The sequence below is a fragment of the Thalassophryne amazonica genome, chromosome 3 (assembly GCF_902500255.1).
Source record: "Thalassophryne amazonica chromosome 3, fThaAma1.1, whole genome shotgun sequence".
Classification (NCBI taxonomy): domain Eukaryota; kingdom Metazoa; phylum Chordata; class Actinopteri; order Batrachoidiformes; family Batrachoididae; genus Thalassophryne; species Thalassophryne amazonica.
The window spans coordinates 119609245-119681333 of NC_047105.1; the positions used below are offsets into that span (position 1 = coordinate 119609245).

At 39.5% G+C, this 72089-nt stretch overlaps 1 protein-coding gene across 2 annotated transcripts; it reads left to right on the forward strand.

Annotated features, from left to right (window-relative positions):
* Positions 1 to 7183: 7183 nt before the first annotated feature.
* Positions 7184 to 46104, forward strand: cldn19 (claudin 19). 2 transcript variants are annotated; one of them, XM_034167382.1, is made up of 5 exons: positions 7184 to 7889; positions 29134 to 29298; positions 29593 to 29677; positions 32262 to 32408; positions 45231 to 46104. In XM_034167382.1, the coding sequence occupies exons 1-5, from the start codon at positions 7667 to 7669 to the stop codon at positions 45277 to 45279; spliced, it is 669 nt and encodes a 222-aa protein (XP_034023273.1). In that variant the 5' UTR covers positions 7184 to 7666; the 3' UTR covers positions 45280 to 46104. The 2 variants fall into 2 exon arrangements, with proteins under 2 accessions (XP_034023273.1, XP_034023274.1); XM_034167383.1 differs by having other exon boundaries at positions 7185 to 7889; positions 44712 to 46104.
* The last annotated feature ends 25985 nt before the right edge of the window (positions 46105 to 72089 follow it).

A 72089-nucleotide genomic window follows, 5' to 3' on the forward strand; every position in this document is an offset into this window, starting at 1 on the left:
GTGATCACACATTCCACTAACAAAGGCCTCCTTGCCTACTCCCAGGGTCATCACAGCCTATTTTCTCAGCTCCCTATACAGTCAGAGTCCACAACAACACATCCTCCTATGGACATGAGTGACTCCAAGTCATTCCACCAGCACCTTTCAGGGTCTGATCACAGACATCTACAAGATTACTTGCAAATTCCGGAGAAGTAGTCTGCTCTTGAAATCTGGCCAGATTTAGTTTTGAGCATGGGAAGTCTGCGAGACTCAGAAAAGTCCTCCTCCTAACATTAGCTACATATGACTTTGAACCATGCGCAAGAAGACAGGCAGAAGCCTCTAACTCCTTCAGTGTTATAGGATTCTGCAGCTGTGACTTGAGAAACTGCACTTAGAGTAACAGTTGTCTGTTGCATCACCAGTCGCAACTTCATGGAGGAACAGAAAAGTTACAGCTTTTCTTCAAATGATACAACAGACAAATGTTGTGTTACAGTTCATGTTTTTGTCATGTCTCTGGTGTGTTTTTTTTTTTTGCTCTCGTCAATATTGGTTTATGTTATTAAAACAGAATGGGAATTTAATTTATTGCAAATTCTCACATACAAGGAATTTAATCTGGTGTTACTGGTGCATAAACAACAATAATAAAAAGAAAGGAAAAAATACTTCTGTAAGAAGTAAAAGAGTCAAACAGGCAAGATTATGTTCACTATAAAATCAATATAACGTAATGGGATGGGACTATGAATGAATGAATGAATGAATGAAAACTATTTATTTCGAACATTTGATACAACAACAATTACAAGATAGATCAGTAAAGACAACAACAAAAAAGTTCCTACTGTGTACCCAACATGTCCGAAAAGGGGTAGGGTGAAGCATCAGCTTATTTATCCCTACCCCTTCTTCCCCACAACCAGTAATACCCCTTGCCACATATGCACATAGATTCCTACACACCTAAACCGATATATATATATATATATATATATATATATATATATATATATATATATATATATATATATATATATATATATATATCCATCAACATACGTACACATATATATACATATATACACACATATACACACACATATACGTATATATACATACACATATATATACACATATACACAAACATAAATATACACCTACACATACCTACTTACATACAAAATACTATATATTTACAAGCCGAAGCAAAAAACAAAAACACCCTAACCCTCATTACCCTTCCTCCTCCCTATACCTAGAAAAAAACATATTTTTGTACCGCTGTTTGAACTGGTTCATGCTTGGACATTGCTTGAGCCCCACTCCCAATCTGTTCCACATCCTCACCCCACAGACAGAAATACAGAAACCTTTTAATGTTGTTCGTGCCCACTGATGCTTTAAATGAAATTTCCCCCTCAGACTGCAATCCCCTGATCTGTTAAAAAACATATTTTTAATATTTGCTGGAAGTAAATTGTTTATTGCTTTATACACAATTTGTACTGTTTGAAAATGAACCAAGTCTGTGAATTTTAAGAATTTGGATTGTAAAAATAGTGGATTTGTATGATCTCTATAGCCAGTATTATGAATAATTCTTAGAGCTCTTTTCTGCATTACTGATAGTGATTGTGTTGTACCTTTATAAGTATTACCCCATACCTCTGCACAGTACTGTAAATATGGTAAAACCAGTGAGCAGTAAAGAATGCGGAGTGAGTTGTGGTCCAGAATATGTTTCGCTTTGTTTAGAACTGAAATGCTTCTTGACAGTTTACTTTGTATATGTTTTATATGAGTCTTCCAGTTTATCTTATCATCTATTATCACCCCCAGAAACTTATTTTCATGTACCCTTTCAATATCTACCCCCTCGACTTGTAACTGAACCTGTATGTCTGTATTACAATAGCTTGTAATCTCCTCAACTCTATTAATGCAAGTGATGTTGAACTATGTGCACTGAATCCATATTGACTATCAGTAAGTAATTTATGTTTATTTATGAATTTGTCTAATCTATTATTGAATAACTTTTCTAATAATTTGGAAAATTGTGGAAGCAAAGAAACAGGTCTATAATTTGTGAAGTGGTGTCTATCCCCAGTCTTATACAGCGGCACAACCTTAGCTATTTTCATTTGATTGGGAAATTTACCGGTTTGAAATGATAAGTTACAGATGTATGTTAATGGTTCTACAATCCATTCAATGACCTGTTTTACCACCACCATATCAATTTCATTTAAATCGGTAGATGTTTTATATTTACAATTATTCACAATGTCTATAATTTCTTTTCCATCCACTGCTGTGAGGAACATTGAACAGGGATTTCTTTCTATGAGATTATTATCCCAATCCTCAGGTTGGGAATTGGGATTTTTTTCTGCCAAGCTTGGTCCAATATTTACAAAAAAATTATTAAAACCGTTGACTACCTCATCCTTATTTTCCTTCTTGATATTATTATCAATGAAATACTAAGGGTAACTCTGTTTTTTATTACCATTTTTGATAATGCTATTTAATATATCCCATATTCCTTTAATATTGTTTTTGTTATTATATAATATGTTACTATAATATTCCTTCCTACATACCCATATAATATTAGTTAATCTATTTTTGTATTTCTTATATCTATTTTCTGCCTCTTTAGTCTTTAGTTTTATGAATTCTCTATACAGTGTATTTTTCTTATTACATGCATTTCGTAACCCTTTCGTCATCCATGGTCGATCTTGGATTTTTTGTTTTCTGTAGTCTTGTTTAATTGGACAATTTTTATCATATAATGATGTAAATATTTGTAAAAAAAGTTTAATATGCACTATCAACATCACTTTCACTGTATACCTTTTCCCAGTTTTGCTCCTGTAAATCCTTCTTTAGTGTGTTCATGTTTTCCTCTGTCCGCACTCGCCTGTATTTTATTTTCTCCTCTGGCTGATTCCGCCGATGGTTTCTATTATAAACGATGAAAACTGGTAGATGATCACTAATGTCATTGATTAATAATCCACTCACAGTGTTATTCTCAATATCATTGCTGAATATATTATCAATTAAGGTAGCACTATGGGATGTAATTCTGCTTGGCCTGGTGATTTTTGGATATAAACGCATACTGTACATTATACTGATAAATTCATCTGTTATTTTATGCTTATTTGGATTGAGCAGATCAATATTTAAGTCACCACAAATGAACACAGTTTTTTGATTACTTTTTGAGAACATTTTTCCCATACAGTCAGTGAATGTTTCAATACTAGATCCTGGTGCTCTATATATACAGCTGACTAATACATTTTTGCTTTTTTCTTCACATATTTCAATAGTTATACATTCTAATAAGTTATCGATCACAGTTGTCATATTGTCTACTATTTTATAATCCATGTTCTTATCCACATACACAGCCACTCCTCCTCCACTCTTATTCTTTGTTTACACAATTAAATTCATATCCATCCAGTTCAAAATCCATTCCTTTATCTTCATTGATCCATGTTTCTGATATAGCAATTATGTTAAATATTTTTTTAAATTGACTTAAATATTCTTTAATGTTGTTAAAGTTTGCATATAGACTTCTGCTGTTGAAATGGATTATTGATAATTTGTTATCCGTTTTAATGATCCGATTAAACTGTTCATCTGTATAATAGCAACAACTGTCATTGATATTTGAGAAGAAATTATTGTCCGGGTCTATATCGTGCTCCAAGTCCAGTACATTGTGGTCTGTGTATTTAAATGTTCTCAGTTCTACTTTTCCATGATCAGCAATCCTTTGAGTTATATCCTTCTTGTCTCCAGATGTAGATGATGTAGTAGATGAATAGGTTCCTCTGGTCTGTGTCATGGTGTTGTGATGTGTTTGTGTCCTCATACCTTATTGGTCGTATTTGTCCAGATCCTCGATGTTCCTGATTACCATAACCTTCGCTTGTTCTGGTGTTCCATTCAATTTGATAAATGTTTTGCAGTTGGATGTCCATGTCTGTTGAATTTTTCCCTGCTTTTTTAAGAAACGAGCTTTCCTGGCGATGTCTGCGTTTCTTTTGGTCAGATGTTCATTGATGAATACGTTTGTTCCTTTAAGTTTCCGTCCCTGTTTTAACAATGCCATTTTATGTATTCTGTTGACAAACCTCATTATAACTGCTCGCTTGTCTCCATCCTCTCTCCTGGGCAGGGGGTGGCACGCTTCAATGTTATTACAGTCCATTTGAATACCTTTAGATTACAGGAAGTCAGCCACCTGTTGTTCCACTGAGCTGGCCTCCTGCTCACTGGCCTCCCCTCCGCTGTCTTCTGACACCGCCCGTGCATAGGATCGAGGTTTAATATGAATTCCTGTAATAATAACGTCGTTCATCCTTGTGTACTGTTCCAACTCTGCAACACGGTTCTCCAGGTGCGCCAGACGCCGGTCTTTCTCGGCATTCTGGATCCGGAGAGCCTTCACTTCTTCCACCAGCTCCATAATGGATTTCTGCTGCATTTTAACAACAGAGATTTCCTCAGACAAAAAGTCCAGGGACTTTTTGATATCGTCTCCCTCCTCCGCCGTCAGTGCCTTCTTCGGACCCATGGTCAGATAACTCCGCGCTGGCACCTCGGGCCTCGGTAAAGCCGCACCGGTGGAACTGCGCTGACGCCTCGGGCTTCAGGTGGAGCCGCGCCGGTGGATGTGCGCTGACGCCTCGGGCTTCAGGTGGAGCCACGCCGGTGAAAAACAATCCTCAGTAGCTCCTGGAATTGAAACTCCAACTGTTCTTTTGATTTAAAAAATACACTTGGGTAAATTATTCCACCAGAGTAAGCTGGTTCTTAGCAGGAGTTTGCGCTCTTGTTCCCCTCGTAAAGTGTAACATTTCTCCCATGCAGCTGGATGCTTCTGTTTTAGATACTGGAATAAGTTTGTTGTGCAGCAAAAGCATATGATTGGTGTGCAGATGTACAGTACCTTTCAGTGCAGAGATGACCAATCTGTAAATGGGGAGTAAATGGGGGCCTCTGGAAGTATTTATTAGTCTAGTTACAGATGGAAAGAAGCTGTTTTTGTGTCCTGAGGTTTTAGTCCTGATGGACCTCAGCCATCTGCCAGAGGGGAGGGTGACAAAGAGTTTGTGACCTGGGTGGGAGGGATCGGCCACAATTTTCCTTGCTTGCCTCAGGGCCCTGGAGGTGTACAGGTCCTGTAGGGATGTCAGATTGCAGTTGATCACCTTCTTCATTGCGTAGATGATAGCAGACTGCTCCTGTCCTTAGCAGTGGCAGCAGCGTACTGGGCGGTCATGGAAGAGGAGATGATGGACTCAGTGGTGGCAGTGTAGAAGTTCACCATCAATATTTTGGCAGGTTGATCTTCCTCAGCTGCTGCAGATAGTGCATCCTCTATTCTCTTGACATTCAGCTCCCACTAAAAAGCTGCTGTTTAGTTGGCAGCAACTTGGCTTAGTGTTGCCTCACAGCAAGAAGGTTGTGGGATTGCTTCCCACCTTGTCATTTCTATGTAGAATGTGTATGTTATTATCATGTTTGCATGGGATCCCCCTGGGTGCTCCAGCTTCCTCCCACATCCAAAGACATGTGGGTTAGGCAAATTGGTATCTTTAAATTGACTGTAGATGTGAATGTGGTTGTCTGTCTATATGTGGCCCTGTGATAGGCTGGCATTCTGTTCAGAGTGTACCCTGCCTTTCACCCTATGACTGCTGGGATAGGTTTCGGCCCCATCATGACCCTGAATTGAGTAAGTGGGTATAGAGAATAAATTCATGGTGTATATTTCACACAGGTGTCTTTTGTAGGTTTTGACACAATGAGGCTCCATGTCTGTTTCTAACTATAATAATTACTCACAGTATAATTATTAATTCAGATAAATAAAGAACATATACAGCTGATGCATGCTGTGATGGCAGCAATGCTTTCTAGTTGCAGTTTCCCTCTTCTACCACTAGATTCTGAGCGTATGCATGGTCAGAACTGTGTGCATATTTACATAGATTTCTAAGTTTAATTTAACTTAATTCACCAGGTTAGTCCCATTGAGATCAAGAACTCTTTTGCAGGGGAGACCTGGGCAATTATAAAGTTTTCAATTCACCTAACCTGCATGTCTTTAAATATGGGATGAAACCGGAGCACCGGTAGGAAACCCACAAAAACACAGGGAGAACATGCAAACTCCACACAAAAAGGTCACAGGTGGGAATCAATCCCATGACCTTCTTGCTGTGAGGCAACAGTGCTAACCACTAATCCATTGTGCTGCCAGTTCAAGTAAGTACATGTTTGTAACTTCCACACTGTGTAGAGATGTTCGTATGCATGTTTTAAACACAAATCTGTGTGTATGAACGAGTGATAAATGAGGACTAATACCAGCGAGTATGTCCAAGTGCATGTGTGTGAGAGCTGAGGGTGAGAGATGTCCCTTGCAGATGTGAGAAAACATGTTAGACTGCATGTATCTAACACTCTAATTGGCAGAATGAAATCAGAGAAGACTAAAGTAAATTGAAGGTAATTTAATGAGTCGAGTTGAAAGAGAAGCGATAGTGTGCCGAACTGTGGGAAAGGTTCTGCGCTCAAAGACTGGAGTGTGTCTGCATTTACAGCTGTGAACTTGTACAGTCTGGTGAACTCTCGCTCGCTTCGACTTCAGAGGATTCATTTGTTGGGGTTGCCATGGCGATGGGGAGGCTTGCTTTGGCGGCCCATAATTTCCAGAGCGCCTGTCTGCATGTGACACGTCCTTTTCAGCAAGGCTTTGTTTTGGTGCTGATTTACGTGTGTTTGTTGCACTGCGCCACCACCTCCTACTCATATCCAGATTGGGGGAGGAAAACCTGTCGGCGATCAGTAATGTCACGATCCGGTGGAAACCTATTAGTCATCTTGACTTTTGCTGATGGAATGGATTGCTGTAGATATTAAATCATCATTTGGGTTGGAAGAATTTGGTAATCTATCAGGCAGATTCATACAGCCAATCCTCAGCTCCAGTTATTGCTTTTAGTTTCTACCGCTGTTTGAAACATGCTTTTCTCACCACATTTCCCGGCTCCCCCCACTCCTAGTAGGTGGTCTTACAGCCGTTGTCCAATCACAGGCCTGCCCTTTACCCCGTCCCTCTGCAGTCAGCCTGTTAAGGACTTTTTCTTTCTTTTTGCTTCTTTCCTTCTGCCCCTCATTGAGCCACTTGTGCTGTGAGCAGATGGAAAGACTCTAGTGGGGGGAAAGTAAATGAACGGCAGCGAGAGAGAAGCCATGCAGGGAGGGAGGAAGCCCACCGTCAATACCTGATGAATTGAACCACTGACTTTCCACCCAGACTGAGTCCTAGAGAGAGAAAGGATTGAAGACACTGAGCCATCACCCCAGCTGCAGGGAAAAAAAAACAACCTAGGACGTGGAGAGTAAAACAAAGAAGGAGTTACAGACGAGAAGACAGGGGTCGTCTCCAGATGAGAACAGACAGTCAGAAAGAGATGCTCAGAGGGACCAGGTAGTAAAGAGAAACTTGAACCTGTTAGAGTGTCCACAAAGACTGCTCAAAGACAGGGTGACACCACGGTCACCCCAACAGAAGCTGCTGACAGTGACAGAGAGACAAGCGTGAGATCACACAGACAGCAAGAAATAGATAACCATGGCCAACTCAGGTCTCCAGTTGTTGGGTTATTTCCTTGCACTGGCCGGATGGATTGGCATAATCTCCACCACCGCCTTGCCCCAGTGGAAGCAGTCGTCATATGCCGGCGATGCCATCATCACGGCTGTGGGTCTGTATGAAGGGCTGTGGATGAGTTGCGCCTCACAAAGTACAGGGCAGGTGCAGTGCAAGATCTTTGACTCCATGCTCTCGCTGGACAGTGAGTACGATGTCTGAACACCTGAGCGCTCTAAGTGTGTCTGTCTCTGGCATTGATCTTCTTCTCCCAAAGTGTTTCAAACATTAGAACAGATTTTTTGAACAATGGTGCTATGTAACATATAAACATAGTGCGTGCTTGTTAACATGCAAGATGGAATCAAGAAAATAGACAAAATTACTAAGAATTAAGCCTCTTTTGTTCAACTTAAGAGATATTCATTGGATAATTTGTAAATGCTATTCAATTCAGTAATGCCCTTTTTTAAAATAAAGGCAACCATTTATACATTTTTATTAGCCAGAAAACCCCTTTTCTTGTAGAGAAATAGGGTATTCCAGATCCCTTCAGTTTTTATAGCTGGTTCTTTGATTTGGCCACATCTCATTAGATCCAAAGACAGCTTCCCACGGCCCGTCTATCTGGAATGCATTAAATTCAGAGGCTGTAAATTGTGTTTAGAATGATTCTGTTAGTGCCTGTAATGAAGTTCACGTTAGTCTTACAACTTAAAATCATCATGAAATGAAATGCGTGAGGAGTAGGAAGGGGCCTGGAATGCAGGGTTCAGACATAAATTAGCTTTGAATATGAGCCTGCTGCCATTTTTAATCTGTAAGTAGGATCAGCTGACTCATAATTAATGGCACACAAGATTACAATGACTCCATCCATCTAATGTTGGCCTAAATCATTCTATTAGGGTTAGAATGAAAGCCTACAGGGGGCAAGTTTGGTCAAAAGTAATATTTACAAAACCATTTGTTTTTCTCTGTGGTTTCCCATTTGGGACTTGTTGGCTTTTGGTGTACCACACTAGCTTCAGAGCGACAAATGCCTCACTTTGCAAACACTTTGATGTCTTGGTGTGTCATTATATCCAAACGTTTGTCTTTGCCGTTCTGCGTGACAGCTGCCTGATTCCATCTCCCGTCGCCTATGGTTTGTCAGAGCCGTAAGAACAGTGTATTGTCTTTGTGGATGAATAGAGGCAGTTAGGAGAAGAAAAGGTCAGTGTTGAGCCAAACACCAGAGATATTCCCAGAATGCACTCCGTCTTCCCCACATGCGAGCATTGTTCTGTCAACACACAGTTTGTTCTGCCTTCCTGAGCTGAAACTCGGCGCTGGAGCTTAATAACCCATGATCAATCAAAAGGTGTATTCAGGCGATGCTCATAGTGTTGTGGAGTGAGGATTACTGGTCTGAATACCCACTGTACAGCTCTGTGGTGTTGGTGTGCTCCAGTGGTAATGCTGAGTTCAGACGGAGCTCTTCTCCGTACCTTCACAGCAGGGGCAGCATGTGACGGCTGGTGGAATTGTTCATCAGACTGTGCTGCACCCAAATTGACTAAGTTATCGTAGTGGAAAGCAGTAGGTCTCAGTGGGTTTACAGAGTATTTTTGTCTAAAAGGAGATGATGGTATGATGGGGTGATGATGGTGATTAGAATATGGCATAGCTGGGAAAGCTGTCAGACAGGAGTGCAGACGGTGGTGCTGAAAGGACAGTTCTGCACAGACACATCACATCACAACATCCAGGTTTTACAGACACTGAGCCACCCAATCAACCTATTCAATGGTATTCACCCAGGCCTGAACATCTGGCAACCAACACTGAAAATTTCAATGAATAATACAGTATCCACACATTTTCAAAACCCATTTATTCCATTTCAGGGTCAGAGGTCTTGGAGCCTATCTCAGTGCACTTTGGGCAAGTGGAGGGGTACGCCCCAGACAGCCCACCAGTCTATTGTTATTATTATTGATGTTATTCAATGAATGATGTACATATGTGCGATGTGCATGTGTGTGCCACTGTGCTGGGATACCATTTGTGTTTTGTGAATTTTCACTATTATTAGACACTGAACTATTGCAAAAACTGAGACTGAAATATATGGATGCTTTAGATCAAACTTCCAGAAAACAATACGTATGTCAAGGAGTTGAAGGTTGTTGGCAATTTTGATCCTTATGAGGTTGGCAAAAAGATATCACCATAACTGACATTAAATTCTACATCATGGATCACAAAGATGCTGACAAAAACCGAGATGATGGTGTACACGTCTCTGGAAGCGAGTGGTTGGGTGAAAGATACAGTATTCGCACCATCATAATTAACAATAAAGTGACAGTAACTGCACTGGCATGTAAAATCCAGAATCAAGATGGTGGTGGTCAAAAGGTTTTTTATTTTTTTGTGGAAATTGCAACCTGATTGCCTGTAAAAATGGGTTATCATATGCACCATTCATCTGAACCAGATTTTTAGTGAGCAGTAGCCATGACTACCTGTTTTGGCTTCTTCTGTAATGAGACAAATTTAACTCCATAGGAAGTTAGCGGTGGTCACCGTGCATGCTAACGTCGTTATCAGGTTACAAAAAGAGTGTTTTCAATTTTAGAGGTGTTTACTGTATTTCTCGCTATCTGTTACATAATATATGACAAAGAGGATATATTTACACACAAATGAAACAGAGTTTTGCAGCTAGCTACCAGCCTGTGACGTCACCATGCTAATGTTCGCGAAATAAGTTCAGAGGTGTTATTAGGTTCCAAAAATGGCGTTTTCAGTTTTAGAAGTGTTTATTTCTCTCTAGCTTTTACATAATATATGAGAGACATGCACATAAACACAAAGCAAAGTGGTTTTGAAGAGACCAACCACTGATGTCATGGTGCAGCTCTACTCTGATTGGCTGTCATCCCTCGCCACTCAAAAAAGCAGAACCTCTTAAAATACCTTTTAAAATATGTCAAGGTTAGCCATCTTTGAACTTGTCCAAGGTCTGTGTCCCAAGAATGTTCCCTATGAATTTGAAGACTGTGACAGTAATAGGAGTGGACTTATGCTGTACACAGACAGACGGATGGACAGAGGGACAGACAGACAGACGGACAGACACCAGGTCTTCACAATCCCCGATGGCCATATTTTGGCCTCGAGTTAAAACAAAAGCAAAGTCAAAATTGACTAAAAGTAACTATAACTCAAAATAACATATACATGGATACACCAAAAAAATCTTTACAATGACCAGAAGGAAAACAGAATGAATTTAATGCTGAATATAGAGTGAGGTTCCACGTCGATCAGTATCTGCCACCCTGTTGCAGCGACGGCATTTGCTTTCACATCAGATCAGTCGCCGATGTTGCTAAGCATGTTGCTAAAACCTCACAGACAGAGTACCTGGATGTGCAACCGTCCGAAAACGCATCTCAGATTTCAAAGTAAATAGTGCGTAGTGCCCAAACAATTATTTTTCCTGTCTCTCCCTGTGAACACGTTAGAGATAGGCTTGTATAAGGCAGAGAGTGACTTTGTTGAAGCAGGTGTGCGAGAACATTCTGCCTCATGATAATAAAACAAGAAGCGTCTGTGTGTCTGTGTGCATCTGTTGGTCGCATATCTGTCATACTGTTTTTGTATTATTTATATCTTTATTTTTTGTCTCTCCCCATGAACACATTAGAGATAGGCATCTGTTTAAAGTAGACCTGCATTGAAATAAATGTGGTCAGATCTCAGAAAGAAATAGCTGATATGTATTTATAAGACCCTTATGAATGCAGTAAAGTAAATCTGTAAACCCAAATTTGTAATTCAGTGGAGAAATCTTCATTTAAAAATGACAAATTTGCAGCTAAAATTTGGCCCTCAGCGAAAACTGTTTGTACATCTGGATCATTTCAGTGACGCCCGGAAGAAGACGGAGCGCTCGCGCCGTCAGTCCGATCCCGCATTGAAATTGATTTTATCTGTTAGTAATGTTACTGTTATACACGTCCTGGTTTCAGCATCCAAAAGTAAGCTGCAATGAATGTGAGATACAGCTCTGCATGCTCAGATCAGCGGCGACATCGACAGCGTACGACGTTCTTCCCCGACGCCTCGCTCTCTGCCTCCGCTGCGCTTACTGAGTCTGCGTGCTCGATAAACGCCGAAGCGGGCCACTCACATTGCCCCCGTGTCAGCTGTGCAGCCGGCACCATGTCCCTGTCTACTGAATGGAGGTGCAGCCAACTTGGCAAAAGTCCAGAGACTACGCTCGCTATTTTGATGCAGAGCGGCCGGTGACACCTGTTGCTGCAAGGACAGACTTTCCGCAACGCCGCACGTCCCGGTAATCGGAGCCGCAGAGCTCCGTGGCCGCTGAGAGAGGTTTATATCTTTTTAATGACTTGGATTCTTTGCAGGTCCCGCCTCTGTACCCCGCGACAGTAACACCGGAGGCAAAAGACAGTAGATTTTCAATGCGACACCACTCAATCAAACGAGCGTATGAAAAAGTCCCCAAAATAATTTTCAAGCACAAATAAAAATAATGTGTACTCACCAAATGTGCCGCAAGACAATATGAAGTTTTAAAAAAAGTAGATCCTTCCGTATAAGACAAGAAAAAGGTGCAGATGCAAACTGACGTAAATCCACAAATTACAGTTGGCGCGCGCAATGCATGCTGGGATGGGATCTTTTCCCTGACGTCTCGGCAGCGTCCCGGATGTGATGACAGTTTTGTGGAGGGCTAAATTTTAGCTGTAAATTTGTCATTTTTAAACTAAGATTTCTCCGTTGAATGACAGATCTGGGCTTGCAGATTTACTTTACTACATTCAGAAGGATCTTATGTGTAAATATAAGTCATTTTTTGGTCCAAAGACCTGACTGTCGAAGCTGGCGTGTGAGAACTTCCGCTTTTGTGATAATAAAGCAAGAAGCGTCTGTGTGTCTGTCTGTGGCTCGCATATCTCTCAGACTGTTGGTGTATTATTTATATCTTTAATTTATTTTTATTCCGTCTCTCCCCCCTGAACATGTTAGAGATAGTCATCTGTTTAAGGCAGAGAGAAACTCTGTGAAGCTGGCGGGTGACAACGTTGTCTTGTGCCAGTAATGATGATGACTTCAAAATACAAATTTTGAAAATTAATCCCCCAAATTTTCATAATAAAGGATGCACATCATTGTACCATGCGCAAGCCATATCCAAAAGCTGAGGTCGAACTGGCCAATTTCTGCCAATTTATTTCACTGAATCACATTTATTTGAATTTTGTTGCGATCAAGTTGCGATCACCAGTGTCCCCGCCCATTCCAATACAGAAGCTGCATGGTTTTAATTAAAAAGTCTGAAGGACCTATATGACATGGTGAGATGGTGAGAGGCTTTGCTCATTAATGTCGGCGACATAAACATATTACTGTATTTACTGTTGTTGTAAATTACATTGATCATTCAATAAATCTATCGATCTCTAGAATACAGAAGTTTGTGTTTGCATCAACCTACGTTGATGTTCAGTTCAAGGCTTTGCCTTAGTTATACTATGCTCTTCCAGTAACATTACCCAGTACTAAATATTTCTCATGATATCATAACCTACAGAACTTAACAGCAGGAAGTCTTTAATCTTAAGTAAAAAAGGAGTATTCTGACAAAATCACCTGTGATATGGTTTAACCCATGACCTCACTTATGAGGTCAAGAAGTCAATATAAGAAGGAACAGTTTGCCTGCCTCCCCTTGCTCCGTGAAGAACCATTGTTGGAAACAATAACCAACTGCAAAACTTACTTTTCCTGTTTAACTTAATAAATGGTAAGTGAAAATCATTTGTATGTTTTCTTTTTTAACAAGATAATATTGATATCAAAGTAACATATTACAAAACAGACACAGAATAACATGCATGAAGTGTTACTAATTAACCCTCTGGGGTCGACGCCGTCGTATATGACAGCTAAGACCAAGATTTACTAAATTATAAATAATGTTTGAATGATATGAGATAGAAACTTACTTTTTTTGTTGAAAAGTTAACTCCGCAGACTTTCAAGCCAGCCATCGGCCATCTTTGTACTCCTCATAGAAGCTTTGTGATGATGTGTGCAATGTGAGTGTCCAATCGGAATTGGTTCATCATCACATGGTTTCCCAAAATCCAATCATAGGGCAGATTTACCTCACTTGAAAAGCCAAAGATCGTTTTCAGGAGTGATGTGTTACTAATTGGCCCGTTTGAATAGCCCCTGCGTGCTCCAATGAGTACATACTATTAGTACATACTCAGTGCGCCCTGTGCCATTATGCACAGCGATTAGTGAAAGCAGGAGCACATGGAGAGCCTCTGATGACAATCTCACGTGCTCAAACAAAGAGTGTGTAACTATCAGGATTGCTCCACTAGTTTGCATGTGAATGTTACTGGATAACTCTGTTGCTTTCTCTGCATAAAGCACTGTTTACCATATCAATGGAGAACAAAACGCATAGACCATTTTGTATATATTGTTCAAAATGTGCATTTGTGTTTATTGTTTGAACCTTTTTGTTGTACAGACTTTCACACAAGACCTCAAATTATACTCAACAAAAATATAAACGCAACACTTTTGGTTTTGCTCCCATTTTGTATGAGATGAACTCAAAGATCTAAAACTTTTTCCACATACACAATATCACCATTTCCCTCAAATATTGTTCACAAACCAGTCTAAATCTGTGATAGTGAGCACTTCTCCTTTGCTGAGATAATCCATCCCACCTCACAGGTGTGCCATACCAAGATGCTGATTAGACACCATGATTAGTACACAGGTGTGCCTTAGACTGTCCACAATAAAAGGCCACTCTGAAAGGTGCAGTTTTGTTTTATTGGGGGGGATACCAGTCAGTATCTGGTGTGACCACCATTTGCATCATGCAGTGCAACACATCTCCTTCGCGTAGAGTTGATCAGGTTGTCAATTGTGGCCTGTGGAATGTTGGTCCACTCCTCTTCAATGGCTGTGCGAAGTTGCTGGATATTGGCAGGAACTGGTACACGCTGTTGTATACACCGGTCCAGAGCATCCCAAACATGCTCAATGGGTGACATGTCCGATGAGTATGCTGGCCATGCAAGAACTGGGACATTTTCAACTTCCAAGAATTGTGTATAGATCCTTGCAACATGGGGCCGTGCATTATCCTGCTGCAACATGAGGTGATGTTCTTGGATGTATGGCACAACAATGGGCCTCAGGATCTCGTCACGGTATCTCTGTGCATTCAAAATGCCATCAATAAAATGCACCTGTGTTCTTCGTCCTTAACAGACGCCTGCCCATACCATAACCAAACCGCCACCATGGGCTACTCGATCCACAACACTGACATCAGAAAACCGCTCACCCACACGACGCCACACACGCTGTCTGCCATCTGCCCTGGACAGTGTGAACCGGGATTCATCCGTGAAGAGAACACCTCTCCAACATGCCAAACGCCAGCGAATGTGAGCATTTGCCCACTCAAGTGGGTTACGACGACGAACTGGAGTCAGGTCGAGACCCCGATGAGGACGACAAGCATGCAGATGAGCTTCCCTGAGATGGTTTCTGACAGTTTGTGCAGAAATTCTTTGGTTATGCAAACCGATTGTTCCAGCAGCTGTCCGAGTGGCTGGTCTCAGACGATCTTGGAGGTGAACATACTGGATGTGGAGGTCCTGGGCTGGTGTGGTTACACGTGGTCTGCGGTTGTGAGGCTGGTTGGATGTACTGCCAAATTCTCTGAAACGCCTTTGGAGATGGCTTATGGTACACCTGTGAGGTGGGATGGATTATTTCAGCAAAGGAGAAGTGCTCACTATCACAGATTTAGACTGGTTTGTGAACAATATTTGAGGGAAATGGTGATATTGTGTATGTGGAAAAAGTTTTAGATCTTTGAGTTCATCTCATACAAAATGGGAGCAAAACCAAAAGTGTTGCGTTTATATTTTTGTTGAGTGTACCTTTATAAAGTGTCAAAACAGTTGTTTATTATAGTTTGCTGTGTGTTTTGAATAAATGTGTGTGGAAAATTATTTTTTGCTTTATTTTTTCCTTGCCTATTTTTGATTGTAAACCTTTATTAGACTTATAAAACACAACAAAAACATATATATTCTGAAAGCACAGGTTGTCCTGGAGAAAAGAGACATAAAACTTGATTATGGGATGCAGAGAGAGCTGTTAACAGCAATAATAAATCATTTATGCCAGGCGAGTGAACTGTCCAAAAAAATGCCCTCGGACCCCAAAGGGTTAAAGATAGAAGACTGGTTATGGGTCATGAATGGGGACAAATGGTGTATTGTCACCCACTTTGTCGCATGAGAGTTATCCTAAATAGCTTTTGTTTCTACTCTAAAGAATTACTTTAGTTTACACTAAAAAAACAACCCCCCCCCCCCCCCCCCCCCCCCAAAAAAATGACTCACTGGAATGGATTTCCATCTAATAAATATATGTAGTCCCAACTAAATTAAATTAAATAATCTTGCATGGATGTGCTTTATTTGAGTTGGGGTTATATATATTTGATGGAAATCCTGCACATAACTGAACTGAGTGTGTGGTCAGTTTGCTTTGTGAGCTGAGCAGCACCAACTTGTCGCTGGGAGTGTTTAGTTATGAACTTCTAAACATAATGGCATTAATATATTATTATTAAGGCAGGGATGGTGGCCATGTGGCTAAGTGCATTTGTTTCCAGTTTAATGCCACCCCTGCCCATTCTCCATCTGACGCGGAGCTGCGTGAGGAAGGGTATTCGGTGTAAAACATGTATCAAATCAACATGCAGATCCACATTGGATCTGCTGTGTCCAAGGGAGAAGCTGAAGGGACGTACTTACTAGTGATATATAGTAATTATAGTGCAGCTGACACGGTTTGTTTTGTTTGACATAACAAGATTGTACATAATGTGCTAAGTTCCAATTTGACAATTTGAAGATTTTCTAAGATTTAAAATTTCCCATGCAAATTCCAAATACAAAGTTCCTGCTGAAGCAGCAAGGCTCCTGCAATATCACTCCAGGACGTCTTTGCTCTGCTTAAATGCAGGGACATCTGATATTGATAAAAGGTGTCCTTCAGTGTGGACATACTGTATATGCCTTGTACAAAAGTTGTGGAGATGAAAGGCAGAATCTGAGTCACACTGAATATGGGACAGCCGTAAAATGAATCTATATTTGGAATGCACTTTCCTGACATTCTCATTCTCAAGATCTCTTAAAATAACTGGCACGTTATCTTCTCTGTTAATGTTTCAAGGGTCTGTTTCCTGTGAAGTTTTAGGCACTGACAAAATAAAGTTTTTCCTCTGAGTTGCTTGTGGGGATTGACATTGTTTTCAGTGCAGCAAGCCTGCTGATGTACCTGTTCGATGTTAAATTAAGATTGCGGCATTTCACCTGTTTTTGGTCGACATAAATAGATAATATTAAATCATGATATTAATAAGATGGCTGACAAAACTGATTACACTTTCAATGATTTACAGTACAGTTTGTGAATGATAAAATGTACATATCACAGTTTTTCCTCCATTGGTTTGGCTCATTTCTTGAAATAGAAATATTTTTGAAATAACATGGACAAACCTCCAAACCACTTGGCAATTGTTCACACCAGAGTTGAATTTCTCATTCATTTCATCAAATTGCAAATGTCTTAGTACATGTCTCAGTGTCTCAGTACATCTTTGAAAATGATTGAGTACAGGCAGCCTACAGTTAGCACAGTTAGTGTACATTTAGCACAATTTCCAAGTGAACAGATCTTGTTGTTCTAACTCATGTTGATTCTTGGTCTAATGGTTGTTTGCTCCTAAACATGTCAGCTTCATTTCATTGTATAGGTTATCACATGTACTATAGTCTGTTCAATTGTCAAAATACGTCAAGAACCTAATACCATGAATACTCTATATACTTTTACACATCTTAAACACATAAAGTATTTATGTGTTTTTTGAGGAACCATCTATGCATTTACACATTTTACAGCCTTTGTAAACATTTAAACTTGTTTTTAAAGAACTTTCTATTCTTTCACACATTTTACACCCTTTTCAAACATTTTAAACATGTTTTTAAAGAACTTTCTATTCTTCTATTTTTGCCTTCTCTCATATTTTAAACATAGTTTTGTTTAAACATTTAAACATCTCTGTGTTTTTAAATGTCTGGCATAACTAACACATTTTAACACAAATAATATTAATACAGGGATGGGTATTGATAAGATTTTATCAATATCAATGCCATTACAATTCCTGTGAATTTTCTGCGTACTAAAAGTAGGTTTTACAGGTTTTCTATGTCAACAACATTTTATTGAGTCTTAAAGTAAATAAATATGAAATTGGTCACTGGATCCTTGATCTCTGGACATAAATAAAAATAAACAAAATCCATAGTATTTCTCAGTTTTTCAGACATTAATGGCACGGATGTCACTCCATATCTCTGAGCTGAGCTGTTACAGCTGGCTGTGCTGCAAGTCAGCATCAATGTAATTCATAAAGAATGCAGGACGTCTCATTTTGGGAGGAAAAAAAATGTTTTACTCTGTTGTAGTTTGTTGTCTGTGTTACAACGTTTGGAAAGAGGTGTCATTTGATTTAAAACATGATTCCCTTTGAAGTTATTAATTCCGGCTGGACTCTAACTTGACTCGGCAGAGAGTGGCGCAGTGTTTGGAGCTGTGTGAACAGAACGGAGGACGATTCTCGTTTCTTTCCTGCAACAAGACAAGAGACCCAGTTAGTGACTTTAATCTACACAAAAGTGACTCACGAGTAACATATCTAAATGGCTTTGAGAGGGGTTAAGAAGCAGACTTGCCACTTCTGAAAAGCAGGGAAGCAATGAATCATCAAAGCTGTGGGTCGGAGCCCAGCTTCGTTGCTTCAAGCTTCAAGAACAGCCGTTGTAGAAGCGGTTGATTACAGATCCGCTGCAGGGTCTGCAATCAATGTAAAGAAATGATCATTTTCCTGATAAAACACCCTCAAAAACAATGACCACTCTGAAGGACTGATAAGGGAATCTTCAAGCAAAAAGGCTATTGATGTCGGTAGATCAAATAATTTCTTGACGACTCTCGAAACGAACCGATTCTTGATACCCAACCTTGCGCCCTCTCTGAAGAATTCTGGTGCACGGGTGGGGCACATCATGAAAAGCAAAACCAACGGGATGCTCTTGTGTTGCAAAGCATATATTCATTTTTGACATGAAGCAGAAGGTTTGAACATATTACACCCATTCTGGCATCTTCGCACTGGATTCCTGTCCCTGTAAGAGCAGATTTTAAGGTCTTGCTGCTAATCTATAAAATTGTTCGTGGACTGGCGCCTTCTTAATTGGCTGATTTGGTGAAACCCTACGTACCGGCCCGGGTTTTGTGGTCGCAGGATGTAGAACTACTGTGGGTTCCTAGGGTGAAGAAGAATTCAGAGGGTCAAAGAGCCTTCTCTTATTGTGCACCCACTCTATGTCCTTGCGACCGTAAGGCAGTCAGATTCCGTGGACATTTTTAAGTCAAGATTTAAAAACGGATTTTTACTCCCTTTCTTATGAATAGCTTTTATTTTTTATCTGTTTTATTCTTTTACTTGTGTCTTTTAATGGTGTATTTGAATCTTTTATATTACTCACATTTTCATTTTGATTTCGAACTGTTTTGTGTGAGGCACCTTGATGCAGCTTTTGTTGTGATTTGGCGGGTTATAAATTGAATAAATTGAAATTATTTGTTACTTAGTTTGTCCACTGTGGTTTACACCTATCTGATGTATTTTTAAGTGCCTTTTTATCAACATTACCCCATTTAAAATGCAACCGGAAGTACAACTGACTATAATCCTGGCAAAATAAGTCAATAATAATAGTGTGCCAAAACTGAATTAAAAACGAAACTTAAAATTGAAAGTACAAACAAATGAGAATGAACAAACCTTTAATAACTAAGATTTAGCACATATGTTTTTTAGAAAATGTCTCACTTCTCCAATCATCTAAATAATGCAACAAGTTCCATAAAACACCAAACATTAAGAGATTAAATACAACCACTTTCCACCTTAATTTGCACTCAGATTACATGCGGTGTAAATATCAAATTGCAGTTGGACCCAGTGCACTTGCACTATGCCCTTTAGACTGTGCACTGCAGATCATCACGCCAGGCAGGGGTGATGAAAAGGGGAGAATAAGGAGAAGGATTCTAGGGGCCCATGATTGACAGGGGTCCACAGAGACCCCTAATACAATTATAATACTGACAAAATATGCAGGGGGTGGCCCAGTAAGATTTCTTTTCATGGGGCCCAAAATCCCTGGCGGTGCCCCTGATGCCAGGCCCCAATGTTTCATCACTACTTGAACTATTTACAGTTGTATGCAAAAGTTTGGGCACACCTGATGATTTCCATGATTTTTCTTTATAAATCATTGGTTGTCTGGATCAGAAATTTCAGTTAAATATATCATTTATCACGCAAACACAGTGATATTTGAGAACGGACAATGGATAAGCCAAAATACAACAATTTAATGTTGTGAATGTGCACAATGGAAAACAAACAAATGCAATTTTGGAACAATAGTCAATAATACAAAGGTGACGTGTGGGCAGGTTCGAGGATAGAAGACGCCTGTCCAGAGAAGAGCCGGGTCCCACGCGATTTCCACTGCCAGCGGATGTGGAGCACAACGGAGCCGCCAAGTCCTGAGTCCCCAGGTGGCCACCGTCTCCAGCCGTCAGATCTGGTACTGCTGGCAGGAAACAAAGACAGTTTATGGTGGGTGTGTGCACTCCCAGCAAACAATCAGCACAGATTCCTCTTGGTGGAAAAACCTCCACCTCCTAATCTCAATTCTCTCGGAGCTCGTGCAGATCCTGATGTCACACTAAACAGAGACTGGAATGAGGAGCGGAGATACGCCAACTCCCCAAACACAGCTACGTACTCGTAGTGTACAAGAGGTACGTCTGCAAACTCAGAATTAATTTCAGTCAAGCACAGAAGTAAAGACGTTACAACTGTATGGCACCAAAAAGGCTGAGATGTTTACCTGATGGGTAGAACAATTTCTCGGCAGGGAGGTGGAGTTGCTGCCCGGCTTTTATGGGATGAGGTGATTGTTGCTGATGACTGACAGCTGTCACTCCCAGCTGATCCTGAGGGTTGACTGCGCCCTCTCGTGCCTGAAGCCCACACTTCAGGCAGGGCGCCCTCTGGTGGTGGGTCAGCAGTACCTCCTCTAAAGCGGCCCACACAACACTGAATCCATGATGTTGAACAATCTTTGTTTTCAGGTCATTTGAGAGTTGTTTAGAGGCTCCCATGTTGCCACTCATTAGAAGAGATGCAAAGAGGGGAAACATTTGCAAATGACCACCTTAAATACACTTTGTCATGATTGGATTCACCTGTAGAAGGAGGTCAAGGGTCAATGAGCTTACCAAACCAATTTTGTGTTCCAATAATTAGTGCTAAATGTATTCAAATCAATAAAATGACAAGGGTGCCCAAATTTATGCACCTGCCTAATTTTGTTTAAATAATTATTGCACACTTTCTGTAAATACTAGAAACTTCTTTTCACTTCTCAAATATCAGTGTGTTCATCTGCTATATGATATATTTAACTGAAATTTCTGATCCAGACAGCCAATGATTTATGAAGGAAAATCATGAAAATTATCAGGGGTGCCCAAACTTTTGCATACAACTGTAACTATGTGTAGCATGTTTTTGCTTTGGGGTTACATGGCAATCATCTGGTGGAATAAATCTTTGAGTTTGTCGAATTTGATGGCTTTATATGTCTAATCTTAAACTGTTGTGATAACTGGGAGACCACCCTGCCTTCTTTAGGGAAAATGACTGGAGGTCTGTGGAAAACATTTTGTCACATGTTCTTGCTTTGAAGTGGATTGGAAGAGGGTTCAAACTGTTAAAATATGACTCTTGTTGTATAGTTTTTGAGTGGGCAAACATCTGGTACATCTGAAATGACCTCACAATGGGACCTCACAGTCCCCACGCGCACATACATAACTCATTGAAAGCTTGAAGCTTGCACTGCCAACCTTGGCCCGACAAAGAGAGCATGCTTACAGTTACTCCTTCAAACAATCTTCTGGTTTGTGACTGACTGAACTGGTCAGCATGGTGTCATTTAACCCGGTTGTAAGCCTCGATCAGGCAGAAGAAAAGATGAATGTCTGGAGAAGATGAAAGAAAAGAAAATCAAATGTCTCTCTTTTGAAAAGTATTAAAATGGCTCTATCAGAAGGACTCACGAGTCAAAGTTCAAAGATTGTTCCACCCTTCTCTGTTGTAGGCCTTTGCACACCAGTGTCTGAAACTGTAAGTTCATTACCCAACCATGAAGGCAATATTGTGTTTTGCTGTCAGAGTGACAATCAAAGAATTTAGCTTTCTTGTCCCCCTGCACAAATGTAACATGAACGGATTTCTAGATTCTATTCTATTCTATGTATCCTCCATTTTCAGGAATATTAATTCCTGAAAATGAAAAGAAATTTGGAGAATCCCTCTTGAGATGTGTGGCAATGTCATCACAAACTACGATCAAAAAGTGGTAACATTTTATTGGCCCACCCTGTATATTTAAGTCCTTTGTGGAGTCCTATTGGTGCCAGTACTTATCCCCAGATTCTGTAGCATGATGTGCATGAGCGCCTATGTCTCTACATGGAGGGGATGCCAAGTGATGCAGTTTATGTCCCCAGCCAGTGCTCTTACCCATTTGCACCTGGGTGGACTGGGATGATACAAATGAAGTGTCTTGTCCAAGCACACAGAAAAGTAGCATGACAAGGACTTGAACCCAGATCTACGCATTTGTAGCCGATCTCTTAACCCTGGGTGGCTTGGTGGTTAGCACTGTTGGCTCATAGCAAGAAGGTCCTGGGTTTGCTTCCCACCTGTTGCTTTCTGTGTAGACTTTGCATGTTCTCCCCATGTTTGTGTGGGTTCCCTCCAGGTGCTCTGACTTCCTACCACATCCAAAGACATGCAATTGTCTTTGGGTGTGAATGTATTTGTTTGTCTATATGTGGCCCTGCGACATACTGGCATCCTGACTGGGGTATACCCTGCCTCACACCCTATGACTGCTGGAATGGGTTCCTGCCCCCTGTGACCCTTGATTGGAGTAAGCGTTTGAAGATGAATGAGTGAGTGAGTGAATGTGTCTATATTAGTGCAGCAGATAACCAAAACAATTGTTCAGTTATATTCTAAATATTCTAAATTAACTTACTGGGGTCAAAATTTAAAAATTCTCCAATCATGTTGAAAACTATACCACACTATGTGTGTGATCATAAGGATTTTAAAATGGTATAGTTTCAACTCTCTATGACAGAATGCTCAGGAGTTATGGGGTAAAAACAGCAAAAATTATGACAAAGGTCAATTTCAGTTTGTACAGGGGTGAAAAGTTAAAGTTACTTCAATTGTGGTAAAAACTGATGCAATAGGGCGAATAGGATTATAAATGGAATAGTTTTGACTATGTTGAATGCTTGATCTCCAAAGTAAAAAAAAAAAGGTTGACGTCCATTGGATTCTATGATGTATGACATGATAACTAAGCATGACAGATGGTGCAAAGTGTTCCTTTTTAAAATGCTATTAACTCAACCAATAATTTACATATTTTTTTTTAACAAAATTGGAGCAACTTTAACTTTTGACCCCTGTACAAACTGAAACTGACGTTTGTCACCATGTTTGCTGTTTTTACCCCATAACTCCAGAACATTCAGTCATAGATAGTCCAAACTATACCCTTTTGGAATCTTTATGACCAGACAAATAATGTGATATAACTTTCAACATGATTGCAGCCTTTTTAAATTTTGACCCCTGTGTAATTCATTAGAGGTTAGCTCCAGGATGTCCCCATATCTGAAAATAAACATTAGTTAATTTAGAAAATGTGTGCGAAATTTCATGCTTTTATCAAACTGAACGATTGTTATGGAAATTTTAGCTAAGTTGCACCACTATATGTGTCAGCCCTGTGACTGGCGACTGCATATGTTTTAATTGAGTCTGTACAGACCAGAATTGTGACCGTACGTTTGTAGAGTGGTGTGTTTACACGCAGCTGTAAAGAACTGAAGTTCTAGAATCAGCTGAAAATACATTAAAAAGCTGTAGCTCCGCCCTTTTAACAAAGCCCTCCCAAAATGGTTTCTGAGATTCCACAGTTTTACTCTTTGGTTTCATTTGCTCTTTGTTTGGCCACGAGAGTCATGAAAAATACATTTAAATAAAAATTATTATTATAAAATTATTATTATATTTATAACAACATCAGCTGTTTGTGTGTTGCCAGATTCTAGGCAGTACACCTGCAAAAAAAAAAAAAAAAAAAAAAAAATTCAAGATAATTAATTTTTTTTTTTTTTAGAATACACTAATTTGATGATTGAAAATGAAATCTGACCCACTGATGAAGAAAAATCATCAAACATGACAATTCTCTAGTGGTTGAAACATTTGCTCAATGCTGTATACACAAAATAACATAAGTCTAATTTAGCTCCAGGTCCCACAAAGCTAACATTTGTCCACTTTGGCTGAATTCACAGATAGTGTGTTGTTTGTGTGTGCATGTCCCTTCATGCGTGAATAACACTGTGTATGTTTTTTGTGGCACTTTCGCTGTAACGAGACTGGTCTGATCGTGTTTGAAGCAGTAACATCTGATCGCCGTGGCGACCGCCCCGTGAAAACAGTCTTGCTTTGTGACAATCCTACTGTGCGCGACATGTAAAGCAGGCCCTCCTACGGACGCTTTGCGCGAGACAGAGTTGTGTGTCCATCTGTGTCTCTTCCACCTACACTAATTATTGTGCGTGTGTGCGTTCTGTACGGCTGTGTGTGTAACTATGTTCCTCCCACTGAGTTATGTGCGTGCTGAGGCCTTTGTGGGCTGCCCATCAGAACACACTGTGGAACACTTTAATGACCCACACACTCAATTAATAAATTATTATTATTATTTTGGACTTACTTGAAAAAGTTATGTCAAGTGGTTCTACGCAACTGTGTTAAGTAATTCTGAAGAAACTTTTTTTTATTACTGTAGCAGCCAAATATGTTGCTGCAGCCAATGTGTAATGTTTTTTTGTACACTGGGTGTCACTATGCATTGCACAGATGTTTCGTTGGGAAGCACACTGCTGTGGTTCGGTGCTGACAACAGAAGGGCCAAAGGCTTTGACTTTGTTGCAGGAGCCCAGTCTACTGAGATGTTTAAACCCAGGAATGACCTGGCTGATGTGCTAAGGTGGAATTAGACTAGTTACCATCAGCTTGTTACATCCGACAAGGACACAATAAAATCAACCGCATTTATTTATTTAATTGTCTCTCTGTCTGTTAGCAGGATTATGTCAAGACTACTGTATGGATTTTGATGACCTTATCACCACAGATACATATTAGGCCATGGAAGAACCCATTAAATTTTGGAGGTGATCTGGATCTGGATCTAGATTCTGGATCAAAATTTCACTTTATTTAGGCTTTGAAGGATTACATCAAAACTACTTCACAGATTCTCACCACATTTGCACCACAGATAGATATTAGGGCATGGAAGACTCCAATGACTTTTGGAAGTAATCTGGATCTGGACACAGATTCTGGATCAAAATTTCACTTTATATGGGTTTTGACGGATTATGTCAAGACTACTGTATGGATTTTGATGACCTTATCACCACAGATACATATTAGGCCATGGAAGAACCCATTCAATTTTGGAGGTGATCTGGATCTGGATCTAGATTCTGGATCAAAATTTCACTTTATTTAGGCTTTGAAGGATTACATCAAAACTACTTCACAGATTCTCACCACATTTGCACCACAGATAGATATTAGGGCATGGAAGACTCCAATGACTTTTGGAAGTAATCTGGATCTGGACACAGATTCTGGATCAAAATTTCACTTTATATGGGTTTTGACGGATTATGTCAAGACTACTGTATGGATTTTGATGACCTTATCACCACAGATACATATTAGGCCATGGAAGAACCCATTAAATTTTGGAGGTGATCTGGATCTGGATCTAGATTCTGGATCAAAATTTCACTTTATTTAGGCTTTGAAGGATTACATCAAAACTACTTCACAGATTCTCACCACATTTGCACCACAGATAGATATTAGGGCATGGAAGACTCCACTCAATTTTGGAAGCAATCTGGATCTGGACACAGATTCTGGATCAAAATTTCATTTTATATGGGTTTTGACGGATTATGTCAAGACTACTGTATGGATTTTCATGACCTTATCACCACAGATACATATTAGGCCATGGAAGAACCCATTAAATTTTGGAGGTGATCTGGGTCTGGTTCTAGATTCTGGATCAAGATTTCACTTTATAGAAGTTTTGACAGATTATGTCAAGACTACTATATGGATTTTCATGACCTTATCACCACAAATACATATTAGGCCATGGAAGAACCCATTAAATTTTGGAGGTGATCTGGGTCTGGTTCTAGATTCTGGATCAAGATTTCACTTTATTTAGGCTTTGAAGGATAACATCAAAACTACTTCACAGATTCTCACCAGATTTGCACCACATATAGATATTAGGGCATGGAAGACTCCATTGAATTTTGGAAGTGATCTGGATACAGATTCTGGATCAAGATTTCTTTTTATTTAGGCTTTGAAGGATAACATCAAAACTACTTCACAGATTCTCACCAAATTTGCACCACAGATAGATATTAGGAGATGGAAGACTCCACTGAATTCTGGAAGTAATCTGGATCTGGACACAGATTCTGGATCAAAATTTCACTTTATATAGGTTTTGACAGATTATGTCAAGACTACTGTATGGATTTTAATGACCTTATCACCACAGATACATATTAGGCCATGGAAGAACCCATTCAATTTTGGAGGTGATCTGGGTCTGGTTCTAGATTCTGGATCAAGATTTCACTTTATTTAGGCTTTGAAGGATAACATCAAAACTACTTCACAGATTCTCACCAAATTTGCACCACAGATAGATATTAGGGCATGGAAGACTCCACTCAATTTTGGAAGTGATCTGGATACAGATTCTGGATCAAGATTTCATTTTATTTAGGCTTTGAAGGATTACATCAAAACTACTTCACAGATTCTCACCAAATTTGCACCACAGATAGATAGGAGATGGAAGACCACTGAATTTTGGAAGTAATCTGCATCTGGACACAGATTCTGGATCAAAATTTCACTTTATATAGGTTTTGACGGATTATGTCAAGACTACTGTATGGATTTTGATAGCCTTATCACCACAGATACATATTAGGCCATGGAAGAACCCATTAAATTCTGGAGGTGATCTGGATCTGGATCTAGATTCTGGATCAAAATTTCACTTTATTTCGGCTTTGAAGGATTTAATCAAAACTACTTCACAGATTCTCACCAAATTTGCACTACAGATAGATATTAGGGCATGGAAGACTCCACTGAATTTTGGAAGTAATCTGGATCTGGACACGGATTCTGGATAAAAATTTCACTTTATTTAGGCTTTGAAGGATTACATCAAAACTACTTCACAGATTCTCACCAAATTTGCACCACAGATAGATATTAGGGCATGGAAGACTCCACTGAATTTTGGAAGTGATCTGGAGCTGGATACTGATTCTGGATCAAAATATCACTTTATATACGTTTTGAAGGATTATGTCAAGACTACTGTATGGATTTTGATGACATTATCACCACAGATACATATTAGGCCATGGAAGAACCCATTAAATTTTGGAGGTGAGCTGGGTCTGGATCTAGATTCTGGATCAAGATTTCACTTTATTTGGGCTTTAAAGGATTACATCAAAATTACTTCACAGATTCTCACCAAATTTGCACCACAGATAGACACTGGGGCATGGAAGATTCCACTGAATTTTGGAAGTGATCTGGATCTGGATCCGGATTCTGAATCAAAATTTCACTTTATATAGGCTTTGAAGGATTATGTCAAAACTACTTCATGGATTCTCACCAGATTTGTACCACAGATAGATATTGGGGCATGGAAGACTCCACTGAATTTTGGAGGTGATCCAAATCTGGATTGGTGAATGTCAGAAATTTCCATTTGCTCTTGCTGTTTAATAAGCCCACGGACATATTCTTTGCATTTAAAGGTAATACTTTATTGCAGTAATTAAGGGCTTAAAATCCATATAACAATGAAACAGCATGACAGTCATGCCTTTGTTGGCTGTAGCAATATATTTAGCTGCTACAACTTTTGACAGTAACTGCTTCCGTAGTGTGCGGTTGCCATTCTCGCAGCCAGAGGTGACATACTTTTTATATCAATAACTCATTGAAAACAGTGGAACATCCAGCTTTCTGTCTGCCACTTGCAGCCAACATGTGAGTGCAGTGTCCACTCTAAAAACAATTTGCATGGATCCAAGTCTACTACTGAGTAAATGTCAAGACTAACTCGAGTTTAGCAAAACATTTAGCAAAGTAATTTAGGACAACTGGATCAGACATTTAGGAATTGCTTTGTCATCTACAATATTAATTAAGTTGAACACACTTAATTAAAAGGTTTTATTGTTCTTAAATAGTCAAATTATTTGAGTTATCCTAGGTCTTTATTTTACTTCCATTCTACTCAGAAATGTCCATACAAATTGTCATCTTACTGTAATTTTTGGAGTATTAGTAGCCAAATCTGACTTTTGTCCGAACATCTTGTGATAAGTTACCAATTTGCTAAAATATACACACACTTGTTATGTTATGTTATGTATGTTATGTTATGAGGTGTTTCATCAGCTGCTTTTTTCATTCTGAAGACACTCTTCAATTTAAGCTATAGACATGATCCCAATGAATCATTTTTAGTGTATTAAAGGGAAAAAATCTAGTGTTATACTCAAGAATGTTGGGTCAACTAAACAAAAAACCATTGAGTTAATTTGTCAAAACGCATTATTTTGTTGAAACAACACAACAGACTCAATTACACTTAGAAAACATACATTTGTTGAGTAAATCCAATGAAATAGGATTCTTTAAAAGTACTGACATTTAATTTTTTGGGTGCAAAGTGAACAGAAAAACTGGAAACAGAACAGGAAAATGCTGTCCGTAGCAAGCCTTCCAGCAAAAACGCACGTGGTCTCCCATCATTTGAGGCATGTGCAGCTTCGTTTCTATGTAATTACTGTTTTTATATCTGATGCAGACTCTTTTCTCCTCTGTTCCCCCTCCGCTCTGCTGTATCTCCCCTCATACTTGTCTTATCTGTCTGTACTCTGCCTTCTCCTCCTCTTCCTCTGATATCTAGTCCACATCCAGACGTGCCGGGCCATGATGGTGGTGTCCGTACTCCTGGGCTTTATCGGAATCATCATCAGCGTGGTGGGCATGAAGTGCACTAAAGTGGGCGATAACAACCCAGCCACCAAGACGCGCATCGCTGTGACAGGAGGAGCGCTATTCCTGCTAGCAGGTTTGATTTAAATAACAACCTCACACTCTTTATTATTAAATGTATAAAGAAAAAGCTATGAAGTTGTTTGTACAGTTAGGCTTTGATATGTTTAGAGTGCTCTGATGGTTTTCTAGCTAGAAGCTCTCACTCTTCTAGGTAATTAGCATCCTTGTTGTAAACAGGAAGTGGTCATTTTGGAGGCATTAGTTGTCTCTAACATAAGCTACAAGCCCAGTGAAGGAATTCAGTTAAAGGAACACAGTTTAGTTGAAGTTGTGTATCAAATGTTTATCGTGCCCACTGTAATTACAGGTCTTTGCACACTGGTCTCTGTGTCCTGGTATGCCACGCAGGTGTCCTATCAGTTCTTCAACCCCAATACGCCGCCCAATGCTAGGTAGGGCAATTACTGTTTGGATTTTGGAATTTAGCAAAATTATCTGCTGCCATCATAGGTCAATTAGTCAGCACTGAGCTGTGTGTGCATTTAACCAATATGGGCTTGAGTATGGCAATGTTGCCAGGTTGACTTCTTATAAGTGATGGCTTTTGCATTTTTTAATGTGAAGTAATTTTGGCAGTCATGAGATGCACTTTTCTGAGCTTTTTCTCCCAAAATGGAGTTGATTGTTCTGCATTTGTTTCTTTTATTCTCTGAATGTCAAATACAGTCCTGCTCAGCACCACTGGGGCACCTTCATTTTAAGTACAGAATTTAACAGAGGTGGGACGACATCACTGTCAAGTCATTCTCAAGTCATCAATCAGCAAGTCTCAAGTCAGCTTGCAAACAATTGGTGGTCATTATGACTTGAGACTTGACTTGGGACTTGCTGATTCATGACTTGAGAGTCACTTGATGGTGACTTTGTCCCACCTCTGAAATTTAATATACCTTCACAAATGAATGCAAATAAACCAATTTTGTATAATCAGAATATTTAATAAAATGTCTAAAGTTATTCAGCGACAACAACAAATGCTGTCATATAGTGAAATAAAAATACAGACATAAAACATACACTGAACACAATTATTGCACACGCTTACATTCTTTGATAGATACATGAACAAGTCCAAGTCACTGGATATGTCTGGAACTTCATTTATATCCGTGGTAAAGAAATACAGTTGTCTGCCTTTAGGCTGCTCACCATTTTGTTTAGGGTCACCGCAGCAGGTCCACATCAAGATTTGGCACAAATTTTATGCCAGGTGCCCTTCCTGATACAGCTCCAGTTCTACATGGAGGAACACACACAGCCCATAGTCTTCCCAAACAGCCTCCCAGCCAAGTACTAATCAGGACCTATTCTTCTTATACCCCTATTCCACAGAGTGCCCTTTCTTCCCATTTCATCCCGAAAAGCAAATTAGGGTGTGTTTTGACGCATCACAGTAATTCCTTGATCCATCTTTTGTTAGTCTTGAACAAACTTGGTATATGTAGTAGTTATGGCCATCATCGGCACCAGTTTTGAAATTGGGGTGAAATTTTCGAGCTTTTCAAAAATTTCATCCTGATTCAACAAATCTACATCATTACGCAATCACTTCTGGGTGTTAACAGGTTCAATCATGTAAATAAAGTCCAAGACATATTCAGTAACTTAACTGAAACTGATTATTTACAGGGATTTTACCAAAGGGGCCCATTACTTAATTTATATCAAGTTGTAGACATTTAATTTGAGTTTAAGGAAGATAATTTTAGAAATTTTTATACTGAGAAGCCTGATTTACTTTTTAAATGGCATAAATAAATTAAAATGTGTGAAATACCAAAGGGCTGAATACTTTTGCAAGGCACTGTCTGTCTGTCTGTCTATCTATCTATCTATCTATCTATCTATCTATCTATCTATCTATCTATCTATCTATCTATCTATCTATCTATCTATCTATCTATCTATCTATCTATCTATCTATCTATCTATCTATCTATCTATCTATCTATCTATCTATCTATCTATCTATCTATCTATCTATCTATCTATCTATCTATCTATCTATCTATCTATCTATCTATCTATCTATCTATCTATCTATCTATCTATCTATCTATCTATCTATCTATCTATCTATCTATCTATCTATCTATCTATCTATCTATCTATCTATCTATCTATCTATCTATCTATCTAGCCATAACTCACCTTATTTTATTTGATTTTATTACAGAGTCTTCAGTTACAGAATGTTTCAATGGGTTTTATATTGATTCCTGCAACATCCTGTGTCTCTGAAACATTAAATAAAATAGCAAGAATTCCAGTGCCAGAGACGTAGTCCCACAGTTAGAAACATTAACCCAGCATGCTGACTTCTTTTTCATCTTTGGTGTGCAAATTAGGTCTGCATTTTTTTTTTTTTTTTTTTTTTTAACAATACACTTAAAAAACAGTAGGACTTGAGACAGGTCACAACATTTGTGAGAAGGACTATATAGTGCAGTGGGCTTCACTTTTGTCTGGGTTTATTCTGTGTCACTGCTACCAGTTTTTTTAATGCATTTGTCAAATATAATATGCAAAATTTACAGAGTCAGATATAGACAGTGGAGTACCATTTTGGGTATTTGTATTTTCTGTTTAGTAAATAAAACTGTTTCACTGACAGCATCTGTCGATATTCTTAAGATTTCTCTCCACGGATTTAAGAGATGCTGTGTAACACCGTTGTATCAAGCTCTTTGAGTTATCGATGACAGCACTTTCTGGCTTTGCACCACTTATCAGCATTGGTACTCCAAAAGAAAAAGAAAAAAGAAAAAAAATAGTTCTTAATAACTAAACTGCATGTGCACAGTCACTGTTCTTTCATCATTTTGTCATATGTTTCTTGATGGAATTTCAACTGGTGTCCCTGAAAAAGATTTTTTTCTCAGGGTAAATACCCTGAATACATAACAGTTAAAAACATAACTCTGATACAAAGCCCATACCGGTTTCCATTCTTGATATATCTTTGTTCCCGTACAGGTACGAGTTTGGCTCCGCCCTTTTTGTGGGGTGGGCAGCAGCCAGTCTGACTGTACTGGGTGGTTCTTTGCTGTGTTGTTCCTGCTCCAAAGAAGAAATACGAGGGCAGCAGTATTACCGCCAATCACAGCCTTCCACAGCAAGGGAGTACGTCTAAACCCCACCCTCTTCCAGCAGCCATCCAGTCAGAGAGCAGAGGACACGCTTATTGCCACTCCCTTTTTGCTCAAATGATGTCTGCAAACAAACAAACAAACAAACAATAAATCACTATATAATTAAATATATTGTACAAAAAAAAAAAAAAATTAAAAAGAGATCACCTTATACTACACACTGCACATAAAATTATGTACTTACACACTGGCACACATATGCACTTGTACAACGCACTACCTGCTAAAGGCCAGTAGGTTGTACTAATGTCTGCTAAAATAGTATTTTGATAATGTATACATTTACGAGCAGTGTACCTAGGTAGGAACGCCCTGGTGTGAGATTTTGCAGTCCTTTGTTATATACACCAAGCCTCAACCTCCGCCGTTCACAAATGAAGCCTACACATAAGTGAAAAAGATGCAATTCCTTGAAAGGCCACTTGAGGCTGGCTCCAAAAAGGAGTACATTTCCTTAGAAGCCCATGTTATAATGTCCAAATTTAAAAGAGAAATAAACATTTCTATAGCCTGGTACAAAGGTACAACAATCAGTATGGTGTCTATGGATAGTTTGCCCCCTCCATGACAGCTGTGGTGATGGTGGCGGGAGGGAAGGGGGGTGTAATTCTTTAGTTTAAGATGTTCTAAGCCATAAAGTTATGCATAATTCGGTGCATGTTCGCTTTGCGTGATAGCTAATATGTTCTGTTAGCCAATTCCAGACTTTTCTGGCCATAGAGGCCGCTAACAGTGGCAGTGGACCATCTGTGTGTGTCTTTTTGTGCAGCTAATTGTCCTAATGGATCATCAAAGAAGTCTGTGCACCAATTAAATAATAATTAAATAACATGTAAATTTCGCTCAACATTACCATTGAGTGAAATTTTCACATTATTTAATTGGCTATGTTAATGCAATTAACACAGTGTTAGCAAGTATTGTAGCTTAGCTGATGTTAGTTCCACTCCACAGTAACCCTAACACTCCACCATGAGTGAGGCAATAAACCGGTTATCATGTGTAATACCCACACCAAAGCCACCCAACATTAAAACCATCGGCCAGTCCACAGAAATATGCTTTCATAAAACATCCAAAACAAGCAGTACGGTGGATTAGTGGTTAGCACTGTTGGGTGGGTTTCCCTCCGGGTGCTCTGACTTCCTCCCACATTCAAAGGCATGCAGGTTAGATGGAGGTGACAATTTAAGTATGCACATATGGAGCCCAGTAACCCAAGCTAGCAGTACACCAAATTTGGTGTAGATAGGATCAAAGCTAGATTTCTGTAAGCATCACATGTGCACATGCAGTGCATTTAAACACAGCTGGTACAGTTTGCAGGAACAAAAACCCTCATAAGCACTGAAGTGGTGCATCCTTAAAAGGACCAGGGCCTGGTTTCATAAAGCAGTCTAATCTTGTTTCGTCACGTAAACTCACTTATTTGACTAATTTTTTTATGTTAGTCACTGCACAAAGCGTTTAGTCCACTAACGTTTTGCATTATCCGACTAAAGTTTTTAGCCTTGTATAGAGAAGGCTAATTTTATTTTAGTCAAAAAGCTTGTGTCTTACCTCAAAAACCGGCAGCTACCATGTACCACCACTTGATGGAAGACTCAAGAGCACCCTACGTTGCTCGTATTCCTCCAAAAGGAGAGCTTCCTTCGCTTTTGGACATGGTTGCAGCAGACGACTGTCATGATGTGTTTGTGACAGTTCTCACATTAGCCACCAGGTGTCGCTGTTACGCTGAGCAGTGTTGTGTACACAAAAAGGCTTGATAGAAGTGTAGAAGAAGAACTGCTAGGCTAAGAGCTAAGCACGTCGTTCTGCAGTTCGTATGTGTCTGTAAATGTTAGTAAAGCCAGTTAATGAAACAAAGTCTGGATAGTTCATGAGAAGAACCAATCTGCAAGTAAACAAAACCATTGCGCACTTGAGGCATTTCTTGGCAATGGCACTCGCGAGGTCATTATGCCCATGAAAATCGTTGAGTAATCTACAGTACGATGCCGAATCTACAAGTTTAGCTGTTGATGTGAAACGATGATCAGATGGATAAAGTTGGGTGACTGACTGCAGTTGACAAAGTTTAATAGACTAAAAGCTTAGACTGCTTAATGAAACGGGGCCCTGATGGCTTAATATATGGCTTATATATTAATATATAGCACCGTTATACAACCCCAATTACAACGAAGTTGGGACATTGTGTAAAATGTAAATTAAAACAGAACACTATGATCTGCAAATCCTCTTCAACCTATACTGAATTGAATACACCAAAAAGACAAGATATTTAATCGTCAAACTGATAATTTATTGTTTTTGTGCAAATATTTGCTCATTTTGAAATGGATGCCTGCAACACGTTTCAAAAAAGCTGTGACAGTGGTATGTTTACCACCGTGTTACATCACCTTTCCTTCTAACAACACTCAATAAGCATTTGGGAACTGAGGACACTCATGATTGGGTATAAAAGGAGCATCCCCAAAAGTCTCAGCTGTTCACAAGCAAAGATGGAGTGAGGATCACCACTTTGTGAACAACTGCATGAAAAAATAGTCCAGTAGTTTAAGAATAATGTTTCTCATCATTCAATTGAGATGAATGTTGATGGCTGATCTACACTCATCAAAAATATAAACGCAACACTTTTGGTTTTGCTCCCATTTTGTATGAGATGAACTCAAAGATCTAAAACTTTTTCCACATACACAATATCATCATTTTCCTCAAATATTGTTCACAAACCAGTCTAAATCTGTGATAGTGAGCACTTCTCCTTTGCTGAGATAATCCATCCCACCTCACAGGTGTGCCATATCAAGATGCTGATTAGACACCATGATTAGTGCACAGGTGTGCCTTAGACTGTCCACAATAAAAGGCCACTCTGAAAGGTGCAGTTTTATCACACAGCACAATGCCACAGATGTCGCAAGATTTGAGGGAGCGTGCAATTGGCATGCTGACAGCAGGAATGTCAACCAGAGCTGTTTCTCGTGTATTGAATGTTCATTTCTCTACCATAAGCCGTCTCCAAAGGCGTTTCAGAGAATTTGGCAGTACATCCAACCAGCCTCACAACCGCAGACCACGTGTAACCACACCAGCCCAGGACCTCCACATCCAGCATGTTCACCTCCAAGATCGTCTGAGACCATCCACTCGGACAGCTGCTGAAACAATCGGTTTGCATAACCAAAGAATTTCTGCACAAACTGTCAGAAACCGTCTCAGGGAAGCTCATCTGCATGCTTGTCGTCCTCATCGGGGTCTCGACCTGACTCCAGTTCGTCGTCGTAATCCACTTGAGTGGGCAAATGCTCACATTCGCTGGCGTTTGGCATGTTGGAGAGGTGTTCTATTCACGGTTGAATCCCGGTTCACACTGTCCAGGGCAGATGGCAGACAACGTGTGTGGCGTCGTGTGGGTGAGCGGTTTTCTGATGTCAATGTTGTGGATCGAGTGACCCATGGTGGCGGTTTGGTTATAGTATGGGCAGGCGTCTGTTAAGGATGAAGAACACAGGTGCATTTTATTGATGGCATTTTGAATGTACAGAGATACTGTGACGAGATCCCGAGGCCCATTGTTGTGCCATACATCCAAGAACATCACCTCATGTTGCAGCAGGATAATGCACGGCCCCATGTTGCAAGGATCTATACACAATTCTTGGAAGTTGAAAATGTCCCAGTTCTTGCATGGCCGGCATACTCACCGGACATGTCACCCATTGAGCATGTTTGGGATGCTCTGGACCGGTGTATACGACAGCGTGTACCAGTTCCTGCCAATATCCAGCAACTTCGCACAGCCATTGAAGAGGAGTGGACCAACATTCCACAGGCCACAATTGACAACCTGATCAACTCTATGCGAAGGAGATGTGTTGCACTGCATGAGGCAAATGGTGGTCACACCAGATACTGACTGGTATCCCCCCCCCCAATAAAACAAAACTGCACCTTTCAGAGTGGCCTTTTATTGTGGACAGTCTAAGGCACACCTGTGTACTAATCATGGTGTCTAATCAGCATCTTGGTATGGCACACCTGTGAGGTGGGATGGATTATCTCAGCAAAGGAGAAGTGCTCACTATCACAGATTTAGACTGGTTTGTGAACAATATTTGAGGGAAATGGTGATATTGTGTATGTGGAAAAAGTTTTAGATCTTTGAGTTCATCTCATACAAAATGGGAGCAAAACCAAAAGTGTTGTGTTTATATTTTTGTTGAGTATATCTGCTACAGAGCAGATATATCAGCCATCTAGTGATGTCGACCTGTTAGCTGCGAGCTGTGTATAGAGGCTGTGGCTACAACCGGCCACAACCTGCACACAGTATCTACTTATGGACTTATGGAATTGCAAGGAATTTAGGGAGTCCATCATCTACAGTCCATAATATAATCAGAAAATTCAGAGAATCTGGAGAACTTTCTACATGTAAGCAGCAAGGCCGAAAACCAACACTGAATGTCCTTGACATTTGATCCCTCAGGTGGCACTGCATTACAAACCGACATCATTGTGTAAAGGATCTTACTGCGTGGGCTCAGGAACACTTCAGAAAACCACTGTCAGTTAACACAGTTCGTCGCTACATCTACAAGTGCAAGTTAAAACTCTACCATGCAAAGCGAAAGCCATACATCAACAACATCCAGAAATGTCGCTGCCTTCTCTGGGCCCGAGTTCATTTGAAATGGACAGACACAAAGTGGAAAAGTGTGCTGTAGTCTGATGAGTCCACATTTCAAATTGTTTTTGGAAATCATGGACGTCATGTCCTCCGGACAAAAGAGGAAAAAGACCATCCAGATTGTTACCAGCACAAAGTTCAAAAGCCAGCATCTGTGATGGTACGGGTGTGTGTTAGTGCCCATGACATGGGCAACTTACACATCTGTGATGACACCATCAATGCTGAAAGGTACATCCAGGTTTTGGAGCAATACATGCTGCCATCCAAGCAACGTCTTTTTCAGGGATGTCCCTGATTTTTTCTGCAAGACAATGCCAAGCCATATTCTGCACGTGTTACAACAGCGTCGCTTCATAGTAAAAGACTGTAGGTACTAGACTGGCCTGCCTGCAGTCCAGACCTGTCACCCATTGAAAATATGTGGCACATGAAGCACAGAATACAACAATGGAGACCTCGGACTGTTGAACAACTGAAGTTGTACATCAAGCAAGAATGGGAAAGAATTCCACCTACAAAGCTTCAACAGTTAGTGTCTTCAGCTTCCAAATGCTTATTTAGTGTTGTTAGAAGGAAAGGTGATGTAGCACAGTGGTAAACATACCACTGTCCCAGCTTTTTTGAAATGTGTTGCAGGCATCCATTTCAAAATGAGCAAATATTTGCACAAAAACAATAACGTTTATCAGTTTGAACATTAAATATCTTGTCTTTGTGGTGTATTCAATTGAATATAGATTGAAGAGGATTTGCAAATCATTGTATTCTGTTTTTATTTACATTTTACACAACGTCCCAACTTCATTGGAATCTGGGTTCTACATTATCAGTCTTGTTGAATGTTATATAATATATGTTAGTGTCTGAGTGAAAAAAACCTCTCAGAATTATTAAACATTTTCATATTTTTCACATTTAATTTCATTCATAGTATATGCTAATTATTTAATTTAAACTATCCACCTTCAGTTCATTCAAATGTGGATTTGGGGTCACCTTAAACACTTAATTGATGAGATTTATTTAATAAAAGATGTTTAGAAAAAAATGTGTGGGTAACCCTTCAGGACTGCACTTTAAAAAAAGACAAAAGAAAAAAAAAAAGTCTTTCATACTCCCTGAAATGTCAAAGGATATTGAATGGATATGCTGAGATAAGGCTTTGATGTTTCTTGTGCGGTGATGTATGGACTGCCCTGAGGACACATTTGTCAAAGATAAAGGGTCAGACTATTCCAGAATCAATCTTTCATCTGTGGAGCATGCATGATATCGTGATGTAAAGGTGAAGTCAAGATGATATGGAGTAGAGCAGCGACATCAGTAATATGTCAGGTACCACAAGCTGCCACAATTTAGATCGTCTTGAAGAAACAACATCCTGGTGCCACCTAAGTGGGACACCTCTTCCAGTCTTTTATCCCTGCTCCATATGATGAAAAGACAAACTTCATGGATGATTTTCTTTATAACTGTGGTAATTCCTTAAGACAAGCTTTTAGATGTGAATTTGACAGATATGGTGTTTATATACTTTCTACCACATTTGTCCTGTATAATACATAGATTTTTTATGCATACCTCCAAAGAGATTCCAAAGTATCCTTCAATCCTGTCTGAAGAGGCCTAGTATTTTCCTTGATGCAGCACTATGCATGATATTCTCCAAACTATTATTCTCAGAGTGAACTGCAGCTTAAATGTCCTTCCCTTATATAATGAAGCATTACATTAGAAAGTGAAAGAAAGTCAATATTTCTCCTAACAGAAAATGAACTGACATGATCAGCTGGAAAGTCCAAACAGATAGGGATGGGTGTTTATTCTTGAAGGGGCACTTATCAATATGACCATGAGAAGGATCATGTGATCATGTGGAGTGTTTTTCCTGCATGAGTTACTTAAGAGAAAAGTATGACTGTAGAAATCTACAACATAACTACACTCTATGAAATAAAAGTTAAAGTAACTTTTTCCACATAACATTGTCAATTAAGTGCAAAAAAAAATTGTAGTTGAAATTAATTAAATCAAATGAAACATTATTACTTAAATCCCTAAAATTAACAATTGCAAGTATATTGAACATAATAGTTTTAATTACATTTAAAACCCCTGTGTTTCATTTCTTAGAGTGTATAAATGAAGAGAGAGAGAGAGAGAGAGAGAGAGAGAGAGAGAGAGAGAGAGAGAGAGAGAGAGAGAGAGAGAGAGGTGGAAATTGTAAAAGTATAAATCTATAGAGGGTTTCAATCACATGACCGATTTGCTGCAGGACAGGTGCCGTCTCCATTCTGGATTACAAGGAGGCTGGCGTGTGATAGAAAAATGGAGAGAATGTACGGTTATTACGATGCTTTAAATCCTCGAGATAAAGCTATTTATCGTGATAGATGTGTAGCAGTTGGTTCAGTGGATCCGTATCTTATACCAGATAGTGAATTTAGTGGTGATGTAACGAACTGGCCGACAGTGTCACACTGGGATATTGTGAATTAGGAAGCTGCCGACCAGGTCAGCCTCACCGGCCTCCTGCAGAGTATCACAGCAGAGCTTGAACTCCTAAGCAATTTCTCTCACCAGGTGCTAGAAGGGCAGCTTGCGGATCAGCAGCTCGGTGCTCGAGGACCACAGTGTAAATAAGCATCCGTGTTGGAAGCATTCTTGTGTTATCCTCGGCAGTATTTTTATGTATTCTTATATAATTTTATTGCCGAATAAAATAAAATAAAATTCTGGGAGCAGTGGATTTCTGGTAGCGGCGGATCTCTCTCAGCGCCACGGTGCCGTGAGGCTTCTTCACACCGACGTTGAAGCTTCTGCAATTGTTCGCCAAATGCACGTAGCGTAACACAGCGGCCACGGCGTCGTAATCCAGAATGGCCGCGGGACACAAAATGACGTGACCGATACGTCACATGAAAACCCTCTATAAAGCAAGTTGTGTCTGTGTGTATGTACCTTGCATATCGCTCTGTCAGATTGGCCTCAGCTTTCTGATATGACTTGCACATGGCACAATGATGTGCATCCTTTATTATGAAAATTTTTGGATTTAACTTTCAAATTTTTTTAAGTCATCATCATTGCTTCATCTTGACGTCATCATCATTATTGGCACAAGGCGGACGTTCTCACGCACCAGCTTCGACAAAGATTGTCGACAAAGATGAGTCACTCTGTGCCTTAAACAGATGAATATCTTTAACACATTCATGGGGGAGAGACGGAAGAAATAAATTAAAAAATAAATAATACACAAGCAGTCTGAGAGAAATTTGATCCACAGACACTTCTTGCTTTATTATCACAAGGTGGAATGTTCTCACGCGTCAGCTTCGACAAAGATCGTCAACAAAGCTCCCACTTTTCTATTGGAATACATACTTCCTGGACAAATTACAGACTCCCAAGAACAATGTAGGGATCATAACACCACATGTACAACCCCTGGCAAAAAGTATGGAATCACCGGCCTCGGAGGATGTTCATTCAGTTGTTTAATTTTGTAGGAAAAAAGCAGATCACAGACATGACACAAAACTAAAGTCATTTCAAATGCAAGCAGAGGGAAAAAAATATGGACTCACTCAATTCTGAGGAATAAATTATGGAATCACCCTGTAAATTTTCATCCCCAAAACTAACATCTCATCAAATCAGATCTGCTCATTAGTCTGCATCTAAAAAGGAGTGATCACACCTTGGAGAGCTGTTGCACCAAGTGGACTGACATGAATCACGGCTCCAACATGAGAGATGTCAATTGAAACAAAGGAGAGGATTATCAAACTCTTAGAGGGTAAATCATCACGCAATGTTGCAAAAGATGTTGGTTGTTCACAGTCAGCTGTGTCTAAACTCTGGACCAAATACAAACAACATGGGAAGGTTGTTAAAGGCAAACATACTGGTAGACCAAGGAAGACATCAAAGCGTCAAGACAGAAAACTTAAAGCAATATGTCTCAAAAATTGAAAATGCACAACAAAACAAATGAGGAACGAATGGGAGGAAACTGGAGTCAACGTCTGTGACTGAACTGTAAGAAACCGCCTAAAGGAAATGGGATTTACATACAGAAAAACTAAACGAAAGTCATCATTAACACCTAAACAGAAAAAAACAAGGTTACAATGGGCTAAGGAAAAGCAACCGTGGACTGTGGATGACTAGATGAAAGTCATATTCAGTGATGAATCTCAAATCTGCATTGGGCAAGGTGATGATGCTGGAACTTTTGTTTGGTGCCATTCCAATGAGATTTATAAAGATGACTGCCTGAAGAGAACATGTACATTTCCACAGTCATTGATGATATGGGGCTGCATGTCAGGTAAAGGCACTGGGGAGATGGCTGTCATTACATCATCAATAAATGCACAAGTTTACATTGATATTTTGGACACTTTTCTTATCCCATCAATTGAAAGGATGTTTGGGGATGATGAAATCATTTTTCAAGATGATAATGCATCTTGCCATAGAGCAAAAACTGTGAAAACATTCCTTGCAAAAAGACACATAGGGTCAATGTCATGGCCTGCAAATAGTCCGGATCTTAATCCAATTGAAAATCTTTGGTGGAAGTTGAAGAAAATGGTCCATGACGAGGCTCCAACATGCAAAGCTGATCTGGCAACAGCAATCAGAGAAAGTTGGAGCCAGATTGATGAAGAGTACTGTTTGTCACTCATTGAGTCCATGCCTCAGAGACTGCAAGCTGTTATAAAAGCCAGAAGTGCTTTTTATTTTACAAAATACTAGTGATGTGTTGGAGCGTTCTTTTGTTTTTCATGATTCCATAATTTTTTCCCTCTGCTTGGTCTAAAAAGTAACCGTTACTGACTGCCACAATCTTTTTTTCTTGATTTCTTATCGTGTTTCTTAAAGCCAGAAAGTTGCCATTTGAAATGACTTTAGTTTTGTGTCATGTCTGTGATCTGCTTTTTTTCTACAAAATTAAACAACTGAATGAACATCCTCCGAGGCCGGTGATTCCATAATTTTTTACCAGGGGTTGTATAAGTCACAAGAGCTCCAAACCAGTAAAAATTGATAAATAAATAAATAAATAAATAAAATCTGCAATTTATACCCAGATGCGACTTATATACTGAAAAATCACATGCTTGTTAATAATAATAATAATAATAATAATAATAATAATAATAATATTGATAATAACTATTTATGTAGTGGTTTCCCAGGAATCAACACACTAAACAAAAGAAACTTCAACAATAAATATAAATGCACAAAAAACACAAATTATAAAAGCAAATGAAAAAGGTAATGCAACTTTTTACTGTAGTGTTTCCAATGCTGTGGGTCAACAATCCGTGCTCATCTGCATCAATTAACATCCAGCATGTTGTCCACCACACAGTTATTTGTCCATGTTACTTATTTTTGGTATTTAAAAGTCCTTTTGGCATATGCCACAAAATGAGAGCTTCCTGCAAAGGTCCACTATTCAGTTTTCCATCCATACTCATCTGATGTTTTTTGTTGTCCAAACTGCATCAAATAACATTCAATATGTAGTCCATCCCACATTTATTTGCCCAGCTTGTTTTTTAATTTAAAGTGCTTATGTTCAGTAACAGCACACACTGTGGTGTGCACATGTGCTAGACTTACTTTGTTGGTTATTAAACTTTCCCACTGGGAAAAGCTATGTTAAAAGGTAAGTTCCACATACAGAAAAATATGCAACTAATACTCTAAAAAAATATGGTACTTATATGATAAATCAAATTACACAGTTGCATCACACCTTAAAAATCAGTGAGCAAGTAACTCATTTACTGAAAATGCTGCTGACATCGCTGATTTTTGGGCCTCACAAGAAGTACATTTTCTGAGCATGTCCTGTGCTTTCTGGTTGGAGCTGCACATATGTTTTTACCTCCGTACTTCGTTGTGTACTCACTGTCCACTGTTGCAGTTAGGATGTGTGAAAGCAAAGTCCATGTCACCCGGCAAGTACTGGTTTCTCCATCAGGTAGTCAATGAATGCCCAGACATTTCAAGGTAACAGTAATATGGTCATAATCAGGTAGCTGTTTAGTTCATGGTAGTTAAAGTTAATGAAACAATGTTTAAAACATTCAGCCGAATGCTGCTCATGGAAACAATCTGAACTGCAACAGTGGAGGTGAAATGTGAGAAATGCGTTGTTTGCATGTGATATTAATGCTGTTAATTACATCAACATTGTACTCACACCTATGAAAAAGACATGGTTTGCATAATGTGTTTCATCATGCTCCTTCACCTAACACTGTCACAAATTCATGGACTTACATTTTTCTTGTGTATCCAAACCAGTATTAATTGTGATTTATTTGCAGTTAATATATACCGTACACTTCTGACAAACCATTAATTTCTGATATGCCATAAGATAATATGATACTGAAGAGAGACCATATACTAATATGGCACTCAGTAGAGTGCAGATTCACACATTTGAATAAACTTGATTGTATGACCCACGGTATTTAACATGCCAATTACTCGTTGTTTGTTAGAGTAACACTTAAAGATGCCAAGTGTGGTTGTTTAGGACTGAGAGGTTGTGGCAGTATAGTGCCAAATTGCTTGAATTTCCAGTTTGTTGTTCTTGTTCATGGACCAGTTTGGTGCATGAGTGAAGTTGGGTGGTGAGTGCTTAAAACATTACCAAAACACTTGTTTGTGGCAAGTAATAGTGGCTTTTGCAAGTAGTGGATGCACACCTCAAAATGCCACAAACACACCGTCTGTGTGAAAGGGACTATAAGGTGACTCAGATGAAAAGAAGAACATTTTTATTACGCTTTTCGATCTAACAGTTGCTCAAAGTGCTTTGCATTGATGCCTCACATTGACTTTCCCAGCAAAGGCTGGTACCCAGTGACAGCTGGGTGGACTGAGATGATGTAGATTAAGTGTCTTGTCCAAGGAAACAAACAGGATTCAAACCCAAGTCTACTGACAGACCAACTCCTTATCCATCAAGCTACCTGAGAAGTACCAGTTGTATTGGGAAGCAAAGTCAACTACAACATTTTGGTATGTTTGTGCATGATCCAGTCCATAGGTGTATCAGTACTGAGGACACCAGTGGCTGGAGGAGGCCAAGGGGACTGTTGTAGATAAATGCTTACTTTTGAGAGGTGGTGATGGACTGGCAGAAAAAAAAAAACCCCAATCCATCCCCACCTTTTAAAAATTAATAGATATTTTATGAATATAATTATTAATATATACAAAATGGAACTTGGCTTGAACTCCAGCTTAAAAGCAATTAAATTTTCCACTGATTGATTGAATTAATGGTATGCACACAACATGGCCACGACACACCGGTTCTGCACTGTGCATTGACTTGCACTAGGATTCAGTGCCACACACCCCAAAAACATTTGCACTTCCCTTTAAGCATCTGCCATAAACCTCTGAGAGTTCCCAATATTTCAGAGCTGGTGTGAGAATCTGAGGTCATGATGTGTCTTTTATTTTATTTCCTTTCCTAATCCTTTTTCTTCTCTGACTGTCTTCTTCTCTTCTCTAATTCAGGGCAGAGTTGTTGAGTGAAACTAGTTTCCCTGACTGATCAGACCTGCCTTTTTTTCCAAGGACTGTCCTGAGTTCCAACCACTGCCTTCCCTTTCTCCTGCCTACCTCTTATCTCCCAAATCTGGATCGGTTAGAAAGTCTCATCTTTGCTTTTTCTTTCCTAAATTCCACATCTGATCGTTATTAGTATCAAAGGGGACCAAGATATACGGCCTTCTAGCATTGTGCCTTTTGTGTACATATGGACTCTTAAAGGATACCCATGACCTGACCTTCTCTTTAGGAAATGAGATGACCTCCTTCATTCCAGCCTGCCAACTCTCAGCTACAGCTCCCACACTCCCTTCTCCCTTATTGGCTGAAAGTTAACGAGTTTGCGGTTTCCTTACATTGATTTATGATTTCACTTCTGTCCAATAACATCTGGGTTTTTGTAAATGTGTCTTTTTGGTTATATTTTGCTTGCTGTGACTGTACTTTAACTGAAATGTGTCCTTTTTTTCCCCTTTTGAATTGCAGACCAAATGTAAAAAGTACCCCACCAGAGAAAAGGGAGCAGTACTTGTAGTTTGGGAGAGTCTTCTGGCCTTACCATGGTTTTAGATTCTGTCAACAGGCAAACCCTCTCACTGAGGCATTCAAAACAGACAGAGACACCATTAAGATGAATCCCGAGAGAGATTAACAACAGCAGTTTTTGCAGCAACATAAACTGGGGTCTTTGTTGAAGACTAAACTATTGAGTGTTTCACATATAGTTATTTAAAGGGGATTGATGCAAACATGATCACAGTCTTGTCTGTTTTGTTGACTTTAGGAGAGACAGTCATTCAGGGTATGTTGTTCTATAACATGTTAAAATCCCCGGGTGTATATACCACATATTCTTTTCCCCCTTACATATATAATGTTTTAATACGGTGCCTTATAACATGTATGTTTGTGACTACATGAAGTCTACACTATCCATAGAATGTTCTCGATGCCTTTTTTCCTGTTGGTGTTGAAAATGAATGTGAAGCTATGTTACATTACCACTGGAACAAGCTACAGGAATAAAGCTTCAACATCAACAAACTCTGTATCCACATCGCCTGGACACAAGATATCAACTCATTTTGTTTTGTTTCACACCAACGTGATTTCGTGTGAAGGACGGAATCGTTGTTTTACTGACTCTCACGGATATATTGTACCACATGTATTATTATATATTTTACTAAGGAATGCCGGTTTGCTGAGTGTAAAAGGTTCATTTACTTTTCTGATTCCTGTGTTTATTTACCACGCATATCCTTTCTCTAATATTTACCTTGTTGATGTAGAGTATTGCCTCATTTACAGTATACCACTGTCTGTTTCTTTTGGAATAAACAAGAGACATACAAAAAAGATTTGGCTGTGTTAATTAGTTGTTTCTGTACTTTTCCATCTTTGCCTGACTTTCACCCCCCTCCCGCCCCTTTTTATTTCCTCCTTCACAGCTCAAATACTTCTTTTGCACCCTGTTGTTCAGTAATTGCAGACATGGAATTCCACTTCTGCTCCACTGAACTGTGGCACATTTGCAGAGGCTCACAAATTTGCACAATGTTACAACTGACCACACATCCTGAATCCTCTGTGTTGGCTGATTGTTTTGTTGACTTTATGAGCTTAAGTTATTTGAGAGGGGAGGTGGTTTGTAGTCAATCAAAATTTTACACTCTGGGTGTTGAAACATTTGGTAAACATTTCAAAATTTTGGCTCCTCCTTGTTTTCTGTTTCTAAAAAGCAAAACAAAACAAAACTGTGGCTCAAAAGTGAATATTACTGGCTTTATATCATTGGATTGTCCAGTCCATCAAAATCTGAGATCAGGTGTTATCAGAACCACTTTACATAGCGATAACGAATACATTCCAGGTAGAGTACTTCGAATCCTGGCAGTTCATTGTTACTGCTTTGTATGTTAATCCAACCACCACATGGTGGCACTATAGTTTTGAGAATTGTAGAACAAGTATCTCAGGGCAACATATCACAATCGATGTCTATAACAGAAAACAATGAAAACTGTTTGGTTTTTTGGTTTGTGCTTATTTTGGTCCCGTGACATATTTTGCAGCAACAAATGTGTGGTGGTGCTGCTGTGCCAATAGATTCCCTTGCCTTGTCCAGTACAGGCATTCAAATGAACAGTCAGAAAATTACTACAATTCCACAATAATCATTTTATGTCCTTCTCAAAATCAGCAGTTTTACAGATCAAGTTAACCATTTACAGCTATATTAGGCCCCATTTCTACTTTGGAAAGGAACAGTATCAAATGCAACACTCAAGTTCTTGAGCAAAGAACATTTCACCATTTGACACCAATTACACACATAGTACACCAAACTGTACTGAACTGCCATTATCTTCAGACAAACAGATCCTGGGGTTCACAATGACACAGACCTTAACAAAATAGAAAATATAATTATATAAATAAAAATATAAATATAATTATATAAAACCATAATACAATGTTCACACCACCTTCAGAGAGAGAGAGAGAGAGAGAGAGAGAGAGAGAGAGAGAGAGAGAGAGAGAGAATGTTTGTGTGTGTGTGTGTGTGTGTGTGTGTGTGTGTGAGAGAGAGAGAGAATGTTTGTGTGTGTGTGTGTGTGTGTGAGAGAGAGAGAGAGAGAGAGAGAGAGAGAGAGAGAGAGAGAGAGAGAGAGAAAATGTGTGTTTTTGTGTGTGTGTGTGTGTGAGAGAGAGAGAGAAAATGTGTGTGTGTGTGTGTGAGAGAGAGAGAGCGAGAGAGAGAAAATGTGTGTGTGTGTGTGTGTGTGTGTGTGAGAGAGAGAGAGAGAGAGAGAGAGAGAGAGAGAAAATGTGTGTGTGTGTGTGTGTGTGTGTGTGAGAGAGAGAGAGAGAATGTGTGTGTGTGTGTGTGTGAGAGCGAGAGAGAGAGAGAGAGAATGTGTGTGTGTGTGTGTGTGTGTGAGAGAGAGAGAGAATGTGTGTGTGTGTTTGTGTGTGTGTGTGTGTGTGAGAGAGAGAGAGAGAGAGAGAGAGAGAGAGAGAATGTGTGTGTGTGTGTGTGTGTGTGTGTGTGTGTGTGTGTGTGTGTGTGTGTGAGAGAGAGAGAGAGAGAGAGAGAAAATTAAGGTAATATTTTGCATGAACATTATTGAGTGGAATGGAGGAAAAAAAGAAGCTTGAAAAACTTAAATAACTTGACTAACTAATAACACCAAAACCTTTAAATTAAATTGATTAAAATTAATTAACAGTGTAGAGGACAAAGCAAATTAAGTACACAAAACCACTTAATTAAATGCGTTGCTAAACCTGGGTTTGTCTGACTATAAATGCTTTGTGTGTACTCAGTGGCTGAGTTAGAATTTCTTTTAAAAAACATGCAAATTGCTATTTTAGGGTTTTGTTTTATTTTGTTTTTAAACTGAGCAAATAATTTGTTTTAGAGTGTGGAATGTTCCAAAGAATATTTCACTTCTGTGGACTGATCCTCATAACGTGGAGTGAAATCAAAATACCAGCATGGCTGCAGCTCCCCTATTACCATTATAACTGGTCTGCTGTCCCAATAAAGATCACAGCTTTGACCCCCTAAAACAAATAAAAAAAACATCACTCATTCGTTTTATCTTAAATTTTCACTCTCGTTTCCACACCAGGAGCAACATTCGGGAATAAATCCGAGCAGCTCGTCAGCTCACCTGAAGAGGTGGATTCGCTCCTTTCCACCCGCGTAGATCAGCAGCCTCCGTGACGTGTGCGCGCTGACAGTGTGAATGAAGCCTGACACGGTTTATAACGAGTCAGACAAACGTCTCTCCTCCAACCGGGATGTGCAATTGTCATTAAACCACGAGAAAGATCTAATGTGTGCACCTCCATGCGCCTCCAAAAGGATCCCCGCCAAACTTTGGTGTCATTGATTTGATGTGTTTTGTCCCGTTTTAAACCTCCGGCAAAACACACAGAGACAAAATAAAAATAAATAAATATAACCCAAATGTCGTCGTCGCTCTTCCTGACTGACTGACAGCTGCAGCGTCACGTATATCACTGACTGTAATCTAACGTTCCCGCATTTTTGTAGCAAGGGCTAAAATTCCAGTGCCCCAAAGCCATTAATTTTGGCAATGTTGATTTGCCAAATATTTATTAATTTTCCCTAGTAACTACATACGATTGGTTATTTCGCTGCACTTCAAGGGCGCTTTGAATGGCGCCCAAGACGAGGAACGTACGTTTTCTGCTCGTCTGTTGGGAAAGTGTAGTGACACGGACCCACAACAGGGGGCGTAAATGAACGGACAATAGAGGGAGTTAAATTAGAACACTTTACTGTTGTGAATGTCACAACCACACACAGCAGATTACAGAATAGATACAAGTCAATTAATGAAGGTGTCATGTGGGCAGGCTCGACGATAGGAGACGCCCGTCTGGAGATGAACCGGAACCACACGATTTCCACCGCCACCGAACCCGAAGGATACTGGAGCCGCCAAGTCCCGAAGTCCCCAGGTGGCCACCGTCTCAGCGTGTCGGATCTGGTACTGCTGGCGGAGAACAAAGACAGTCAAGTGTGGGTTTGTGTACACCCAGTAACAATAACGGTGGGAATTCCACCTCCACCTTTAACACACACTCGTGCAGCGTCTGTTTAACCACTTATCTGACGGGACGTAGGACGAAACAGTCGCGACCCACGCCGGTCCTCTGGTTGACAGTTGCAACACAATAGCTCTTGGAATCACTTAATGCTGGCAGAGAAAGTTACCTCTCACAGAAGTCGATATCTTGGCGATGTGGTGGAGGTGTCATCCTGCTTTTATCCAAGGTGAGATGCAGATGATCGGTGACAGCTGTCATAGTTGATGAGTTACAGCTGTCACCTCGGCTGTTCCTGTAGGCGGCAGTGCCCTCTCCTGCCTGAAGCCCGCACTTCAGGCAGGGCGCCCTCTGGTGGTGGGCCAGCAGTACCTCCTCTTCTGGCGGCCCACACAACACTGTATAATATATATATATATATTATGACTTTTCCCCTCCACATCTAGGAGGGCAGCGCCCGAGCGCCCCCTATGGGCCGGCCGCCACTGGCTCCAGCATTCCTCTGTGGAGAGAGGGGAACCTTCCAGAAGGACAGTCATCTCTACAGCAATCCACCAATCAGGCCTGTATGGTAGAATGGCCAGATGGAGGCCACTCCTTAGTAAAAGGCACATGGCAGCCTGTCATGGCAGACCATGACAAACAAATTTCTCTGGTCTGATGAGGTAAACATTAAACTCTTTGGCGTGAATGCCAGGTATCATGTTTAGAGGAACCAGGCACCATCCCTACACTGAAGCATGGTGGTGGCAGCATCATGCTGTGGGGATGTTTTTCATCAGCAGGAACTGGGAGAGTCGTCAGGACTGAAGGAAGGATTAATGCAGCAATGCACAGAGACATCCTGGATGAAAACCTGCTCCAGAGCCACCTTGACTTCAGAATGGGGTGGCAGTTCATCTTTCAGCAGGACAATGACCATAAGTACATAGCCAAGATATCAAAGGAGTGGCTTCGGCACAACTCTGTGAATGTCCTTGAGTACCCCAGCCAGAACCTGATCTGAATCCGATTGAACATCTCTGGAGAGATCTGAAAATGGCTGTGCACTGATGCTCCCCATTCAAACTGATGGAGCTTGAGAGGTGCTGCAAAGAGGAATGGGCAAAACTGCCCAAAGATAGGTGCACTAAGCTTGTGGCATCATATTCAAGAAGACTTAAATCTGTAATTGTTGCTGTAGGTGCATCAACAAAGAATTCAGCAAAGGGTGTGAATACTTATGTATGCAAGGTTTCTTAGTTTTTATTTTTTAATTAATCTGCAAACATTTCAAAAACATTTTTCATGTTGTCATTATGTGGTGTTGTGTTGTGAAATATAGTATGTTAAAACCAAATATGCAGACAAGATCACTCCAAAGGATGAGGTAAAAATAAGTCAGTGGTTTAATAGGTCAAGTCCAGTGGAACAATTTACAGTTTCTGAATCCAAAATCATAATACTGAGGAGGCAAAAATATGAAAACCAGAGGAGCACAGGGAATGTCCAGAATTTAAGACAATACTCACGACATGAGGAGCGGGGCAGACAGGAAAAAGGCAAAGACCATAATGAGCACACAGTGTCGAGCAATATCAAGAAATGAACCACCACCGAGCACTGAGCCAGAGTGCTTAAATACAGAGACAATTAAAAGAGACAGGTGTGTGACAAACAAAAGGAGGAAACAAAAACAAACTTGGGAAATTAAGTGGCAAACGAGTGACAGAACTAAATGGACAACAATGGTGATCATAAAATAATGGACAAACAAAGGTGAGTGGAAAATCAATAACAAAACCCCACACCTAAGTCGTAAGAAAAATAACGACACAGAAATAAACTGACACTAAAAGGTGAGTGCAGCAAAATAAACACGAATGAGAACCAAGACAGCAATAACAGTGATTAAACCTAAATGACAATACATATAAAATAATGCCTATATATATATATATATATATATATATATATATATATATATATATATATATATATATATATATGTAATCTTTCACAGAAACTATCATATTCAACTAAATGACAACTTCTGCTGTTTTTTTTAACAGAAGTTGTAGGATTTTCCTGCACAAAACTGAACACCTGATTTCAGTACAGTGATTTATGCTTCTCAGATCACAGAACACACACGCACACGCACACGCACACGCACACACACACACACACACACACACACACACACACACTCATGTTAGCTCATTAGCATAGCATTACATGACACGAGCGAGTTCTAAAACACAACAGTGTTTTCAAGACATACGTATGGTTAAATGTATTGTGAATTGCTCCTAAAAATAAACTTGATAAAAACCCTTCTGCCAGGTAGCCACCCTAAAACTGCATTTCCCATAATGCATTTACATGTCCCTCGTGACTCATGACAGTTTGTCGCACCAAAATGAACCAGACTGGTCTATTTTTTTAGTGCTTCATTTGTGCTGGTTTATGCTGTTAAAATTTTTGTTTATGCTGCTTTAGTTTCTGAGATATTAAAGATTATTTTTAAGGTCATTCAGAGGTCACCATCCCCCCCAGCTTGCTCCAAAATGAACCAGACTGGTCTATTTTTTTAGTGCTTCATTTGTGCTGGTTTGTGCCGTTAAAATTTTTGTTTGTGCTGCTTTAGTTTCTGAGATATTAAGCATTTTATTTTTGAGTGATGACGTCATCATCCCCCCAGCTTGCGCCAAGACTGGTCTATTGTTTTAGTGCTTCGTTTGTGCAGGTTTGTGCCATTAAAATTTTCGTTTAAATTAAATTAAATTTTTGTCTATTTAATTATTATAGATAATATTATAGATTTTATAACCCCAATTCCAATGAAGTTGTGATGTTGAGTAAAATGTAAATAAAAACAGAATACAATGATTTGCAAATCCTCTTCAACCTGTATTCAATTGAATACACCACAAAGACAAGATATTTAATTTTCAAACTGATAAACTTTATTGTTTTTGTGCAAATATTTGCTCATTTTGAAATGGATGCCTGCAACACGTTTAAAAAAAGTCAGGACAGTGGCAACAAAAGACTGGGAAAGTTGATGAATGCACAAAGAACACCTGTTTGGAACATTCCACAGGTGAACAGGTTAATTGGAAACAGGTTTGTCATGACTGGGTATAAAAGGAGCATCCCCAAAAGGCTCAACTGTTCACAAGCAAAGATGGGGCGAGGATCACCACTTTGTGAACAACTGTGTGAAAAAATAGTCTAACAATTTAAGAATAATGTTTCTCAACGTTCAGTTGCAAGGAATTTAGGAATTCCATCATCTACAGTGCATAATATAATCAGAAGATTCAGAGAATTCAGGGATCTTTCTATACGTAAGCTGCAAGGCTGAAAACCAACGCTGAATGCCCGTGACCTTTGATCCCTCAGGCGGCACTGCTTTAAAAACTGACATCATTGTGTAAAGGATCTTACCGCGTGGGCTCAGGAACACTTCAGGAAACCACTGTCAGTTAACACAGTTAGTCGCTACATCTACAAGTGCAAGTTAAAACTCTACATGCAAAGCAAAAGCCATACATCAATAACATCCAGAAATGCCGCTGCCTTCTCTGGGCCCGAGTTCATTTGAAATGGACAGATGCAAAGTGGAAAAGTGTGCTGTGATCTGATGAGTCCACATTTCAAATTGTTTTTGGAAATCTTGGACGTCGTGTCCTCCGGACAAAAGAGGAAGATTGTTACCAGTGCAAAGTTCAAAAGCCAGCATCTGTGATGGTATGGGGTGTTAGTGCCCATGATATGGGCAACTTACACATCTGTGATGACACCATCAGTGGTGAAAGGTACATCCAGGTTTTGGAGCAACACATGCTGCCATCCAAACAATGTCTTTTTCAGGGACTATCCTGCTTATTTCAGCAAGACAATGGCAGGCCAGATTCTGCACGTGTTACAACAGCATGGCTTTGTAGTAAAAGAGTGCGGGTACTAGACTGACCCGCCTGCAGTCCAGACCTGTCGCTCATTGAAAATGTGCAGCACATTATGAAGTGCAAAATACCACAACGGAGACCCTGGACTGTTGAACAACTGAAGTCGTGCATCAACCAAAAGTAGGAAAGAATTCCATCTACAAAGCTTCAACAATTAGTGTCCTCAGTTCCCAAATGCTTATTGAGTGCAGTTAGAAGGAAAGCTGATGTAGCACAGTGGTAAACATACCACTGTCCCTGCTTTTTTTTTAAATGTGTTGCAGGCATCCATTTCAAAATGAGCAAATATTTGCACAAATATTTGCACAAAACAATAAAGTTTTTAGTTTGAACATTAAATATCTTGTCTTTGTGGTGTATTCAGTTGAATATAGGTTGAAGAGGATTTGCAAATCATTGTATTCTGTTTTTATTTACATTTTTCACAACGTCCCAACTTCATTGGAACTGGGGTTGTATTCTTGGTATTACATTTATTTTTTTTGCTCAGCGTATTTACGCACTACTTTGAATGTTGGATCATTACTTGTAATGGGAGAATTGTTTTTAATTTTTTTTTTAAATTTCCCGTTACTTAAGTAACAAACTTAAATATTTCTTCCGCAGTTCAAGTTCACAAAGGAGTCATGCTTTTGTCAAGCAGCTTATCGCTTGGCTCAGATAAACTGTACTGGAGTGCAGCCTAGTGGTTGTTCTGCACACTGTGTCATATCAAAGTGAGCAGTGAGTGCAGATAAGAACACTCTTTGGTGTCTGTGTGTGTACAGATAGAGACAGATGCTCCAAAAGCTCGTTTCAGCAGCAAAGATTAAGAGCAGCTCGTTGGTTGCTGTATCAGCATTTCCAGGAGCTCAGTCTGTCCTCTGCTCGTCCTGTCACTCAGCAATCACCACACACTTACTGAAGTCACGTGTGCCGTGTCACATGTTTAGGCCATGAAGATTTCAGTGTTGCAGTGGTCATGCATTGGCTTAAAGAAATGTTTAAAGTCAAACGTTATAGAGGACACAATACTCCAAAACCCCCCCAAAAAACAAACATACGTATAAACAAACAAAACCACCATCACTCAGCATATTTGATTAAAACCAATCTTCAGTTGTCAGTTCTTGAACATGTAAATTAACCAAACCAGCAGAGGATTTGAGGACATATACACACACTGGCCACTTTATTAGGTACGCCTGTTCAACTGTGTAATCATATTAAATCCGAAACCCAACACCTTTGCCCATCAAACCCACAAGGGACAGATCTGCCATCTCACAAAAGCAATTTATTAATTTATTTCCATCTTCATACCCATCGAGAGCATTATCAGATGTGTTGGTGCATTGTTGAGTTCCTGGGTTTTCATGTGTTTTTATTTGATTTTTACACTTTTAGAATGAGTAAATGCTCTGTGTTGATTCATATTTTTCTTTTGTCTGTGTTTTTTAAAATTTTAGTCTTTTTGATGACAAGATAAAAATGACATTTAAGCATGTCAAAGTGAAATGAAGACAAAGAAAGAAAGAAGCAAAAACCGTGAGATGTTGAGATGAATTCAAATGCCAGCAGCAGCTTCTGAACTTCTGCTGTCAGCCTGTAGAGGGCAGTATTTGACTTTACACCAAACCTCACAAGGAACTGGTCTGCAATAAAAATGAAATGAACAAATAAATAATAATTAAAAAAAAAAACAACTTAATTGCTTTCAGTGATGTATAGTGAATCCAGGGCACTTTCTGAATATTAATATGCAGCATTAATAGGTTGCACATTAACTAAAATGTGTACAAAAATTTGCAAAGATTAGTTCAGGTCTTATAAATAAATGTGCTTTCACAGAAATAGAAGGATTTGCTTGCAGCAGTGTCTTCTGGGCTGTCATCAGTAATGGCTCGAGACTCGGTGAAACTTGTGTGTGTGTGGATGTGTTTGTATGCACTGATGTCACATGCATATGTGTTTATATGTGTCACTCCATCCGTCTGCATTACATTAACTCCATCTCCAAACAAATATGCTTCAAGCCTCATAACAATCTATTGACTTACCTTCGTCATTAGTACAGTTAATGCTCTGCTTAAGGAGGGAGCAGCACGGAACGATAAAGGTCAGTCGAATGGATTCCCTTTGCTCGCAGCCAGGCACGACCTGCAGATGACACAGTCTGCAGATTTTCCTCAGACGTCGACCAGCTGGTAGTTCCTGCGTGAAGCACTTTGGGTTTGTGTTGTGGTCACAAGAGCACTTCACGCAAACCACTACTTTGCCCAGTCACATTTTTTAATGTGACCCTCAGTCCTTAGCTTTTATTCAAAATCAAATAAGCCCTTTTTGAGTTCAACATGGAACAAAATGTTTCAAGTTTATGATCATGGAAATTATTTATTTTCCAGGCTCAAGAGGGCTATGTGTCACTGGACAAGACATTTCATCTGCATTGTCTCAGTCCACCCAGCTGTAAATGGGTACCAGCTGGGGCTTGGTAACTAAATTGTCATGGATGCATTATGTTTTTTGCTTAGATTTGTCTTTTTCTCCATTTCATAGACTTTAGGATGCTTCATGCAACAGTATCCAGGGATAAGCACCGTTTGATACTACTATTTCAATTCAGGGAATTCTTAAAGTGATGTTGTTCAAAGGTTGCAATTGGCCAGTAAAAAAATCTGCATAGTACACTGATACAACGTAATCAGGACAAAGAGACAAAAAACAGCACTTTGCTTGAAGAAGAAGTCCTATATTGCCAGCGTGCTCATCCACAGATTCTGTAGTGTGAAGCAAATGAGAGTCTGCCACTCCCTCTGGATGGGACACCAGTCCAACACAGGCTGTTTCCCCTGCCAAGGCCAGATACCACTTAAAGCTTGGTAGATTGACAATGCAGATTAATTGTTTTGTACCTGATCTACCTGCTCTACACGTCATCTACATTTCAGAAACATATAGTTGCGCTATCTCCATTTCCAACTCAATTGTACAGCTGCATCACTTTGTACATTACAATGTGTGTGTGTGTATACGGACTTCAAGCAGTGTTGTTTTGCACCTCGTGCATTCTGAAATCAACTGCAAAGACCACTTTGGTTGTTTAAAATGTTAAAGTTTCTGTTATGTTTTCCTCACTTTCCTCATCTGTAATAATGTTCTTTCATCAATTTCTCTCCTAATAATGCATTGATATCACTTTAGAGAAATCACAGTGCAGGTGGTTCAAAGGTTGACGTATTGGTTGGGGTTGATATTTTAATGGGCCTGAAGGAATAATGAAGGAATAATTAGCTCTATTTAGTATTTTAAATGTATTTCTTTTCTTATTTATTTAAAAAAATATACAGTTGTATGCAAAAGTTTGGGCACCCCTGATAATTTTCATGATTTTCCTTTATAAATCATTGGTTGTCTGGATCAGAAATTTCAGTTAAATATAACATATAGCAGATGAACACACTGATATTTGAGAAGTGAAATGAAGTTTCTAGTAGTTACAGAAAGTGTGCAATAATTATTTAAGCAAAATTAGGCAGGTGCATAAATTTGAGCACCCTTGTATTTTATTGATTTTAATACATTTAGCACTAATTATTGGAACACAAACTTGGTTTGGTAAGCTCATTGACCCCACAGTACTAGTTAAGGCCCGAAGTGGCAGGCCAAGAAAAATCTCAGGTAAGCTGAAGTGAAGGATGGTGAGAACAGCCACAGTCAACCCACAGACCTGCTCCAAAGACCTACAACATGATCTTTCTGCAGATAGTGTCTCTGTGCATCGTTCAACTATACAGCGCACTTTGCACAAGGAGATGCTGGATGAGAGCAATTCTTCTAATGCAGAGGAAGCCTTTTCTGCGTACATGCCACAAATAGCTTGAGGTATACTAAAGCACATTTGGACAAGCCAGCTTCATTTTGGAATAAGGTGCTGTGGACTGATGAAACTAAAATTGAGTTATTTGGACATAACAAGGGGCGGTATGCATGGCTGAAAAAGAATACAACATTCCAAGAAAAATGCTTGCTACCTACAGTAAAATTGATTCCAGTCAATATCAGCAGATTCTTGAGAACAGTGTTCATGAATCAGTGCCAAAGTTGAAGTTGCGCTGGATCTTTCAGCAAGACAACGACCCTAAACACTACTCAAAATCTACTAAGGCATTCATGCAGAGGAACATGTTATGTGTAGGACGCAGCTCGGAGAACCGACCAGCGTTTGAAGGACCCAGTATGAAATAAGCAGAGCACGGTACAAAGGATAACTAAATTTAATTACATAACAGTGAGGTGGAAAATACGAACTAATAAGTGCGCGGTCTGCGAGGTGGAATTGCGGTGTGCTCCCAGCAGCACTAACGGTCCGGAGCCAGAAACTGTTCGGACCCAAGGACCCCGCCGACACCCCCCAGGTGGCCGCGACAAACCGAGTCTGTGAAAGAAGAAACCATCATGTGAGTCCACACTCCACACACAGAGAGACCACTCAAAGGTGTACATAAACAGCAAACACTTCCTGGCTTAATTACTAATCAGCTTCCCACCCTGCAGGCATGGAACACCCTGTTCACAAACTTAACTGCAGTGGAAGCTGATTAAACGACTAACATAACAGCTCAATATAATAAGGTGTGAGGGACACCACATTTACTGACTGTACAAATGTTAGTCACAAAAACCTAACGTACCTCAGGAAGTGTGCTGACGAGCGTGAGACCTCACCCCCTCCTCTTTCACAGACCATGCATCAAACCTGGATGTTCTCTGCATCCACTGATGATGAGATGGCTCTCGAGACGACGATCTCACCCGTCTGGTCACAAGGTCGAGTCTCTGGCAAATACACACTGTGTACTCCAGACTTAAATGCCACCATGCTCCAATCCGTGTAGATGCACCACAGCTGTGAGTCCTGACGAGTTGCACTTGATCAGCCTCAGGTGATCAGGGTGAGGTCCTGATAATTCAGCCACACAGCCACTCAGTCCTAAATGCGTACCACCTGGAAGGAAAAACAAAAGACAGCACAGAAGACAGAAACAAAAGGCAGCCAGGCCCCCCAGCCACAACAGAACAAGTACAACATTCTGGAATGGCCATCTCAGTCCCCAGACCTGAATATTATTGAAAATCTGTGGTGTGATTGTAAGCAGGCTGTCCATGCTCGGAAACTGACAAACCTGACTGAACTGGAGATGTTTTGTAAAGAAGAATGGTCCTAAATACCTTCAACCACAATCCAGACTCTCACTGGAAGCTATAGGAAGTGTTTAGAGGCTACTAAATATTGATGTTTTTTTTTTCTGTTCTGTTGGGGTGCCCAAATTTATGCACCTGCCTAATTTTGTTTAAATGATTATTGCACACTTTCTGTAAATCCTATAAACTTCATTTCACTTCTCAAATATCACTGTGTATGTCTGCCATATGATATATTTAACTGGAATTGCTGATCAAGTTGACCAATGATTTATAAAGGAAAATCATGGAAATCATCAGGGGTGCCCAAAGTTTTACATACCACTGTAAGAGAGATGCAGAATGTTTATGTATTATTCATTCATTCATTTTCTTTACCCGATTACTCCAATCAAGTGTCACAATGGGGCTGGAGCCCATCCCAGAAGTTTCAGGGAGCAAGGTGGGCTATATACCCTACACAGGATTCCAGTCTGTTACAGGGCCACATATAGACAGACAGACACATTCACACTGACGGACAGTTTTAAAGTTTGCAGTTCACCGAACCTGCATGTGTTTGAACGTAGGAGGTAGAGGAGAACCTGGAGGGAACCCATGCAAATCCAGGGAAAACATGCAAGCTCCACACAGAAAGGCCCCATTTGGGAAATGACCTTGGTGCTGTGAGGCAACAGTGCTAACCACTCAACCTGTTTATGTTTTATAAGAAAATAAATGAAATAAGTGAAATCTTGCACAATGAAATCATCGTCATACATCCAAACTGACAAACTGAGATACTATACCATTCTGCCTGAAGAGGGGATGGATGGATGCATGAGCACACGTCAATGTTACAAATAAAAATCACAAATAAAAAAATAACTTAAACAAATAACTCACCTGTTTTGTGCCAGACAGTGCTAGATATGTTCTGCCTTGTGCACATCAGTTGTACTGCAAACTCATATTGATGTCATTGTCATGTGGCAACTGTTGATAGAAAAAAAAAACTGGTCATGGGAAAAATAATGAATTAAAAAAAAATCCCATTGCAAAAGTTATTGTGGTTCACCTGACACATTATGGAACTAGCGTAAGACCAGCGCACACAGGATGACATCATTGCAGGTAAGGCACTGATTAATCAACATTAATCAACTTGTCACTCTACGTTGGCAAACATTGGGCTAATCATCAGAGTGTGAATGGAGCAGGCCTTCTCCGGCGTTTCCCAGAGATTTCTGAGAATCTGCTATGTTGGCAAGTGTCATCCACTTCACATCATGTGAATGGGCTATAAGGTGCAGAGATCATGAAAAAAACCATTGTGAAAACATTATTTTTTTTTAATGATGTTTTGGGGTCAGAAATTAATTTGGTGTGGCGAGCTCAGACAAAGAGTGACACCAACACACACACACAAAAACAAACAAACAAGAGCAATCAGAGATTTCTGATGTCCGCCAATCCGGATCCAGATCAACTCCAACATTCACTGCAGTCTTCCATAGTCTCATATGTAGCTGTTTTGCAAATTTGGTGAGAATCCGCGAAGTAGTTTTGACGTAATCCTTAAAAGCCTATAAAGTGAAATCCTGAGCCAGAATGCAGATCCAGATTCAGATCATCTCCAAAATTCAGTGGAATCTTACATGCCTTAATATGTATCTCTGGTGCTAATTTAGTGAGAATCCATAAAGTGGTTTTGAAGTAATCCTTCAAAGCCTATATAAAGTGAAATCTTGATCCAGAATCCGGATTCAGATTTGCTCCAAAATTTAATGGAGTCTTCCATGACCTAATATGTATCTGTGGTGAAAATGTAGCCAAAATCGGTGTAGTAGTTTTGACGTAATCCTGCTAACAGGCAGACACATAAATAAATAAATGCAGATGATTTTATTACGTCCTTGGCGGACGTAAAAAAAACAAAAACTTTCACTGGCTGCTCTTCATCGACTACAATTAATTAGATAAATCAGAAAAGTGTGAAATAATGACGTCCCTACAGCTTTCAGTATTCAAACAAGTGTGAAATTACAGTGTTGCCTGTGGCAGCATTACAAGTAAAACCTAAAATAACGGAAATATTTGTCATGCTGTTTTTGTTGTGAAGCTGAAACATTCTTCAGTTCAGATATTTTTTTCAGATGCCTGAATGCAGATCTGTCTTTGATGCTACACTGCACCCATACCATCCAAAATAGCCTGTAGCTGAGTTTTCTTTCTTGCAAAACAATGACCAAAATTCCTGTCACTTGCTATAGTACAATACATTTTCTTGATCCATTAACACATTGATTAATAGATTTATATTTATGCACTTATTTGACAACAGAATTTCTCATTGGTTTGACATGTATGAAATTAATATCTCAGAGATATAATGTATATTTATATGCAGTGCATCCAGAAAGTAAACACAGCGCTTCACTTTGTCCACATAATGACAATGTAAAAAAAGTTGAAAGTTGCAAATGTATATATATACAAAAAAAACAAAAAACAAAAAACAAGAAATCACATGTACATAAGAATATACAGCCTTTGCCATGAACTCAAAATTGAGCTCAGGTGCACCTTGTTTCCACTGACCATCCTTGAGATGTTTCTACAGCTTAATTGGAGTCCACCTGGGGTAAATTCAGTTGATTGGACATGATTTGGAAAGACACACATCTGTCTACATATAAGGTCCCACAGTTGACAGTGCACGTCAGTGCACAAACCAAGCATGAAGTCAAATGAATTGTCTATAGACCTCTGAGACAGGATTGTCTCATGGCACAAATCTGGGGAAGGGGTAGAGAAACATTTCTGCTGCTTTGATGAGGCACAGTGGCCTCGATCATCCGTAAATGGAATACATTCTTCAGATCCTCCAAAAAAAAAAAAAAAAAGAAAAAAAAAAGGTGGAGTCACCAGTAAAATTCTCTGCCTGATGTGCGCTCAAAGTTTCGAGCATACACAAAACTTTCCAACGGTCTTGGCAGACATCAGTTAATGAAAGGTGAAAAGCACTTTTGCGGAACAAAAATGGATGTTCACAATTCGTAGTAGTTCCTCATACGTCTCCTTGAACAGTCATGGTGTGACAGGTGCTAAATGAGAGCTAAATTGCACGGGCAACCCAAACTTTTGTGCATTGGAGTGGAGACAGTTTTGAGGATGATTTGCTAAGAGTAAATGCACAATTGATAATGGGCCATAATGTGACATAGACAGCATTAGGTAAATGAGGATTGTGCATGCATTAATGGCTGTGGAGAACAAAGGTTATTTATTAACCAAAAACACAGGAGTCAAGTCCAAACAAACAGAGGGATTTCAAAAAGGCAACACAGGAGTTAACGCACAACTTAAACCAAAATGCAGGCAACTAACAACTGGGTGAAACAGAGGATGATTAGTGCAGGGACGACAAATAACAGCAAAAACTCTCAGATGTGTCAAAGATAATCAGTCCTCACAAATATACACACAGCTACGAATGGGTGGTGACAAAGAATACGCTGGATATTATATCTATACGGTATATACAGTGAGGAAAATAAGTATTTGAACACCCTGCGATTTTGCAAATTCTCCCAATTAGAAATCATGGAGGGGTCTGAAATTTTCATCTTAGGTGCATGTCCACTGTGAGAGACATAATCCCTCCCCCCCCAAAAAATCCAGAAATCACAATATATGATTTTTTAATAATTTATTTGCATGTAACTGCTGCAAATACGTATTTCAACACCTGCCAATCAGCAGAAATTCTGGCCCTCAAAGACCTGTTAGTCCACCTCGAAAAAGTCCACCTCCACTCCACTTATTATTCCAAATGAGAAGCACCTATTTGAGGTCGTTAGATGCATAAAGACACCTGTCCACCCCACACAATCAGTAAGACTCCAACTATTAACATGGCTAAGACCAAAGAGCTGTCCAAAGACACCAGAGACAAAATTGTAGACCTCCACAAGGCTGGAAAGGGCTACAGGGCAATTGCCAAGCAGCTTGGTGAAAAAAGATAAACTGTTGGAGCAATTATTAGAAAATGGAAGAAGCTAAACGTTACTGTCAATCTCCCTCGGACTGGGGCTCCATGCAAGATCCCACCTCGTGGTGTATCAATGATCCTAAGAAAGGTGAGGAATCAGCCCAGAACTGCACGGGAGGAGCTGGTCAATGACCTGAAGAGAGCTGGCACCACTGTTTCCAAGGTTACTGTGGGTAATACACTAAGACGTCATGGGTTAAAATTATGCATGGCACAGAAGGTTCCCCTGCTTAAATCAGCACATGTCCAGGCCCGTCTTAAGTTTGCCCATGACCATTTGGATGATCCAGAGGAGTCATGGGAGAAAGTTATGTGGTCAGATGAGACCAAAATAGAACTTTTTGGTCTTAATTCCACTCCCCATGTTTGGAGGAAGAAGAATGCTGAGTACCATCCCAAAAACACTGTCCCTGCTGTGAAGCATGGGGGTGGAAGCATCATGCTTTGGGGATGTTTTTCTGCACATGGGACAGGACGACTACACTGTATTAAGGAGAGGATGACCAGGGCCATGTATTGCGAGATTCTGGGGAACAACCTCCTTCCCTCAGTTAGAACATTGAAGATGGGTCATGGATGGGTCTTCCAACATGACAATGACCCGAAGCACACAGCCAGGATAACCAAGGAGTGGCTCCGTAAGACGTATATCAAGGTTCTGGAGTGGCCTAGCCAGTCTCCAGACCTAAACCCAATAGAAAATCTATGGAGGGAGCTCAGACTCCATGTTTCCTATGTAAAGGTTTGGGCACCCCTGATGATTTCCATGATTTTCCTTTATCATGGTTGTTTGGATCAGCAATTTTAGCTAAATATATCATATAGCACACAAACACAGTGATATTTGATAAGTGAAATGAAGTTTATAGGATTTACCGAAAGTGTGCAATAATCATTTAAACAAAATTAGGCAGTTGCATAAATTTGGGCACCCCAACAGAAAAAAAAATACATCAGTATTTAGTAGAGCCTCCTTTTGCAGAAAAAACAGCCTCTAAACACTTCCTATAGCTTCCTTTGAAAGTCTGGATTGTGGTTGAAGGTATTTAGGACCATTCTTCTTTACAAAACATCTCCAGTTCAGTCAGGTTTGTCGGTTTCCGAGCATGGACAGCCCGCTTAAAATCACACCACAGATTTTCAATAATATTCAGGTCTGGGGACTGAGATGGCCATTCCAGAATGTTGCACTTGTTCCTCTGCATGCATGCCTTAGTAGATTTTGAGTACTGTTTAGGGTCGTTGTCTTGCTGGAAGATCCAGCGCAACTTCAAGTTTGTCACTGATTCATGAACATTGTTCTCAAGAATCTGCTGATATTGACTGGAATCCATGTAACCCTCAACTTTAACAAGATTCCCAGTACCTGCACTGGCCACACAGCCACACAGCATGATGGAACCATCTCCAAATTTTACTGTAGGTAGCAAGCGTTTTTCTTAGAATGCTGTATTCTTTTTCAGCCATGCATACCGCCCCTTGTTATGTCCAAATAACTCAATTTTAGTTTCATCAGTCCACAGCACCTTATTCCAAAATGAAGCTGGCTTGTCCAAATGTGCTTCAGTATACCTCAAGCTATTTGTGGCATGTACGCAGAAAAAGCTTCCTCTGCATTAGAAGAATTAATCTCATCCAGCATCTCCTTGTGCAAAGTGCGCTGTATAGTTGAACGATGCACAGAGACACTATCTGCAGCAAGATCATGTTGTAGGTCTTTGGAGCAGGTCTGTGGGTTGACTGTGACTGTTCTCACCATCCTTCACTTCAGCTTACCTGAGATTTTTCTTGGCCTGCCACTTCGGGCCTTAACTAGTACTGTGCCTGTTGTCTTCCATTTCCTCACTATGTTCTTCACAGTGGAAACTGACAGCTGAAATCTCTGAGATAGCTTTTTGTATCCTTCCCCTAAACCATGATGTTGAACAGTCTTTGTTTTCAGGTCATTTGAGAGTTGTTTAGAGGCTCCCATGTTGCCACTCATTAGAAGAGATGCATTTGTAAATGGCCACCCTAAATACCCATTCTCATGATTGCATTCACCTGTGTAAGGAGGTCAAGGGTCAATGAGCTTACCAAACCAAGTTTGTGTTCCAATAATTAGTGCTAAATGTATTAAAATCAATAAAATACAAGGGTGCTCAAATTTATGCACCTGCCTAATTTTGCTTAAATAATTATTGCACACTTTCTGTAACTACTAGAAACTTCATTTCACTTCTCAAATATCAGTGTGTTCATCTAATAGCCCAATGTTCATAATAGCCCAATTTCATAGCCTTAAGAGTGTGCATATCATGAATGCTTGGTCTTGTTGGATTTGTGAGAATCTACTGGTACCTTGTTTCCCATGTAACAATAAGAAATATACTCAAAACCTGGATTAATCTTTTGTCATATAGCACTACTATTATTCTGAACACTACTGTAAGTAAGGTCTAACGTTACAAACCCCTAGAACAAGCACATAGGTGACAGTGGTAAGAAAAAAGAAAGAAACTTCAAGCAGACCAGACTCTGGTGACCCACTGTGTAGGTTATTGTAACAGTTACAAGATTTCTACAAAATTTTTGCAAAGCTAAAGAAAGAGGAAACAAAAACCAAAGTAACAAGTGACCACACGCACACACACACACACACACACACACACACACACACACACACACACACACACACACACACACACACACACACACACACACACACACACACACGCATGCACACATGCATGTGAGGTCACTTGTACTGGGGAGATGTGATTGCATGACTGATTGAGTGACTGCACCATGGCACTTTAAGACTTTTACTCAAATAATATTTTAAAGGAGATTTTAACTTTTACCAATGTAATTTTATGCTAAAGATACTTGTACTTTCACTGAAATGTCACTTTGAGGTACTCTTTATATAAGACCGGTGGTAAGATTGTACAGCACACATCATTAATCACTTTACAAAACAAGAATTGGGTGCACAAGTTTGACTATATAGACCTGGGTTTGATTCCAGGTATCTGCTCAAGGCTACCTGTCTGTGTTCTTAAACAAGGCACTTTATCTGCATCGTCCCAGTCCACCCAGTTGGAAATGGGGACCAGCGTTGGCTGAGGAAGTTGCCTGCAATGGAATGGAGGCCTGTCCGGGGGGCTCACACTGTGGTACACCAGCCTGATGGACCTCAGGGCCTTCTTCATTCTTGCGTATGAACAAATACATAAATGATCCCAGTAAATATTCACAGTTGTCTTGGTACTCATGAGTGTATTATTTAAACCAGCTACAACTGTGTTACATTCAGAAAAAGGAAGTTTATAATATCTTATCATTGTTAATAAAACTGGCAGAAATATATTAAACAAATAAAATCCATTTGTGACATCATCAAAAAAGTATTTTTTGTTTCACACAAATGCAGAATGAAAACAAAGCAATACTTTCCTGTGGAGAGGAACTGAACACAAGTGATTACGCCCAGCCGCAATCACCACACAATCAAACTCTGGCATGCATTCAGAGACCAGATGCACACAAACACACAAAGACAAACTCCGCTGAACCCACAGCAAGTCGGAGATAAAGTTAAAAGTGTGCACGGGCGATCTGTGCAGCTGTTCGCCCAGCAGCTGACAGCTGGAGTGCTCAGTGATCCCGCGATAGAGAAAAAGAGCGCGTGATAAACAACGAGTGATCATGGCTGTTGTTGTGTCACAGTTCGTCTCACCGCAGGAGACACTCACCTGGCCGTGTTTTCATCATTCTGATGTGCACACGTCTTTAATCTGTGTGTTGTCTCTTTGCTACAATAATCCAGCGGCCTAATTGGCTCTGACAACTTGGCCGACTCAATTCCAACCAGTCTGGTCTGGGGTGCCGCTCTATGTCTCTAATTAGGTTCAATCAGCCGGAGGGATATTTATCGATTCACCTCATCCGTCTAACACACATCTTTCTAGTCTTCGCCTCCCTTCATTCTTTCCGTGTTGCTTTCTGAAGGAGACTGCGTACCTCCTCTGGCTAATTTTAGGACAAGTAAAATAATTATGATTGATGCAGGTGTCTTTCTCTTCTTTCAAAGCTTTTTAAATAGATAAAAAAAAAAGAAGCAAGAAGCTAATTAGCGTGTGAGGAAGAGTGAGGAGGGAGGTCTTATTGAGCCGTTATCAGTTTGCCTTCTCTGCAGCTTTAAACATCGTATTAGATATCTTAATCGTTCATTCTGATGGGGGCGTCAGGGACAAACTTTCTCATTTTCTCTGCCGATTGATGTGCTCTATTTTTTTCACCCTGTGGTTTCGAACTTATTTTTTCTTCTGTTTTTCCGACGGAGACACCGTGCCTTCAGCTACGTGCTGCGAATGCTTGATGCTTTAATTCATCTAAACAACCTTTCAGCCTCCGTCTGAATGTAATGCTGTGTCTGAGAGTCTGAGGAAAGTCAGCACATGTGTCATTTCAGGATATTGACGTGCCGTGATGCTGCTGGAGAAACGCTCACGGTGACATTGGTGTTGTTGCTTGTTACTTTCAGTTACTAATGGAAGAGTTGTCAGATACAGAAACACACATATTAAATATGCTCAAAAGAGAGACTTGTGGAATTCTTGTATAGCCTGTCAAATTCCAGTTTGACTGAGGACTCATTATTTTTTTGTACTAAACAATCATGTAAAAATAGTGGGGATATCACCACTGGTTCTTTACGGCTTTTGTGTTGCTTTTCACACTGTTGGATTTGGTGGGCCAAGCTGCTGTCTTGGACAGCCTGAGAATTCGTACGATCCTTAAGAAGCTGGTGGACATTATTTCTATTTAATTCATAAGTACTGTGAGTGTTGTGTAGATTTGGAGTGGATTCTTTTCTATCTATCTATCTATCTATCTATCTATCTATCTATCTATCTATCTATCTATCTATCTATCTATCTATCTATCTATCTATCTATCTATCTATCTATCTATCTATCTATCTATCTATCTATCTATCTATCTATCTATCTATCTATCTATCTATCTATCTATCTATCTATCTATCTATCTATCTATCTACCTACCTACCTACCTACCTACCTACCTACCTACCTACCTACCTACCTACCTACCTACCTACCTACCTACCTACCTACCTACCTACCTATCTACCTACCTACCTGTTAGGAAAACTACCTACAAACTCTGACACAGGCAACAAATGAGACATCAGAGGAAACAGGTTTCAGTTTCTAAGATCTTTTGCTATTTAAAGCTTTAAAGGTATATGTCATACAGAGTGTAGGTCTGAAGACAAATACAAGTACATTCAGTTTTCATGCCACTTATATAGAGTCCCAAGGTGTTCCAAAGTCCATTCAATGAAATCATTTGATAGCATAAGACAATCAGTCTCAAAGTCCATTGCTGGTCGTTCATTACACAATGATGGTATAATGTTTTGCCTCATCACATAGCATAAGACAATCAGACAAACAGTCCTTTCCTTCTTGTTCATCATGCACTGATTAACGAATGTCTCGCTTCATCAATCTTATCTGTGCTCTTTCCTCTTCCATGGTATTGTTCAGTCAATTACTAAGACAATTATGATGGTAAATATAATTGACAGAGCTTTAACAACATTAACATTAACTTTTATAACTCTATCTATCTATCTATCTATCTATCTATCTATCTATCTATCTATCTATCTATCTATCTATCTATCTATCTATCTATCTATCTATCTATCTATCTATCTATCTATCTATCTATCTATCTATCTATCTATCTATCTATCTATCTATCTATCTATCTATCTATCTATCTATCTATCTATCTATCTATCTATCTCAGTCAAATCTCATGTTCAACTTTTAAGAGCAACCTAGTTTATTTGGCAATCGATTAATTTAGAATTATAATACAGGGAAACGAATGGATTCAAAGTATAACAGAAACATAGCTTAACCACAAATACAAGGTAAGTGCTCACATTCTAAGCACATCAATGTGCCTGCCTGTTTAGTCAGTATACAGTGGCTTGCAAAAGTATTCAGCCCCATGGTATTTCACACATTTTAATTTGTTTACGACATTTCAAATACAAAAAGTAAACCAGGCTTCTCAATCTAAAAATTTCTAAAATTATCTTCCTTAAACTCAAACTGAAAGTAAATCTCTACAACCTGACATAAATTAATTAAAAATATAAAAGCCAAGATGATGGGTTGCATAAGTGATCAGCCCCTTTGGTATAATACCTGTAAATAATCAGTTTTATTGCCAGTTTTCTTCATACAAGTCAGGGGATGGATACATGAACATTTCCAAGTCACTGAATATGTCTTGGACTTTATTTACATCAGTTATGAAGAAATACAAACAATATGACACTCTATGGTAAATCTGTGTGGAGTAGACACTTCTGAAAAACTGACTGTGAAAGAAGGAGAAGAGTGAGGAAAGCCACCAAGACACCTCGACAACCCAGAAGAAGTTATAGGCTTCTGTGGCTGTGATTGGAGAAATTGTGCACAGTGCAAGTTTTGGATTTTATATCCCCAGTTTTACAGATTCATGATGAAGTGGAGCAGAGGAGGATTTTCTTAAAAAGAAGACCTGAAAGTTCACCTACAATTTGCCAGAAGGTACATCTGAGATGCAAGCCTAGATTTGATGTTTTAGTGAAAGAAGACCCTCCTCTATACCACTTCATCATGAAGCTGTATAAATGGAGATACAAAATGCAGAATGTGCACTCTGCTCTGCACAGTTTCTTCAATCACAGTCACAGAAGCCTAAAACTTTTTCTGGATTGTCTGGGTGTCTTGGTGGCTTTCCTCACTTTTTTCCTTCTTGCACAGTCACTCAGTTTTTGAGTACTGTCTACTCCACACAGATTTACCATAGAGTGCCATATTGCTTGTATTTCTTCATAACTGATGTAAATAAAGTCCAAGACATATTCAGTGACTTGGAAATGTTCATGTATCCATCCCTTGACTTGTCTGAAGAAAACTGGCAATTCAACTGATTATTTACAGGTATTATACCAAAGGGGCTGATTACTTATACAGCCCATCATCTTGGAATTTCTATTTATTAATTTATTAATTAATTTATATCAAGCTGCAGAGATTTGTTTTCAGTTTGAGTAAGATAATTTTTTTCAGTTAGTTAGTTTTCAGTTTAAGGAAGATAATTTTAGAAATTTTTATATTGAGAAGCCTGATTTACTTTTTGTATTTTAAATGCCATAAACAAATTATAATGTGTGAAATACCAAGGGGCTGAATACTTTTGCAAACCACTGTATAAGGTTGCCAGGTCTGCAGTTTTCCAATGGAACTGGGCTACCTTAACTGTGGCAGACCTATTTTCTATGCAAATTATGCTGTTTACATGCTGTTTTAAATTTTACATTTACATGCTGGCATAAACTGGATCTTCGAATGTTTTCAGAGACAGGACAATATAAAATTCCTCTACTGTTCCTTGTGAGTGCTTTAAATATTTTTCCACATGTTGCAACTACATGGACATGTTTTAAAGCTGGGGATGGGAGATGAGCTATTTCAGTGCAGAGGCACCCTCTGTGCATCTAAATACTTATACTACCAAACTGTTACTCTAGACACAAGTGAGCAAGTACAGATGACACATATGCACATATCCATATATGCCATGGCTCTAGTACTGTTTATCGTAGCTTACAAAATAATTGGTTCTTTTCTGTTTGATAACCTACATTAATTCATACTTTTGTCCACATTTATTTTTATATGTATTTGTTAATACCGTTATTGTAGGTTTAACTATGCTATTATACTTTATACACTAATTACCATTTTTGTTTATCTTAATAGCTTGCTAGGTACGGTTGGCTTATTAATGGCTAATTTAGCTCTTCTAACTAGAACTAGCTTATTTTTGTTATTTAGAATTTTATTTTACATGGTGTAGAATTTTAATGATTCATCAGTTTATGTGTTCTTTTTAAAGATATCAACATATAGTACCTTAGTTCTTAGGTTTCCATTTGATAGCATATAGATTATGCTTTTTATTTTCCTATACTATGCTAGCAGAGTTACTTTAGATAGATAACAATACACATTACATCATAGCTTCTGTTCCTATAACAAACAACATGACCATGACCTGTTCTCCTCCTGTATTAATATTTAAGTTTTAATACCTACTCCTATATAGTATCATATGTATTGTATATGTTGTTCATAACCCTTAATATTTAAATATAGTTATATATGATGTCTTATCTTTCTTATGTCTCATTATTTATTATTATATATACTTTTTTCTTGAGCCGCTTGGGTGGGTAGGGAGAGTTCCCATGGGATAAAAAAGCTTTTCAACCTACCATCCCTGGTTCTCAAGACCAGGCATCTAAGTGGCTCTACTCTACTCTTTTCTACTTTTCTATTTTAGTTTTCCTTTTTAGTTATTTAGATATACCTTAGTATACTGGCATAGTTCCACCTTAGAATTGGAATATAATATATAAGATATACCTTACTGAATATTCATGAAATTTCTATTTTGAAAATGCAGACTTTTTAAAAGGATTCCTGGTGTACAAAGGCACCTTGGACACCACTACCATTTTCATGTATGTCTACTAACTTCTTTTAATTTTCCTGGGAAGTTCTTACTCTGTTATCAGACTCCATCTGTCTCATGAGAATGGCATTGTGTTTTCCGTTTACACAATGCAGTAGTAAATCTTCAGGGTACCCTTTGACAACTACTAAATGCCAACCCTATGGATTGTGATTTAATGCTTTTTTGCCTACTATAAGGAAACTATATCAAGTAAATGTGAATAGCTTGACATTACTGAGAAAAATGAAAGGCATCAGAGTGCTGATGCATACCGTGTGCTCATCACAGCATAATTATATGTACAATAAATGTACACATACCTTTAATTTTATTTTTGAAAATGTTTTTGTATGGTATTATCATATGACTTATGTGTGACTCCATTATGAAGTCATTCATACCAATCAGTCACAAATATTTTGCTGCTCAATATATGCTTTAGATCATCCATCTAGGGCCAACATGATCAAGCTATTTAGGAAGTTGTAGGAACCCTTCAGAATCTGACCACACGTCATCCGACCGGGAACACAGGTGGAGAAAATTCTGCTGATTATCCCACTCCTGAAAATCACCCTCCTTTGACACTTGTCCTTCCAACCCGGGAGCTACATCTTTCACAAGCAGAGCCCTACAGCAGAGACCGAGGAAAGTGTAGAGCGTTTGTGCTCCAGTGTACCTTGAATTTTGAATACCAGCTATCTCGTTTCACTTTATATCATTTTAAAATCACTTATGTCATAGGATTGCTTCATAGGCCAGCTCCAGACTCCAGGATGAGTTAGCACCTTTAAATGACCCCTTGTCCTTGAATGAAATGATGACCACAACAATTTGCATGGATGATCGTGTCAATGAGAGCAGATGGGAGGGAACTTCTCATCACTGCTTCAACCTTTCATGTGCCATGTTCATAAACAGAAGCTTCATGCAGAGTGCACGTTGCTGTCGTTATAACAACACCTAAACCGCTGTCTTCATGAACTCAGGAAGAGG

Excerpts from the sequence above, each read along its gene's own strand:
- cldn19 (XM_034167382.1), top strand. The coding sequence starts at position 7,667 with ATGGCCAACTCAGGTCTCCAGTTGTTGGGTTATTTCCTTGCACTGGCC. Across the intron at positions 7,890-29,133 it reads CTCCATGCTCTCGCTGGACA|TCCACATCCAGACGTGCCGG; the intron begins GTGAGTACGATG and ends TCTGATATCTAG. Across the intron at positions 29,678-32,261 it reads AATACGCCGCCCAATGCTAG|GTACGAGTTTGGCTCCGCCC; the intron begins GTAGGGCAATTA and ends GTTCCCGTACAG.